The sequence below is a fragment of the Balaenoptera borealis genome, assembly GCF_965194805.1.
Source record: "Balaenoptera borealis genome assembly, chromosome: 6".
NCBI classification, from domain to species: domain Eukaryota; kingdom Metazoa; phylum Chordata; class Mammalia; order Artiodactyla; family Balaenopteridae; genus Balaenoptera; species Balaenoptera borealis.
In genome coordinates this window covers 1192700-1263891 of record NC_138863.1, presented here as the reverse complement: position 1 = coordinate 1263891, position 71192 = coordinate 1192700, and the positions used below count along the sequence as shown (strand labels likewise).

Genomic DNA, 71192 nt, shown 5'->3' with positions numbered 1-71192 from the left:
GTAAAAGACCTGTATTTAGAAAACTACAAGACACTGATGAAAGAAATTGAAGGTGATACGAACAGATGAAAAGATATCCCATGCTCTTGGACTGGAAGAATTAATATTGTTACAATGATGATACTACCCAAGGCGATCTCCAGATTCAATGCAATCCCTATCAAATTAACTACGGCATTTTTCACAGAACTAGAATAAATAATTCTAAGATTTTTATGGAAACCCAAAACATCCTGAATAGCCAAAACAATCAGATAAGAAGAACAAAACTAGAGTATCACACTCCCTGATTTCAAACTATACTACAAACCTACAGTAATCAAAACAGTCTGGTACTGGCACAAAAAGAGACACATAGATCAATGGAACAGAATAGAGTGCCCAGCAAAGAACCCACACATATATGGGCAATTAATCTATGACAAAGGAGGCAAGAATCTACAATGGGGAAAAAGACAGTCTCTTCAATAAATGGTGTTGGGAAAACTGGACAGCTACATGCAAAAGAATGAAACTAGACCACTTTCTCACACCATATACAAAAAAAAAAACTCAAAATGGATTAAAGACTTAAATGTAAGACCTGAAACCTTTAAACTCCTAGAAGAAAACATAAGCGGTATGCTCTTTGACATTGATCTTAGAAATATTTTGTTGGATATGTTTCCTCAGGCAAGGGAAACAAAAGCAAAAATAAACAAATGGGACTACATCAAACTAAAAATCTTTTGCACACTGAAGGAAACCATCAACAGAACAAAAAGGCTACCTACTGAATGGGAATATTTGCAAATGATATATCTGATAAGAGGTTAATATGCAAAATATATGGAGAACTCATACAACTCAACATCAAAAAACTAAATAACTCAATTTAAAAGCGGGCAGAGGATCTGAATAGACATTTTCCCAGAGAAGATATACAGATGGCCAACAGGCACATGAAAAGATGCCCAACATCACTGATCGCTTCCTAGGGACATGGCCAGGGTGTCCTAGCAACTTCTCCGGGAGGTCACTTATGAACCTCAAACAGGACTTGCTGTGGGAGGGTCTCAGAACTGTTCCTCCAGCTTTGCTGAGCGATTTCTACTCTTTGTCCCAAATCGGCCTGTTTATCTTGCACACATCTGGGCCTTGCTGGAGCAGTGGTCAGGAGGACCTCTGACACCAGCAGAGCCCGAGGCCCAGAGGGGCCAGATCAGCCCCTCCTTGGGGAGACGCCCCCTCCAACTGTGCTGAGCTCAGCTCTCCCACCGTGGTGAGCAATTGTGAGTCATAGCGAAGGTCCTGGCCCCTGGAGGGGATCTGGGTCTGTGAGGGCAGCTCAGGGGCCGGGTTCTGTCCTCTGACCTCGGACCCAGCGTTCTGGGCCGCCTTCTCCAGGCAGAGGCCTGGCATCTCCTCCAGTACTGATTCCAGACCCACAGGGCATTTCTCTGGGGTCTTCATGTGCCTCCTGGGTCCTGGGTGCGGGGCTCCTGGCGGCCTCTGAATCCCAGGACACGGGGCTGGGGCAAGCAGGGGGTGGGGGGACCCCCAGCTCCTCCTCCGCCGGCTCCGCACAGCAGGGGGCGCTCAAGCCCAAGAAAGTGCCCAGGTATCTGGGGACGGAGCTCCGTGCCCGGGCTTGCTGGACGAGGCCCCCCAGGGTGAGTTTGTCGCGGTGACTGTTCGCCCGACTGATCTGGGTTGATGGGGACGGTGCCAGCTCAAGCCTTCCGTCCTGCTTGGGGTGGGACACGCAGTGACATTGGGGATCCAGGGGAGGACTGGCCCCGGCCCCCCGCTCACAAGATCTCCATCCTGGGGCTGTGGCCCCGACAGCCCTTGCGGGGAGGGGTAGTCCCACCTCTAGGGCTGCTCCAATCGCATTGCCCTTTAACAATGGGGACGCTGTGGTCGCCCTCAGGCCTGAACAGGGAGGGGACCTTTTGATCGGTGGCCGTGGAAGAAGCAGTTGTGGGACATAATGGAGGGACTCTGGACCTGAAGCAAAAGCAGGGTCCACGGGGCCGAAGGTGACCCGCTGGGCCCTCTTCACCTGTCCCACCTGCCCAAGGGCTGAGGACCTGCACAGGTGCCCCCGGGTAACTCTGTCCCCACGGGACTCCTCTGTGATGCCCCAGCCTCCTGGCCGCGCCCTGTCCCGTGGGCCTGGGGACAGCAGAGTGCCGACCGGCGCTGCCTGAGCCTGGGTGCTCACGGATCTGTGCGATGCCCTTGCCTGCTCTCAGCTCAGTGGGGCACAGGCGAAGAAGCTGAGCCCCACAGGGTTTAGTGACCGGCTCGAGGTCACACGTCCAGCAGTGGCAGAGCCGGGACTCAGCCCTGGACTGTCCTGCAGGCATGAACTCCCCATCTCCCGGCTCCTCTGAAAGCAGCGGCAAGCGGCTGGGGAAGCAGAGACTGTGCTCACCTCTGAGGAAAACTGACCCCTGGGGGGTCCAGCGGCCCCTCCTCTGTAAAACCAGTTGACAACCTCTGTGCCGTTGAACCCTCGGGTAGAGAATGGAAGTGCAAATACTTTGCAAACAGTGAGCTGTCAGGAACAAGCAAGGTGTGGGTCACCACGTAACATGCCCAATCTTCCGTGATTCGCACAGGACACAGGGCTCTCTGGGTGGGACCTCCTGTGCCCCTGAACAGACAGGTCCGTGGTCACTGCTCTGGCTGGCACGTCCATCCACATCCCCGGAAATGGTCACCACATCCCCCCACCGGAACTCCCACGCTGGATGCGAAGCCTGAACTCAAATGCTTTTGGATTCCCTGACACTCAAGGGAACTCCGTGCGGCCTTAAAGCCCCCTGAGAGCTTCGTGGTTTCGTTTGTTTTTCCCAGGATGCCTTTGAAGCTGTGAGCCCACCTGTGGGTCCCCACCAGGCATGGAGCCCCAGAGGCGGAAGAGGAAGGCGGATGTTGGGGAGACGGCGGGACTGCAGGACGCCACCGGCAGGGAGGGGAGAAGACCCGGCCATGTCCTCGGGCGGCAGACCCCCCGGTGTGCTCCCCCCGCCCCACCCCGGCCCCCAGCCTGAGGGCCACTGGAAATGTGCAACCTTCACCCCCAGGCCCTGGCATACCCGCCGTAAGACTGGTTCCTGGGCACCAGTTCTGGGAGGACAGGCAGGGCAGGGGGCAGGGCTGGAGGGGTGTCAGTCCCAGAGTCATGCAAGCCAACCCCTGCCCCTGTCACCCCACCAGCCATGGCCAAGCACTGGCCCTCCCCTTGCAGTGGGCGCCTGTGAAGGTGGCGTGACCCCTGAAAGTTCGCCATACCTGCCTAGCTTCAGCTTCGGCTGTCTCTAGCGGGGCTGAAAAGGGCCCCTCTGCTGGACACCGGGCGGCCAGCCCGGGAGGCCGGCTCTGGGCTGGGCAAGGGCGTGGCCTCTGCCCCGGGGGCTCAGCTTTTCCTGGTGACTCGGCCTCTGTCCCCACCGAGCTCAGGCACCACGGGCTTCCCTCCACACCCGCCCCGCCTGCAGTGGGAGACTCACGGCCCCTCCCCAGAAGCACCAAAGGTCAAGAGCATGAAACGAACTGCAGGCGGTCTCGCGCGCACTGTGGCCGTCCGCCTGCTCTCTTGCTGACACGCCGTGCAGGAAGGTCCATCGCTGCGTTTTCAGCGGTGCTGGGCCTGCCCTGCTTTGTGATTCTGGCCACAGCTGTGACAGGCAGCTACGACGGCCTTGCTGACCCACTGCCACTTTCCACCACGCTCAGAACAGAAGGAAGTGGCCAGTCCGAGCTGCGTGATGGGAAGATGTCATTTCTTTCCCACCTGGTTCATTTCCAGTCGTGCGTGTCCAGGTGAGAAGCCCACCTGGCCGTCCCCCTGCTCCAGGCCCCCCACTCAGTCCTCCTCACTGTGGCCGTGAACCCAGTTCTGAGGGCGCCACTCCTGGCCGGAGCCCTCAGGGAGCCCCTACCAGCAGGGCTGGGGCCCATCCAAGCCGCCTGGCCCCCGACAGGAATTACCTGCTCCAAGTCCTCCTTCCAGCCTAGCCCGGGCCCTCCAGTCAGCTGGGCCTCGCTGGCCCGACACACCCTTCTTCCTCCAGCCCAGTGACCAGCTCCTTCCCAAGCCGGTCTCTCTTCCGAGAAGCCTCCCCAGTCCCTCTCCCACGCCTCCCGGGGGCCCTAGGGACACTTGCTCCCCCCAGATAATTCCTCCCATTCCTGAGTCTCACCCCCACCTCCCAGGAGGCTCTGGGCCACCCGCGACCCTGGGGCCTGTGGCCGTCCCGGCCCAGCTGGAGTCAGGAACACGTGTCGGCCCTGAGCACAGGCCGGTCACCCGTCTGTCCAGGGAAAGGGGGCCTGCGGGCAGGGGGCTGGGTAGGCACAGAGCTCCAAGCAGGCCTGGCTGTCCTGGGCCTGAAGGGCCGCTGACAGGAGGCATCGGGCTTCCAGTGACAGGCGGTCGGGGTGATGGCGCCTGTCAGCATTTCTGCCCCTCACTGAGAGCTGGGGAAGTGCCCTCGGGTCTGGGAGGAGCTGCAGGAAGCTGCCAGCTTAGACCTGCAACCCAGGGCGGGGGCTCCCAGGGACACGAGTCCCACTGTCTCAGCCAACAAGACTGGCCTTGGGGGAGACCAGTCTCGTCTGGTCTCGCCCAGCGAGGAAGCCTGGGGGACCCCTCGCTCCCAGGCCACGGTAGAGGGTCTGCAAACACAGAGCATGGTCTGCACACCCAGCACCCAGGAACACGGGGTCTGACTTGCGCCCCTCTCGGGGCTCACCGGCTATGCAGCCTTGGCCAAGGCGCCAGGCCTCCCGGCCCTGTTTCCACATCTGCAAAGTGGGAGCAATGTTGCTGATGTGGAACCCTCAGCACAGAGCTGCCCAGGAGGTCAGCGCACCCTCCCGCGGGTGTTAGCTGTCTCCTCTCTCTCTCTCCCTCTCTCCCTCTCTCCCTCTCTCTCTCCCTCCCTCTCTCCCTCCATCCTTTCCCCTGGATGGCTTCCGCTCTGCTGATGCCAGGTCCCAGGCCCTTGCCCTGCTTCCACTGCTGCCCCACAGGGGTCCCACCATCACCCTGACCAGGCCGGGGCCGGGTTCTGGGACAGGCGGTGAGCACCAGCCTGAGAGTCTGGCCTGCGGGGAGTCTGGACGTTGTCGCAGCCTCAGCCGGGACCCCTGGGTCTGGAGGCACAGGGAGAGTTTCCTGCTCCTCTTAGACGCCCCTGCGTGTGTGCTGTCCCTCGCTCCCTCCACCCGGAGCCCGAAGCCCCGGGGAAGGGCCTCAGAGCCAGCCTGGAACCTCCAGCTGGACGCCTGGTGAGCAGAGGCCAGTGTCCTCCCCGATCTGCTTCTCAGGACAGGCCGACCCCGGGACTGTCCACTTCCTGCCTTCTCTGTGCCCGGCCTGGGAGAGGATTCAGATAAATGTGTGTGTGTGGTGCGTGTCCTGTGCTCTCCTTCCCTATCTCCCGTCTACGAAGAGAATATTTCCTCACTTCCTGCCTCTGCTAATCCTTTTTCATAGAAGAGCTTTTTTAAAGATATTTTTTTGTCCCTAGAACATATCTCACTGAGACTCTAGACTCAGAATACTGCTTTGTTAAAGCTATGTGAAGATTTCTTGCCACCAGTTTGCCACAGTGGGGTTCACATGGTTCCTGCGTGTGTCCAAGTTGTAGGGATGCCTTTCTCATCCTTCATGATCTCATTTATAAAAGCATTTGTGTGGCTCTGGAATGGGGATCACCCACACCAGGAGAGCCCTCACCATCCTTCCTTCTGGTCCTGCCCCTTCCCCCTTCCCTCCGCCCCCCGACTAGCAGCTGTTTTGATCAGGTTGGGGTTTGCCCTTGCATTGGTCCTTTTAGAAAATACAGGAAGCACACATATGTCTACCTACAAACCCTCTCTCTAGCCTTACCTGGACACTGCCCAGCACCTAACTTTTTTCACCTAACGTTGTCAGCATGTCACTGTGATGGGTCCCTAGAGCTCTTCTTCCCGCCGTCCCGTGGCCACGCGCAATCTCCCTTGATGGGGACTTGGGAGTTTTCGGTCTTTGCGGTCACCATGGATGACCACAGTGAATGCCTTCCCTGTATGTCATATGTTTCCCAGCCTGTCCTGGGGATGGATTCTTAGAAGTGGGATAAGTGGGTCTAAGGTCAAATGTATACATAACTTGACTAGATATTCCTAATTTCCTTCTGAGGAACTGCACCATTTTGCTTCCCACCTGTAATCAATACAAATACCAACACAATAAGTTGTTAAACCTTTCGATTTTGGCCAATCTGACAAGTGAGAAATGGAACCTCAGTGTTGTTTCAGCTCACTTTTCTTTTACAAGACCATGCTTGGACACTTTTTCATATATTTAAGAGACGTTTGCATTTTTTTTCTTTTACAGACTGTTGATATCTTTGCCCATTTTCCTATAGATTGCTGAACTTTTTCTTTGTTAACAGGAACTTTTTATGCATCAGTGATTTTAGCCCTGCATCTGTGATATTAGTTGCAAACACTTCGTGTGTCTTTTGACGTTGCTTATGGTGTGTTTTGCCATACAAATGTTTTCATTTTATATAGGCAAATTTGTTCATCTTTGGTTCACTGCTTTTGGACTCTGCGTCTTGGTTATAAACGCTCTTCTCTACTCTGGGTTGCAAAGGAAGTCAGTCCCACTTTTTTTCCAGCATTTATATGGTTTCATCTCTGATCCACTTGGTGTCTGTTACGAAGAGTGGATCCAATTTTACCTTTGTCCACATGGCTATCCAGGTGTCCCAAAGCCATCGATTAAAAGCTCATCTTCTCCCCCACTGACCAAGAAGCCACCTTGACAGCGATCCACAAGCTCCTAGGCCCAGTTCCGGATTCTCTCCTCTGTTCCACTGGTCTGTTTGTCTATAGCTGAACTGGTGCCACACTGTTTTAACCAAAGAAGCTTTATAATACGTATTAGATCTGGTAGACTATCCCACCCCCACCCCACTCTTCTTTTCTAGGGGTTTCCTGGCTATTCTTGCTTGTTTATTCTTCCCTGTGAAAGAAAAGCATTTAAAGCGCCTGGTCCAGCTAGACGAACCCTGAGCCCCTTCGTATCTCCAGGGCTGCCCAGCAAGTTCTCATTCTTTCAGAACCAGCGGAAACGTTCCATCCCCTCCGGGCACGCAGACCTTTTGTTCTGTCCCTGGAACAAGCCGAGCTCATTCCTGCCTTTGGCCTCTGCACGTGTTGGCTCTTCTGCCTGGAGTCCTGCCTCCCCAGGACCTTCCTTCGGATGGTCCCTCCTCTTTTAAACCTCAGCTCAAACACTTCCCCAGAGAGTCATCCCTGGCTGCCAGGCTTTCTCCTTCCATTACTCTGCTTTCTGTTATTCATGGTGCTTTTCTGCATCTAAAATTATTTTACATGTTTGTTTTATGTTATGTACACGAGAAGGTAAGATCTATGAGAGAAGTGAGTTAATTTGCCTTATTCTGTGGTGAATCCTCAGCATCAAGAACAGTGTGGGTGAAAGGAGCTCCATAAACAGCGCAGATGGATGGATGGGTGAGTAGAAGGGCAGATGGATGGAAGGATTGGCCAATGGGTGGTAGGTGACCGGATGGATAGGTGGGTGGACAGATAGATGGATATGTATGTATGGATAAGTATGGATGTATGTATGGATGGATGGATGGGTGGATGGATGAATGGATGGATGGATGGATGGATGGGTGGATGGATGGACAGGTGGATGGATGGACAGGTGGATGGATGGATGGATGGATGGGTGGATGGGTGGATGGATGGACAGGTGGATGGATGGATGGATGGATGGACAGGTGGATGGATGGATGGATGGATGGGTGGATGGGTGGATGGATGGACAGGTGGATGGATGGATGGATGGATGGGTGGATGGGTGGCTGGATGGACAGGTGGATGGGTGGATGGATGGATGGATGGATGGATGGATGGATGGATGGATGGGTGGATGGGTAGATGGATGGATGGGTGGATGGATGGATGGATGGACAGGTGGATGGATGGATGGATGGATGGGTGGATGGGTGGATGGATGGACAGGTGGATGGATGGATGGATGGATGGATGGGTGGATGGGTGGCTGGATGGATGGGTGGATGGATGGACAGGTGGATGAATGGATGGATGGATGGGTGGATGGATGGACAGGTGGATGGATGGATGGATGGATGGGTGGATGGATGGGTGGGTGGATGGGTGGATGGATGGACAGGTGGATGGATGGGTGGATGGGTGGGTGGATGGATGGATGGATGGATGGATGGATGGATGGATGGATGGGTAGATGGATGGGTGGGTGGATGGGTGGATGGATGGACAGGTGGATGGATGGATGGATGGGTGGGTGGATGGATGGATGGATGAGTGGATGGATGGATGAGTGGATGGATGGATGGATGGATGGGTGGATGGATGGGTGGGTGGATGGGTGGATGGATGGACAGGTGGATGGATGGATGGATGGGTGGGTGGATGGATGGGTGGATGAGTGGATGGATGGATGAGTGGATGGATGGATGGATGGATGGTTGGGTGGATGGATGGATGGATGGTTGGGTGGATGGATGGATGGATGGAGGGATGGATGGATGAGTGAATTAGTAGACAGGAGGGTGAGCAGATTGGTAGATGGAGCCAGCTCTGACTCCCCCTGCTCCCAGAACTTTCTGAACACCTGTGAAACATGTTTGTCACCTATCCCCAACCTGTTTGTGTGTGAGCTCTGTGAGGACAAGTGCTGGGTCTTGTTGTCTCTGTCCCAACCCAAAGGCAGTGATAGGTAATGAACACAGGAGAAAGGATGACAAGGTCAAATGCCATAGTACAAGGTAGCATCTTGGGTTCAAGGTTTTGGGGGACTTCCGTGGTGCCTAGGAAACTGCAGTGTGCTGTATGGGACCCCAGAGCCAAAGGCCTGACACAGTCCAGGTCTGTGGAGCCTGTGGTCCCAGCCTGTCCTATCTGGAGTCCTGGGATGTTCCCTCATAGTGACTGACAGGGAGAGCATGTCTAAGCCTGGGTTCTGGTGTTTCCTTCCCAGTCCAGACACCAGGCAGCTGCTGATACAGAAGAAAAAGGGAAAGTGGGCTGAAAGGCCAAACGGATCTGGGCTTCATAGACTCAGCCACTGTGGGTTTTGAGACTAAACCTCTCTGGGCACCGAGATGAGAGTTAAAATGACTGCCTGACGCCTGCTAGAGGTGTTGTGAGAACTGAAGGAGCAAATCCAAGTAAACCTTTGGCTCACCTTTGGGGCACAAAAGTGGCTCAGCAGGGGGTGTTGCCTCCCTTCCCTTCCCTTCTCTCTTTCCCTATGCTCTTTTATTTCATATTTTTGTATATTTTTAACAACTTAAGATATAATTCACATACTATCCATTTCACCCATTTTGAGGATAAAATTCAGGGGTTTAGAGTATATTCACAGAGTTGTGCAACAATCACCACCATCTAAGTTTAGAACACTTTCACCACCCAAAGAAATGACATCCTATTAACAATCTCTTTCCATTCGCTCTCTCTCCCCCCTCCAGCCCTGCTTTCTGTCTCTATAGATTTGCCTATTTTGGGCATTATATATAAATGAAATCATGCAATAACTGGGTTTTTGTGACTGTCTTCTTTCCTTTACTATAATGTTTTCGAGACTCATCCATGTTGGATCAGGACTTCACCCCTTCTTATTGCCAAATAATAGTACATTGTGTGATACCACATTTTATTTATTCATTCATCAGCTGATGGACAATTGAGTTGCAAAGAAAAAAATATTTCTCAAAATAGGGTGGAAATCCTGGACTAAATATTATGAAATATTATGTTTCTTGACATAACACTGTCTAAAATAGTTCTAATACACCCTACTACAACAATGGATAAATTTTTAAAATTAAAACTACCACCATAATAACATTTTCTTTAATTTGATTTTATGACTATTTTATGATAGCTTTCTATATGTTTGTTAATAAGTTACTTTACCTTAATATAAACTGTTTTTCAATGTCCATTTATTCATTTGGATCTTATGGTAGTATCAATTGTTATTCATTAGTTGTTATATTTGTCCGACATTTACACATATTTTTACATATTTTACATATTTTTCTTAGTATGATTTTTGATTTTTGTTATCGATTATATTGTTATTTAACTTTAAAAAATATTTGATTTGTATATAGTTGTATCTATTAGGGTTTTTTTTTCCTCAGTTTTTCCCTTTGCTTTTTTTTTTTTTTTTAATAAATTTATTTACTTTTTTTTAATTTTTGGTTGTGTTGTGTCTTCGTGTCTGTGCGAGGGCTTTCTCTAGTTGTGGCAAGCGGGGGCCACTCTTCATCGCGGTGCGCGGGCCTCTCACTGTCGCGGCCTCTCATTGCGTAGCACAGGCTCTAGACGCGCAGGCTCAGTAGTTGTGGCTCACGGGCCTAGCTGCTCCGCGGCATGTGGGATCCTCCCAGACCAGGGCTCGAACCCGTGTCCCCTGCATTGGCAGGCGGATTCTCAACCACTGCGCCACCAGGGAAGCCCCCCCTTTGCTTTTAAAATAGGAAAATTTTCCCCTCAAAAGATTTAATATTTATGTCTGCATCCTTTAAGATTTTTACCACTTGACTTTTTTTATCAAAGTATAGTTGATTTCATTTCAGGTGTACAGCAAAGTGATTCAGTTTTATATATATACATATGTATATATTCTTTTTCAGTTTCTTTTCCATTATAGATTATTACAAGGTATTGAATACAGTTCCCTGTGCTATACAGTAGGTCTTTGTTGTTTATCTATTTTATATATAGTTGTGTGTATCTGTTAATCCCAAACTCCTAATTTATCCCTCCCCCCTTACCCCTTTGGTAACCACAAGTCTGTTCTCTATGTCTGTGAGTCTGTTTCTGTTTTGCAAATAAGTCCATTTGTGTCATATTTTAGATTCCACATATAAGTGATATTATACCATATTTGTCTTTCTCTGACTTACTTCACTTAGTTTGATAATCTCTAGGTCACTTCATTTTTATTGCATTTAACTCTTTAATCCTTCTGCAGTTTACTTTGATATATTATGTTTTGTCATTCTATTTCCTCCTCCAAAAATGTCTAATATGATTATTCATCAAATAATCGTTCTCTTTCCCATTCACTTACCATTTTTGGCTTCATTTTACTTGTAAACACTTGTGTGTAGTGAAGTCTGTCCTCTTGGTCCATCTGTCTGTCCTTGTACTAGCACCAAACTGCGCTATTTATATATAAAATATATAAATCTTGCTGTGTGCCTGCTTTTTAAATATGTTTATGTTTTGAATAGATAACATAGGCCAATGGCACAGAATTTAATAAATGTCCTTTAGTGATGGGCCAATCACCCTACTCATTCCCAGTTCTTCACTTTTAAAATACACTTTCTACTGAGTCTCAAGTAAATAAATCATATAGAACAGTAATACTGTGCCCTTCCTCTTAACCAAGATGACTTTGTTAGTTTGTTTGTGTTCCCTGCTCCATGTACGGCCTCACCAAGGGGAGGACACCGTGCCACCTTGGTTCCTTCTCCAGGTGCCCCCGTGATTCACTCCTAAGTACAATGTTTGCGTGTTGAGGAAGTTATTGTCTTGGGGCTAAGACAGTGGACCCGATGGGCTTTTTATATGGACTGGAAATGCCAAATCTCCCTACACTCTCCAAGCTGTGGATTCACGGCCCATAGAGTGAAGGAGTTGAGTTAAAGTTCTTTCTGGAACCAGGAGCTGTTCTAACCACCTCAGAAGCATCCTAGCCCCTATCTAACTCTCCAAGGGTCCTTCCATCCTGTCACCCTAGGTGTCCATGACAACCTGTCCTCAAAGTATTGTTTTCCAAAGAAAATAAACTGGCTCCTGATGGTGCAAACACGTCTGCAGGCTCTCCAGGGGCTCAGCCTGAGGTCACTCCCGAGGGAGGACAGACACTGCAGCTGCTGGCGGGAGCTGTGTGCACGGAGAGGCTGCGGGCCTGCAATCAGCGGCGACCACGGGGACCTGCGGTGAGGAGACTTGTTCGGGAGCCAGCCGCTCTAGCAGCTCAGGTGGCGTGCGAGCCTGGCTGGCGTCCCGTCCCCACCCATCAAGCTGTAGCCCCCACGGGTGGGCAGGGAAGGTGGCCACACAGCACGTCCAGGGCCCTGACCTTATGGCTGCATCATTAGAACCCAGAACGCCGCTGATGCCTTTGGACACATGTTACGTGAACGACGGCCCTGCGTCGCCGGAGAGCGGGGGTCGGCCTCCTGCGGGCCTTGCCCTCCTCCCCCACCCCACCCTCGGCCAGCGTGAGGAGCCAGGCCGAGCCTCGCTTGTCTGCACACTCGGGCCGAGGAGCAGAATGGAGGCAGCAGCGGCCACCCGGCCTTGGGGGCGACCAGGGTGGGGACGGGGTGGAGAGGACAGCAGGCTGCGCAGGTCATCGGCCACCTAGAGAGAAGGACAGCGTGAGTAGGAGAGACAGAGAGACAGAGACAGAAAGAGAGGAAGGGCGGGGGGAAGAGGGAGAGGCAGTGGGGTTTGATTCCTCCAGGCAGAGGAGCCCAGACCACGCCCCAGGGCCTCGTGCAGGGCCTGCTGGGGTCTCCCGGAGCCCCCGGGCACCAGAACCACCCCTCCTCTTGGGAGCAGAGGGGACAAGGGTGCAGGGAGGGAACCGGTGTCTTGGGTGCCGCTGGGCCACTCCTGGGCAGGAGTGGACGTCCCCATCCTGTCTGTAGAGGTGGCAGAACACGAGGCCCCCAGCGGAGGTTCAGGAAGAGGCCCGGGGCCCCAGGGCTGGGAGGCCTTTCCCGTCACCCCTCGTGGCGAGCAGGGATCCTTAGGCCCACCCGAGGGGCCATGTGATGTGTTCACTTCACAACATGGGACACGGCAGGTCTCTAAGGCAGAGGGCAGAGGGCGGCCAGCAGCCAGGAGGCTGGGCAAGGCCAGCACTGCCCCCGGAGCAGGCCATGACCTGGGGGCCCCTCTGCTGTGAGAGGCTGACCCTGGGCCTCCCAGCTCCGCGGGGTCAGAGCCCAGCACTGCCTGGGCGTCAGACGTGCTTTGACCGCAGGGCCCTCGGGGAGGTGCCGTGCCCATCAGGAGTAGACTCCGGCACTGACCACGAGGACAGGGCTGGTCTCAGCTGACCTGCACAAAGCCCCATGCCCTAGTGAGCTAAGGACGGTTCCATTTCACTCCTAACGCAGTCCCTCCTCCCGAGGGACCCCAGACCGAGCCAGCTGGGTTTACTGTGCCCTGTTGTGCCCACGGCCAGGGGCGAGCGAGGACCCTGCCCCTCTCCTGTGGGGAGACCCCATGAGTGTGTCTTCAAACAACATAGACTGGAGATGGTGGGGCTCTGGGGGCAGCACGAAGGGACAGCAGCACCAAAGGTGGGGAGGAAACCCTGGAGAGCTGCTTAGAAGAGGCGGCCTGGAAACCGGGCTTGGTGGACGCGCTAGATTTCAACAGCTGGTTGTGAGGAAAGAGCATTTCTGGTTCCCCGAGACCTTCCCTCTGGAGCCCCTCCCCAGGCCCAAGCCCCTTGCCCCCATCCCCTGACCACACCCCACCCCATGTCTTCCTGCTGAAGGCTGATGGGGTGCAGCTCTGCGCCTGCTGCACTCTTGGGCTTAGCTTGTCTGCTTTCATTATGTGTAGGAGCTTCTAGAAGCTTCAAACCATCCCATGTGGTTTCACTTACTTGTTGGCACCGAAGGCAGCTGTGTGTTTACAGATTCCAGAGAAAACCCAGCCCAGAGCACATCAGAGAGACCCCACCTGGGAGCGCAGCCACCGTCTTGGAGAAGCTACAAATGTGGTTGGGGGGCCTCTGGAAGCCCAGACAGGCAGGGGAGGGCTCGGAGCCACTGCAGGGCCCCCGGCGGGTCAGGCTCCAGCCCCAGGGCTCCACTACCCATCTGCACAGGGGCGGCTTGGGGGCCTCCGCTCTGCCTCTGCTACGGGCAGACGGGACCTGCTGGGACGGTTCCTCCCGGGGGCACCAGGACTGGCTCCGGGCCTGTCACTCTAGACCCTCTGTCTGTCCTCTCGCAAGAATGGAGATGCTGATTTTGGGCACACTGCCCGAGACGTGCCTCTTTGGGCGTTTTAGAAGCTGACGGTCCCCCAAGGGGGAGACTGGGCTCAGTGCCCACGGGGCGGGGCCGATCCCCCTATAAATGCTCCTCGTGCACTGGGAAGCCCCTCAGGATGGCTGCTGGTGGTGGGGTTTGTGCTGGCAACTTGGGGCTCCAGTCTGCCGCCGCCTGGAAACAGGCCACAGCTGCCGGGCTTCAGGAACGGAGGGGAGAAGAGACAATGAGCTCCTGCAGGGGCCCTGCCTCCGCCACTTCCGTTGTCTTCTCACAGGCATCCCAGACCCCCGGGCCACTCATCTCACACCTCAAAGGCCCCCCTCAGAGACCCCACCACGTGTGGAAGGGAGAGGCTGGTCCGTTTTCCTTTGTTCTCTGTGACAACAAAGACCCTTAGTCCTCTTGCCAGGTGCCCAGGGCTGAGCTGCCCATGCATTTCCCCCCATCCCCCATCTGCAGCACCAGCCCAGGGGACCAGACGGTGCCATTACTCCCAGGTGATAGAGGAGGAGCAGACAGGCCAGGGGAGACCTGCCCCCATCACCCAGCCAGCGAGGGCAGAGCCAGACTCCAACGCTCGTCTATCTGACACCAAAGCCCACGTGTGTTAGGTGTCTACACTGCGGAACAAAGCACCACAAGCTCAGTGGCTTCACAGACACTATCTCACGGTGCCCTGAGTACGCAGGGTCCCACCCGGCTGCCGTCCAGGCTGCGCTCTCATCTGGAGGCAGGACTCAGGGAGACTCCCAGGGGTCTCCAGCTCCCTCAGGGGCCGCAGGCTGAAGGCCCCGGACTTCTGCTGGCTTTTGCCTGGAGGCCTCAGGTCCAGGAGGCCCCCGCCGCCGCAGTTCTCTGCCACCTGGCGTCCCTGGCCGCAGTCAACTTAGACGGAGTCTTCCGTGTGGCAACACAATCACAGGAGGGACGCCCACCACCTGTGCACGTTCTCCTGGTTGGAAGCCCATCCAAGGGGAGGGGTGACCTGGAGGGTGGGTGCCCGGAGGGGTCCAGGGGCCACCCCACACCATGACTGCGTGCTGTCTCCTCCAGGGCACAGACTCCCTTTTCCAGACCCAGCTGCGTTCTTGGCCTGTTTTATGATCATGGCGCCTTTCCTGAGCCTGTCAGTGGGTGTGCAGAGAGGACCCTCCTTCGCTGAGGCCACCCAAGGCTGCGCTCGCTCTGCGCTTTCACGAGGCCCCACGAGGCAGGGCCCCCCCGCCTCTGCTGCAGGAATCCTGGCTGGGTCTCCCCAGCCGAAGGCTCCGCGGGCCCCCCCGCGACCCAGCTGACCGGGCCCAGAGGGTCTCTCCTGCTGGCTTCACCTGCGCGTCTCAGGAGACGCCCGCCCCGCCCCCTCACTGCCCTGACCTCCGAGCGGGGACCGGGCCACTTCCACTCTGAATGCACTACTGTCTCGCGTTTGGTCTGTGAGCAGAGACAGAGCCAAACAGGGCCCGGCCGGGAGGAGAAGGGGGTTCTTGTTTCCACTCGGCCCCTCACCAGCTGCCCAGTCCCCCATCGCGGGCCTCCCGCACCATCTGTGAACTGGTGGCTGGAGCAGGTTTCCTCTGGAGGCGTGTCCACATCCGGCCTCCAGAGACTCCAGGAAGAGTGTGTAGTGCAGCCGATCGCCCGGCCTGCCCCGCTGACCTCCAGGTGGGAGGGGTCTTCCCCGGACAGAGAAAAGAGCTGCACGGAGATCTCTGGCCGGTGCTCCTCACCACCTGTGCTCCCCCACTGGTGGGATGCTGCCTGTCACTCACGCTGCCCTGCCCGCCCCCTCCCACCGCTGGCCAATCAGGTGGTGCTGCCTCCCTCCCAGGGGCGGAGCCCGCAACAGTCTGGGTATCCGCGGGGTTTGGTGGCGGGATGTCGATGCGGGCGTGGGGAAAAGAAGCCTGCGGTCTTCCCTCTGCCCAGGAGACCTGTAGAGCCTGGGCCGCCTTCTCCTTGGCCTGAAGGAGCTTTCCCGGGAAGGGGGGAGGAAGCCAACGGGAGGGAGGAGGATCAGGGAGGGGCGGAGGGCCCCTGAGGCGGGACAGGGCCTTTGGAGCTACCCCAGTGCCTGGCTGGCCTCACTGTGTTTCCAGAATGAGGGTGGGGCAGCTCCAGCAGCTCTCGGAGTGCGGGTGGACCACAGTGGCTGGAGGGACAGTCAGTGGGAGGTGAGGGTCGACAGCGCACAGAACAGGAAGCCACAGGCCTTTGGAGCCCGGCTGTAAGGGGCTGGAGAGCATCGGGCCAAGGGTGGGCCTGCGGAAGAGGCGGGACCCACGGCCCGGAGAGGAAGGCACCTTGGCGCCCACTCTGGTCCTGAGGTTTTCTCGGCCACACTGTGCACCCTTCCCGATGCCCCCACCAAGGGGCAGGCACAGGGCCCTGGAATCGGGCAGCACCTCCCAGGGGCACCCCACTGGCCCTGACGTTGGCCGGGGTCCCACCAACCCACACCAGCCATGAACAGACCTCCACCCTCCCCTCTGCCTTTCTGCGGAGAGAGGATGAGCACAAACCCCGCATACCCACCAACGGCCGGAAGACAGAACTCCCCGCCCTAGAGGCCAAGGGGCTCGCGGAGGAGAGGCAGCAGGACGCCCGGCTGAAAACGTCCCCGGGCGCTGAGAACCAGTGGGCTGTGGCACCCAGGTCCAACCTGAGATGCCCGGTGCCTCTGGGCTGGTGACAGCTAATCCTCAGCCACAGAGGGAGGGTCAACCGGCCCATGACCACGACTCGCGCGGCTGGGCTGTCCCTGGGGTCACTGGGAGACCTGAGTCCCAGGCTGGGGTCGGCAGCACCGTCGTGGAGATCTTTGTGTGGTGCCTGGTGGCCCTGCCTGTCCCGTACAGAGCGGCCTCAGAGGACACCCTCGCTGCCCCTCGTCTCGCACAGAAGGAGGCTAAGGCCTCGGCGGGGGCTCAGCGTGTCCCACTCACATCCCAGATCCCAGATCCTCTGGGCCCAGGGCAGAGTGGGCGGCCGGCCCAGCAGGTCGGGGGCCACACTCCTGCTGACCCTGCTTCACTGGCCCTCCGCTCCGGCCTGGCTGCTCATCCCTGAGACTGGTGGGGACGGGACCGTGCCTGGGCTGGGAGGGGCTTCGGGCAGCCTGCAGGGAGAGCGCTTGTAAACTATGAAGCCCTGTGGTTCAGTGGGGACAGTGGTGCTGCTGGCCATTCACTAGGGGCTGAGACCGGGCCCATGGGGTCAGATACGAGAGGGGGCATCTTCCTCCTGCCCCCCTCCTTCCCAGAGCCCCTCCCACTCACGCATTTCCTGTCTGGCTTAAAGATGGAGGCTGCTGGGCTGACGGAATTAACTCTAGGAAAAGAGGCAGCTGCTCTGTCCTCTCCCCCCGCCTGGATCCAGCCCCCCAGGATGGTGGGTTGGCTCTGAGGGGCTGTGGGTGACCAGAAATTCTCAGTTGACTGGCCCCTGACTGCCCATTCAGCCTGGGCCTGCCCCGGAACTGGGCTTGGGCTCTGTAGAACTTCCCAGGAGAACTGTCCGAGTTAGGTGCTGTCCACTCCATTAATCATAGTTATTTTAATTAAGAAGGTAAGAAATACAACTCATCAAAGATTTAATTATAATTAGCAGCTAACAACACTTGGATGAGTCAGTGACCTGAGTGGTGCAGGTTCACGCTTCTCTGTTCAGAATGCGTGAGAAATTAAAGCATCCCAAGAAAGTGGGGCGTGGTTGGGGGCTGCTGGGATGAGGGTGAGAAGGGAAGGGCCCCGAGTCTGGCCCCAGCGCGATGCAGAACGTGCCACCTGTGGCTGCGTGTCCGCTGCTGGGCCGGCCCCGTGGCTCGCGGCCGGTGTGCGCAGAAGGGCCCGCCGGTTGGGTACGCTGCTGTCACTGCCTGGGCATCTGCAATAGTCTTGACCAAGGCCCCACGTTTTCATTTGGCCCCAGGTCCACCCAGCGTGGAGTGGGTACGACCCCCACGTGGCCTGTGGTGGCCCCCTGTTCCCTATGCGGGACCCATGGAAGTGAATGAGTCTGGCCCTGCCCGCAGTGGCCTGGATGGGAGACACCGAGTGGGGCAGAGGAGCCCACAGGGCTGAATGAACCCCAGGCTGGGATGAGGCGACAGCTGCTGAAGCCTTGTGCTTGGGAATGGGGAGGGGTTCCTGGACCAGAGGGACGCACTCGGGCCTGACACTGTGGATGGCGGTGGCCTGACGGGCACACGGGGAGACTGGGTTCGGCTGGCACAGAGGCAGGAGTCGCAGGAGCAGCCCACGGCCGAGGACTGGACGTGAGCTGGGCCGAGCGCTGGGCTCCCGCTGCCCTGGCGCTTTACCAGCAACAAGACGTGGGCAGGGGTTCCCGTGTCTGAGCTGTAGGAATCTCCCCGTCACAGCGGGAGGGTCCCAGGTCCGTCCTCAAGGAAGGGGAGGGGTTTTGCCCTCCGAGTCTGCACACAGTTTGTCCTCCGCACCATGAGACTCTCAAGGAGGCTGGCCTGGGCCTGCCGGTTCCGCTGACCTGGAGCAGATGGAGGGCCGCCGGAGCCCCTAGACTGGCCCGAGGAGCCCCTGCCCCCAGCCCAGGAGAGCCCAGGCGAACGAGAGTGGGCTCTGGGGACCCACTGCGCTGGTCCTCTTCAGACTGCCTCTTCCCCAAGGGGATGCCTGTCCTTGGACCAGCACTGCCTCCTTGCAGAGACCCGGGTCACCGTCCCCTACTTGATTTTCCCTCAGGCGCTTGCGGGTTCCTGACGGCAGCACAGGTTTGCTCCCTCCTGCTGGATTGCAAGTTCCGTGAGCTGAGCTCATGCCTGCAGGTGCCTCTGCTAGTTCCCTGCACACAGCACGTGCTCGGGGCTGAGACGAGGCCAGTGACGATGTTGGATGCTCGGAGCCCGAACCGTGGAGACAGAGGACCGGCCAGGGCCCTGGGGCGGGAGCCCGAACCATGGAGACAGAGGACCGGCCAGGCCCTGGGGCGGGAGCCCGAACCATGGAGACAGGGGACCGGCCAGGGCCCTGGGGCGGGAGCCCGAACCATGGAGACAGAGGACCGGCCAGGCCCTGGGGCGGGGGCCGGTGCAGCTGCAGGCACACGGGCGCTTTCCCCTGAGCGTCGCTGCCTCTGAAGAGGCATGTGCAGAGGCAGGGCCTTTGTCCAGCAAACGTCCCCTGCCCCTCGGGCCCCACTCTGTCGCGGCCAGAACTGCCCTGGGGACCCCATCAGAGCCAACCACGCCCCGAGCTCCAGGCCCGGGTGGAGTGTGGCCAGGTCCGGGGCTCTGTGACCTGCTCCAGGTTGGAGAGATTCTGGGGTTCAGGATTCAGTTCCAGGCGAGGCCCCTGTAAGCAGGTGAGCAGCAGGCAGTGGCCAGGGGCGGGGTCCAGGGAGCAGCACACACGCATCAACCTCAGGCCCAGGCCTGATCCCGCCTCGGGCCTCAGTGCCTGTGGAAGTTCCCATTATTGGAAACGCCTGTCAGGAACCCTCCGAGCCTTGGTCGTCTCCATGGATACGAGTCTATAGTTGCAGGGCCTGCATCAGTGTCCTGGGGCTGCCGTAACACATGACCACACTGGGTGGATTAAACATCAGTTCTGGAGGCTGGAAGTTGGAATCAAGGTGTCAGCAGGGCCATGCTGTCTCCCAGAGTTCTGGGGGTGGATCCTTCCTTCCTTTTCAGCTGCTGGTGGCTCCTGGCATCCTTGGCCCGTGGCTGCGTCCCTCCCGTGTGCCTGTGTGTCACGTCTCCCTCTGCTTTCTCATAAGGACACCAGGCATTGGATTCAGGGCCCCCTAATCCAAGATAATCACATCTTGAGGTCCTTAAAGTAATTGCATCTGCAAACACCCATTAAGGTCACTTGCGCAGGTCCCAGGGGTCATAACCCTAAGCCGTGTGACTTGCATCAAGCCACTGTCCTTCTCTGCCCTTCTGCTTACTCATCCCTGATCCTCCCTCAGCGGGTTGCTGGACGGGCCAGATGAGTCTCATGCCCGCCGTGGCACCTGTCTGCAGTGGGCATCCCAGGAGGCAAATTTCAGACTAAGAGTTTGGATCAGCTGGGTGGGAACAGACACTGGCCAGGGCAGCCAGGGCCTGGATGGCACACAAAGCGCTCCAGGGCCACCCTGGGCAGAGGTGACTGGTCCCTCCCAGCAAAGCACAGGCCTCCCCCTCCCCCTGGAGGGAGGCAGGACAAGGTCACTTCCAAGGACACGTTCAGGTCTCAAACCAAGATGCCCTCTCTTTCCTGCTCCTCCATCCAAGCTGAAAGAGATCGCAAACCAAATTAGCCAAAGACTTAACAGGAATTGATTTTAATTTAAAGCCCTTTAAGTGCTTTCTCCCCCCAGATGAAAGGAGAGTAGAATGAAATCTGTTTTCCTGATTGCTCCGATAACTGTATCTGATCTAATTTTCTGCCCCACGCCATCTCCTCCTGATGGGTCAGCTTTTCGTATTGTCTCTTGGTGATTACTGAGCTTACACTCCAAACTGCAAAGGAAATCTAATTTCTGCTTTTATTCCAACCTTGTACTTCTCACACACTCTAATAAATATTCCCCTGAATTCAAACTCTTACATCCAGAGCTATTCACAGCAAGTTCTGAAACAGGGGCCTGTGGGCTGTTATTTACCCTCCAACTCAGGCACCGCCTCGGGGCAAGCCACCCCTGTTTTTGGAAGACCGCGCAATTTCGACTGTGAGGAGGTCTTGGAATCAGCACTGTGTTGGGGGAGCACCTGGAGGGAGCACGTGCAGTGCTTCAGAGAGAGCCTGAGTCACAAGGTTCCCCCGGTCCCCAGGGTCCCCTGCGTGGTCCTCGGCGCCAAATCCCATTGACCAGTCTGGATGTGCTCAGGGACACGCCTGCCCCCTCCCAGACCCCAGGCCCTGTAAGCGGCGGGTCTGCTTCTTCACCCCATCTCTCCTGCCCCGCACACCCCGGCAGCTGCAGGCCAGCGGTCCCTCCAGGGCCGGGCGCTCGGCGGCGCTCAGAAATCCATCGCACCTCCCCTCCTCACCCACGATCTGACTCCCACTCGCCGAGAAAATCGAGGCCCAGCTGCGCATGTACCACCTCCCCCAGCAGTAGAAGAAGGGTCCGTCCTCCCCAACAGGGCCAGTCTCCCCACCCCCAGTCACAGCCTCACTCCTGTGTCCTCACCTTGACCTTGTCCCGGGTTCCTCTGCCCTTGGCATTTCAGCTGCCCCAGGTGGCTCCTTTCTCAGCACCATCCCCCAACCTGCGCCCACCCTGGATGTCTTCACCCTTTCCCAGTGCTCAAGGTCAGGCTCCGTAAGGGGATGCTCTGTGTTTGCTGCCCCTTCTTTCTTCCCACCTGGTGGCCACTTGCTGAGGTCACTCAAGATCAAGCAACCCACCCTCACCATCCTCGCTGGGACTCACGCCTGTTTTCTTACCTGTTCAAGAACCATCCTTTTCCAGACCGGAGTCTGGAATTTGGATGGCTGGCTTTTAGAAATGATGTTAAAGTGTGAATTCCATCTGATCTCCATCTGATCCAACTGATCATCTTGCGCCTGGAACTTAGAACCATAAAATATTGAGCTGAAAAGGACCTGCCAGGATTACCTGGCCCAAAATGCCATGGCATGTGATGTCACTATGCAATAGGAGAGGATAATGGCAGTTACTATAAAAGCTCCAGCTGGGGCCCAGAGAGGGATAGCAACTTGCAAAGACACACAGCACCCATGGTCCTGATCCCCCTGGACCAGCACTGTCCTCATATTGTTCTTGTGGCCACAGACCCCGCCTGGTTCCATGACAGCCTCCACTTTCTCACCCTTACGACTTCCAGGTAAGCAAGACAGGGGCAGTTTTTGTTGCTGCATTTCTAACATAAAAAGAAAAATGCTTTTAAGGATATTTAAGTCTCTTTCGCTGGTGACTCCTGCAGCCTGGATGAAAGAGCCTTGATTTCCCCCCAGAGAGGGTGTCTGTGCATACCTGGAATCGTCCATGTTCCTTTTGATCGTGTTTGTTAGCAAGTTCCCTTCAGAGATCAAAGCTGGCAAGGTGGACAGGCCCCTTTGAAGTTTCCTGGGGTTTTCTGAGACACAGGTCCTGACAGCCACAGTGTTTTGCTCCAAAGGAAGAGGTTGGCAGGTGGACCCCCAAGGCCTCTGAGCAGGACTTTTACCTTTATAAATACTTCTCCGTGGGAGCACTCACTGGCCGCCCCTGGAATGACCACATGTAGGAGGCATGTGCGGGGTCTGCCTGACCACCCGTCGTTCCCCAAATTTCCTCTGAAAATGACCCTCTCCCCAGCCCAGTGATCCTGTAAGTGGGAGTTGGGATTGTAAGTGTGGCAGTGGACACGTGACCTAGGCCAGCCAATGAGCGTCACCCAGCCTCTGGAACATTGACTAGCCAGGGATGGACACATGACCCAGGCCACCAGTCTGAGTGCTGTGGGAGATTTAGAAGTTTATTGAAAAGAGGGTTGCTTTATGCCTGGAGCTTTTTATGGCCATCTTTGTTCACCTGGAGAGACAGTCTACCTGAGGGTAATGCTACACAAGGGAAAACAGAGCAGAGAGGGAGAGGGAGGTGGTTCTAATAACCTTGTCTAACGTCCTGGATCCAGCTATGCCTGAAGTTCTTGAACCCCTTACATTTTCCAATTCTGTACTCCAATCAGTCATCCTGTTTCTTTGAGCAAGGTGTCTGCCACTTGCATACGAGTGAGGCCTGACCACCAGGCAACAGCCTCTCACAGAGGCTAGACTTGGAGCAGGGTAGCTGTCTCCCTGACCTCCTAGTGATGGAGCATCACGGTGGAGAGAACTCCTCCTCCATGCTCTCAGACACTCCCTCTGCCAGGACCCTGGTGCTTAGGAAGCCTGCACCACACCCTGCAGTGTTCACTGCGAGGTCCTGGTGCTACAGGGAGCAGGTCATGGCCGGAGACCACAACAAGTGGGGCCACCTTCCGGAAGGAAAACCCACCTGCTGAAACAAGAGTCCCCAAGAGGAGCCGCCCACCGTACTCTGGCCTGCCCACTGGTGCCCGAATGACCCCGCGAAGCAGTGCAGTTGTAAGCTGGGGTCTGTGTGTATTGAACCTGGGAACAGGCCACAGCTTTCAATGGATATTTTCATCAGGGGGTCCTCTGAGGTCCAGGGAAGTGCCACATGCGTGCAAGGCACAGCTCGGCCACGCTGGCCACGGCGGGTCTGGCCCGCTGTTGACAAGCACAGAGCCCCCCTGAGAGGCAGAGCAGACCCTCCCCGGCCATCTCCAGCTACACCCAGATCAGCCTTTGCGGGGCGGCCCACTGCTGGCTCTCTGGCGTGCCGACGCTGGTCCCAGGCCGACTGGGACCCGCCACCCACCCAGCTCTACCACACGGTTCCCTCCCCACCACGCACATCCGGCCACAGATATTATTCGGCCACACGACCCTCAGGTCTGAGAGCCAAACAGCCTGGAAATAGTGTGTGTGCTGAGGCGCCGTGACTGTCCTGGGGGCTGAGCGGGAGGGGAGGTGACACGACGACCCTCCGTAAATGCCCGAGGCTCACGCTGGCCTCTTTTAGAAGCAAACGCACAGTGAACTCATCCCTCGCCTCCCCTCCCCTCCCTCCACCTCCCCTGTGAAATCTATTTTAAAAGATCAGAATTATCTTTACATCCACCCCTGAAATGTGCTACAGGAGATAAGTGGGGCATAAACAGCTTGGGGCGGGGGAGGGGCGGTGGGTGAAGCTGGGAAGATGCGCTGGGGGCCGGGCTCTGATCAGTCCGAGGCCCCGTGTTCACTGGAGCCTCCACTCCCCCGGGGGAAGGCAAGGGAGCAGCATTCCGGGGTCCAGGCCCCCCGCACCTGTCTCCGCATCGGCCTCCTCCGGGAGCTTCGGCTGCCGTGTGGTCCCCTGTACCGGTGGGTGAAGCCCGCATCTGCGTGTCCCTGCCCTGCACTGGGGCCCTGCCAGCCTCGCCCCGGAGCCCAGCCCAGCAGGCCCGTTGGGGTGACAGTCGAGCACCCACCCGGGCTCTCCTCCTGGGCCTGGAGTCGGAAATCCTGAGTGGTGTGACCCCAAACTCCAGCCCAGCCGTTGCCCCGCTGGCTGCCCCACTGCGCTGGAACCCCATTCCCTTCGGCCCAGAGGACTGGGGATCGGCAGAGTGGGGCCCCCGGGAGGGGGCTGGCCTGTCTCCTTGTCCTTCCACGCGAGAGCCCCATTAGGCTCCCGCTGTCTGGTCCTCACGACCGCACCCTAGCCCGGGAGCCCCTGATGCGGCCCGCACCCCCTCCATCCCCCCCGCATCCCATCCAATGGATGCCTGCCTGGACCTCGGGTGCTGGAAGGGGGGCCGGCGGGAACCCCCTCGGAGCCCACGCTGCTCCTCCCTGAAGGAGGCCCTGGGGAGGTGAGGAGGGAGTCCACCCCTTCCTCATAGAGCCGCTCCTCCAAGCTGACCGCCTGCCCGCTCACCATCCCCGCAGCCTCGGCCACTGGGATTCGGTGCCAACCCTGTCCGAGGTGGAGAGCACAGAGCAGCCCCTCCCTGCGGGTGGGGAACAGTGCTGAGATCTGGAGGCTCCTGCTTCACTTACGTTTGGAACTTCTGGGGTCCCAGAGCCCCCGCTGGGCCCAGCCCCTGTCACGTGGCTTGGTCCATCCATCTGGTGGCTCTGTTTCCAGCTGGGCAGGGACCCCCCACCTCGGCCCACCGCAGTGTCCCCAAGCCCCCGACTCCACTAGGGTCCTGAGTCACAGGGGACTTTGCGGAGCTGGATGCCTGGTGCCATGTCCTCCCGTGGATGAATCCCCACCTTGGCTCCTTCCTCCCTGGGCCCGCCTCTTTCAGGAAGCCTTCCAGGATTACTCCCCCACACTGTAATGTCGCCCTTTGAACTCAGGAACTAGGCTGATCACGCCCACTGAGACTCTCTTTGTGCCTTACACATGCACACGCACGTACGCACGCACACACACCACTTGCACATCTCTTGACGGCTCCCGTAGCTGCTGTGAGTCGTGCTCGCCCTGAGCAACACTCCTGCTGTGGCTGTTCCAAGAAGGAAGCCTCCAGCAGCTCCCAGCTAACCTCTCCAGGCCCCCGAACCTGCCCCGTCTCCTGCACGGCGAGCCCCCACTCTCAGGCCCTGTATCCACCCTCCCACTCCTTTGCTTCAGTGTGGGGGTCTCAGAACCCACGGGTGCCCCTCTGAGGCCTGGCGGTGGCCTGCAGCCTGAAGACAGCAGTGTGCCCTGAGCTGGGCACTCTGGCCACGGGGCCAGGACCTTCACCAGCCAGCGTCAGGCAGCCTCCACCGTGGACGCCTTCCGGGTCCAGCCCCGAGCGCCCTGGCTGTGGTCACTGCCCAGGAGAAACTCCCAGCTTTGCGGAGCGGAGGGAGAGCCCTGCAGGGGCAGCTGGAGGGTCAGACGTGGCCCGTGTCGTCTCGCCCCTGCCCTCGGCCTGCGCTCGCGGGCTGAGCCGGACAGGCCCGGGCAGCAGCAGGGGATGTGCGGCGTCTTGTGTCCCGAGCTGAGTTGGAGGTTCTGGGTCAGTTGGGGACAGTGTGAGCCTGCGGTGTGTGGGGGGCGCTGGAAGGCCAGCGGCTGGGAGGCTGTGAATAACTCAGACAGTCCAGGCAAGAAGTGATGGGGCGAAGGCCAGCCCGGTGGAGTTCCAGGCTGCTCCTGCGACTGGACACCTCCTGGAGCCAAGCGTCTGCTAGTGTCCCCAGCTGGTGCCCAGGGTCACCTCGACTGCCCGCCTGAGTGCTGGCCAGCGTCGGGCCAGGTCAGCCCAGGCCTGAGCCGCAGCACTGACCACCTGCTCTGGACCCCGGGTCCTGGGGATCCCGCAGCCCTCACATCCTGAGACACCGAGGGAGGACCAGCGGGGCAGGGCCAGCACCCACTTGCCAGGCCAGCCTTTTATCTCCGATGAAACAATTTCTGAGCCAGCCGGGGCAGGAGGGAGGGCCCGACTCGTGCTCTGGACCACACCGCCGGCATCGTCCCTCTCAAGGCCAAGGGCAGACAGCAGCCTGGCCCAGGCCCACACGGGGCCCTTCTGGGAAGCGGAGCCGCGGTCTATTTCTGCTCTCTGACAGCACAGCAGAGGCAGCCGCTGTGACTTATCTCTGCCGCCCACGGGCGAGGCCACAGGAGCAGCTTTGTGCCCTTGGGCTCTGCGGCCTCCGCAAGGGCGGGTGGGGGAAGGGCTTTCACGAGCCCCCAGCCCTCACCCCCGCTCTGTGAGCCAAGGCGCCTGAGTCAACACCCCCCAGAAAGTCCCCAGGACCCCTGCCAGCCAGCCTCTTGACCCGAGCCCAGACGTCCCCGGAGATGTTTTCCACATGCCCACGCGGGGTCCTCGCTTCCTTAGGCTACGGCACCCAGTATCATTTGGGGGTCCTCCCACGGCCACCCCAGCACTTCCAGCCCCGGGCAGACAACGAGCATTAGCACAGAAATGAGAGCTTGGAGGAGGGGCAGGGCTTGAAAGAGCCAGCAGGATGCAGGGTAGCGACGTGGATGTGATGGTGGCTGTGACGGCTCGTGTGCGGCCACCGCGTCCTCCTGGGCCTCCTGTGACAGCAGTAGCCCTTCTGCAGCCTCTGGGTGAGCCTGCTAGAAACTCAAAGAGCCCCAGGGCCGGCGGGCCGGCTGCCCTCCTCGGATGACATGCCTCTCTCCCCAGGGCCCACCAGGAGTGGTGCTGCTGCCAGACCGGGCAGGGCTGAGGACACCACGCTGCGGCCCTCCGTGACGCCAGGTGACCCCAGTGACCCCAGCTGAGGTCTCCAAGAGCTGATCTGCTGGCTCTCAGCTGCCACCTCCCGCCTGGTGTGTCCTGGCTGGTCCCAGGGGCCAAGCCACACGGTGCAGCTGAGGCCGCCCCACGGAGGCCCACGCCGGGGTCACCGGTGGGTAACACGGCCACGTGTGGGCCACGTCAACTCGGGTAGCCCGGAGCTGTGCTCCCACGGGGGGCTCTGCAGCAACGGGTCCCTCTGCTTGTCGGATCAAAGCCTGACCCCTCCTCCTCCGGTCCACGGCACGGGGTGACCCTTGGTGGTCTGCAACTTCCGCCTCCAAATCAGGTCACAGGCTAGTTAGGGCACTTCACATCGGGCACCCGTCCAAGATTTCCATAAATAGAGAGACGGCCATGTGGTCTGCCTTATTTTCCACCAGCACAAACATGAACGTGGGAGAGGCAGCTCCCACTCTGGTCCCCAAAGCTTTCCTGGGGCTGGTGACACGGACTGCAGCAAATCCAGACATGGGCGTGATCGCCAGCCGTTGAAGCTGGTGCCCAGGAGTAAGCTGACATGTGACAAGCGTTCTCACTACACTGCAGAGACACTGGGTCAAGTTAACAGGACACTATAGATACACAGGTGACCTCATCTTCATCACTTTTCTGGAAGTAACTTTTACACAGGGCATAATGCACACATGTTCAGAGCACAATCTGATGAGTCAGTAACTGGATATACCCCATGACCACGACCACATTCAAGACAAGGCTCCAGAAAGTTCTCTCAGGCCCCACCCCCATAAGCAACCCCTATTGATTTCTGTCACCATTCATTAGTTTTGCCTCTTCTTGGACTTAATATACATAGTGTTATGCAGAAGACACTATTCTGTGTCTCTCTTCCTTCACTTAACAGATTTTGAGTGCATGCCCCTTTTCATTGCCTAGTAGTATTCCACTGTGTGACTATAGCACTGATTTTCCATCCAGTCTTCGGTTGAAGGGTATTTGAAGTTTTGGAGTTTTTTTTTTTTCAGTTATAGCTATTATCAACAAAGCTGCTATAAACATTTTTTTACGATTCTTTTTCTGGACATGTATTTTCACTCCTCTTGAGTAAATGGAATTTCTGAGTCATACAGTAGATATATATTTAATTTTATAAGAAATGGCCAAGCAGTTTTTCCAAGTGGCTGTGCAGTTCTGCAGTTCTGCAGTTCCCGAAGCAGCATTGGAGAGGTTCCAGCTGTTTCCCATCCTCATCCTTGTTAGGTGGTGTCGTGTTTTTTAATTTCAGCCACCTTGTCGGTGAGAAGTGCCATCTCCTTGTGGTTTTTATTGCCTGTCCCTAAAGACTAATGATGTCTAATGATTTCTAATGGTGTTGATTTTTGTTATTGATTAGGAAGGACCTTTATATGTTTAAGACAAAAGTCCTGTGTTAGGTATAGGTACTGTGAAACCTTTCCCCCTGTCTGTAGGTTGTATCTTTCTTTATCAGTGTCTTTCCATGAGCAGATGCTTATCATGTTAATGAAGGCTAATTGATCAGTTTTTCCTTTGGTTTTATTGCCTTTTGTGTCCTCCCTAAGAAATTCATCTCCTCTGTTTTCTTTTACAAGTTTTACAGTTTACATTTTGTACCTAGTGAATGGGTCTATGATGCAGCTCAAAGCTTTTTGTGCAGTGGGAGCGAAGGGTTGAAGTTCATTTTTTCTCCATCTGTTTATCCACTTGTTCCAATCATTTGTTGAGAAGCTTCTCCTTTCCTGACTGAACCGCCTCAGTGCCTCCTAGAAAATCAATTAACCATAGTGGTTTCCCAACATTGTGATGTACTAAATGTCACTTAATTGGACATTTGGAAAATGGTCGATTTTATGTTATGTGAATTTCATCTCAATTTAAAAAAAAAAAACACAATTAACCACATATCTGCATAGCCTCATATCTGGGCGTTCTGTTCTGTTCCATTGATGTAAACGTCTGTGCTTACACCAAATTCCCACTCTCCCAGTTACTGCACCTGTACTATTAGTCCAGAAATTAGGTAGTGTGAACCCTCCAACTTTGTTATTCTTCAAGAGTACTTGGCTAAGTGGGATTCTTTGCATTTTCACGTACCTTTCAGAATTGAGTCAACTTCTATAAAATGACTCCAGATTTTGATTCAGAATGGATCAATTTGGAGAGAATTAACATTTTAACAATTATATGCATCTTACCATCCATGAACAGGGTATGTCTGCACTTATTTACATCTTCAGCTTCCCTCAGCAATGTTTTATAGTTTTTAGCAGATAGGTTTTAGTGTACTTAAATTTATTCCTATGTATTTTATTTTTGACACTATTGTAGTAAGAGTTTTAAATTTTATTTTTCTAAGTATTTGTTGCTAGTATATGAAAATACAATGGATTATTTATGTTGACTTTGTATCCTGTGAACTTCCTAAATTTATATCTAGAGTAGGGTGTTTTGTGGTTGATTTTTTTAGGATTTCCCATGTAAACAATGATGTTTGTGAATAAAGACAGTTTTACTTCTTTCTTTCCAATATTTATGACATTTATGCCCTTGACTGCCCTAGGACGCTGGCTAGGACATACAGTACAATGTTTACAGAAGTGGTGAGGACATACATTCTTGCATTATTCCTGATATTAGGGGTAAACCACTCAATATTTCAGTATTAGTATGAAAGTTATTAACAGAATTAGTATTTGTAGTAAGTTGTAAGTTTCTGTAGATGCCCTTTAGCAGATTGAAGACTTTTCCTCCCACTGCTAGTTTGTGAGAATTTTTATCATACATTGCTGTTGAGTGTTGTCAAATGCTTTTTCGGCATCTATTAAGATGAATATATTTTTTCCTTTTATCTGTTAATGTGCTGAATTGCACTGATTGGTTTTTGAATGGTAAATTAACCTTGCATTCCTGTGATAAACCTCACTCAGTCCCTATATATTATTTTTTTTATATGTTCCTGGATTTGATTTTCTAATTTTTAAAAAGTAATTTTGCATCTCCGTTCATGAGGATATTGGTCTGTCAATGTCATTTCTTGTAATGTCCTTCTCGTGTTTGGTATTAGGATCATAAAATAAGTTGAAATGTGTTCCTTCCTCCTCAATTTTCTGAAAGAGTTTGTGTAAAATTGGTACCATTTATTCCTTTAATGTTTAGTAAAATTTAACAATTAAGTCATCTGGGCCTGGAATTTTCTTTGTGGGAAGGTTTTTGATGAGAAAATCAATTTTCTTAATATACATAGGGCTATTTATACTTTCTATGTCTTCTAAGTGTCAGAGTTGGTAAATTAGGTCTTTGAAGGAATTGTTCTTGTCTCCTAATCTGATGAATAGAGAATTTAGGGTTGACAGTTTTTCTTTCAATACTTTGAAAATGTAGTTCCATTGTCTTCTGGCCTCCATTGTTTCTGATGAGAAGTCAGCCATTACTTGTACTATTTTCCCCGTAGGTCATGAGGTTTTCTCTGAGTGCATTCAAGAGTCTCTCCTTATCATTAGTTTTTAGCAATTTGACTGTGGTGTGCCTAGGCGTGATTTTCTTTGCATTTATCCAGTATCAGGCTCATTGATCTTGAATCTGTAAATCAGTGTTTTTCACCAAATTTAGGGGAATTTCTGTGTTTTTTCCCATATATTTTGTCTATCCCATTCTCTATTTTCTTTCCTTTTGTAACTCCCATTACAAGCCTATTAGACTTCTTGATAATGTCCCACAGGTCCCTGAGGCACTGTTAATTTATTTTTTCTCTCTCTCTTTCTTTAAGTTTGGTCATTTAAAAAAATCTATCTTCAAGTTTATGTTTTCTTTTTCCAACTCCAATCTTTTGTTAAGCCTATCCTGTAAATTTTTCATTTTAGAAATATTACACCTCAGTATTAAAATATCTATTTGGTTGTTTTTATAGTTGCCCTTTTTCTGTTGAGATTTCTTCCATCTATTCATTCATTTTAACCAATTTTCACATAATTCCTTGAACATATTAATAGCAGTATTTTAAAGTGTTTTTCTGCTAATTCCAACATCTAGGGCAAATTGAGTATATTGAGTAAATTGAGTAATTGAGTAAATTGAGTATATTTATATTGATTGCTTGTTCTTTTGTCCATGGCTCATTTTCTTGTTTCTTCACATGTCTAGTAGCTTCTATTGTTTATTGGATATTATTGATGATACATTGTTCAGACTCTGGGATCTATTCTCTCTCTGAAGATTATTTTCATTTTATAAGCAGTTAATTTACTAGATAATCACCTTGAACTTGTGAAACCTTCATTTAAACTCTTGGGATAAATTTATTTTGACTTTTTCTTTAGTTTTAGGGAAAATTCTTAGTCCTGGGACATAGTCTTTGCTCCTTAGTTGTGACCTTTCTGGGATTTCAATGGAAAGCGCAAGGTTTTTGCCGAGGCCCCATAACTGGACAGGATTTCGGCTCCAAATTCTGGCACTTCTGTAGTAGGCAGCAGCTGAAATTTCAACTCAGCTCTTCCAGCTGTGATTTCCCACCAAACTTCTTCAAGTCTCCCCTACAAGTGTCAGCAAGGATTGAGGGGAGTTTACATAAGATTTGGGGCCACCTCTTCTGTGGCTGCCCGTTTTCTTGAATTTCCCTCTTCAATTTCCAACCGCTCTGGGGGCCCAAACGCCACTCTGACACTTCGAGCTAATTACACAGCACTTTGCTTCAGTTCCATGCACCCTGCACTATGGAGACTGGAGGGTGCCCTCAGCCTGAATTTCCTGCAGTTTCTGTCTATTTTGGGCTGTGCCCCAATGCCTTAAAATATGTTGAATTTTTGTGTGTTTATTTATTCAAAATTTATAATTGCTATCTTAAGGAAAACTAGCCCAATACAAGCTACTGATATTTCACCATGATCAGGCTATATAACTTTTTCCACAAGCCTATAGAATGGGATATACTGGCTGGGCTCGTGCGCTTGTCGGGCAAGACTCATTGTACGAGGACTGTTTGTGGTTGAAGCTTCCTCCTCTTTCCCTCCTCCTCCTCCCTCTTCCGACTCTCGTCCCCTGAGGTCACCTGTGAGCCTGCATGCTGGGGACAGCTTCATCAGACATTCACAGGTCACTACCCAGGAACCCTACCACAACCTCTAATTTATGAGGCTGGGACCACCACAAGAAATAAGGTCACCCGCGTCCACAGTCAGGGTTCTGAGCTGCAGAGATGTTTCTAGTGGCCTTGAGAGCTGTATGGGAGCCAGATTACAGCAGCGGATGAAGGGGCCCTTGACTGCCATGTGGGGAGGGAGCCATGATTCTGCCCTTGACCAAGGGCAAGCACCACCCTCCCTCACCCCAGGCCCCAGCCTGTGCCCGCAGCCCTGAGCAGGAGAAAAAAGACAGAAAACATAGCTCAAGAGACCCAAGTGTCTCCTCCCTCTACTTCCCAGAGAACTGACAGGAGAACAGAAGGAAGAGCCTCATGGGGCAAAGAACCTTGGCAAGGACCATGGGCCTGAGGAGGGAAAGCAGAGAGGGGGACACTCACAGCTGGGACCCAGCACTCGACAACACGAGACTGCAGCAACGTGAGCAGATGACCACTGGCCTCTGACAGACACTGGGGCTGGTCAGGGTCCGGGGAAGGTAACCTCAAGGAGCTCACGTTCCAAGAATTAGGAAGAAGGCCTCCAGGTTGGGAGAGAACCCGCCATGGTTACCGACACAGCAGGAAATATTAGCATCACACTCTCATCCAGGACTCCAGATGCAATAGGCAACCGGATAGCCACTCGGACTTCAGAGGAGTGACCACAGGGTTCTCTGTTCTCTTGAACCAGAGTATCCACGCGAGGTGACAAAGAGAGATGTGCACAAATACAGGACTCGGAGAGCATCCTGGAAAACGCTGCTCAAGTAAAAGGTCAGATGAACAAGAACTGGGTGAAAATGAAGATTACAGATAAAAGAAGGTATGATACAAAAGGCGAGACGGTAGGGACCCAAACCAAAGAATCACACGTGAATGTTTAGACAATGAACATGCTTATGGAATAGAGTGCAAATGCCAAAATAGTTATTGCAACAAGGCATAATGAATAAAATATACTCACAAAATAAAGCTCGAGAAGCCCGTATGACTGAAACGTAATGTGAGGGCTGGAAGCAAGGAAAGGAGAAAATTAAACATGCTAAAATCTCTCATTCTGTAGGAGGTGAAAAACATTCATTGATATAGTATTAATGCTGGAGGAGAAATAGGGCGTAAATATGTGGATTAAATCTTAAGGTAGCCACTAGTAGGAAAAAAAAATGCTTCATTTTCAAATAAAGAAAAGAATAAGCAAGAAAATCTTGAGCAATGAAACAAAAGAAATTAGAATAATAATAATGATGATAAAGCATGGAAATGTTAAACAACCGGAAACATAATGAGGTGATAAAAAGAAGACAAAAATAGAACCTTATTATAATAAGACCCAGAGCGGGCACCAACTATTAAATGGGCCCAAAGATGAAATCCAACTCGCTTTTGTTACAGGAGATGGAAATCAAACAGGACCAGGTTGAACCTGCAGAGCACAGGTGAGCCAGTCCCAGTGGGGAATCCACGGCACAGCCCTCCCCGTGGGCGCACCAAGCTGGGTCCAGTGGGTCTTCCTACCTACACAGCGCAGCATGGAGCTGTGAGCCAGGTAGAAGCACAATAAGAAAAGGACAGGGGTGCAAGTACTACCCTATGAAAAAAGTACAAGACCACTTGGAAATGTGTAAAACGGCATCAAAAGCTTTTCTTCATGTTCAAATTGGAATTCAACAAGTCGTCGACATTGGCTATGTGCCCTGCATGTTACTGTGCAATTTACCATCACAGGCTCTGACTTCATCTTCCCGACACATCCCTCACAATTCCTCTTTCTGTTTTGGACACATGGAGGCTGAATTTCAGCAGCATCCCTCGCTTGCCAGAAGCAGCTCTCAGGCCCTCCTCCCCAACACCTCCCCACCCCGGCATCCTGTGAGCCCAAGTCAGACACAGGGACATAGAGAGCTTGGAGGCGGTCAGCCTTGGAGAGGCCCAAAGTAGGTAAAACAATGAACGAAATGTTTTAATACAGTGCTGTGATTAAATACAGTTGGCTCAGTGGGTGGTTCCGACTGTACACCCCACAAACACATCAGGCAGATTTTTTCAAACATCTGTGAATCATTTAATTACATCTACCTGGGAGAGTTCGTTTGGGGCATTAAAGCAGACCCTGGATCAAAAGGAACATCTTGAAAATTAAATTTTTTTAAATGTTGAAATCATTCAGGCCAGGGTTCTCTGACCAATAAAATGAGAACTTGATCACAAAAAGAGGAAAACAGAAGAATATCAAACCATTTGGGAGCTCTGAAAAACATTTAACTCTTTGCTCAAAGAGGAAATAAAAAATCGTAACAAAACTGATAAAGTCATGAGAGCCACGAGGCCACAGACCAAAACTTATGAGATGAGGCTGAGGATGTAATTAGAAAGAAAGAAGTAAAATTAACTAAATATTAAGCATAAGGATAGCAGCTAAATAAATAATGAGAAAGCCAGAGAATGTAAGCAGTAAAAGTAAAAGCAGATATTACTAAAACAGAAACTGAAGATAAATGGGTAGAACTGATACACAAAGTCAAGAGCAGATGTTTTAAAACCAAACAGAATCGAAAATAAAAGAGATAAATCTTTAGCAAGACTGGTAAATAAAGAAAAAAGACAGAAACCATAAATGTATACTGTCAGGAAAGGCTTAACCAGACACAGAAAAGATTTTTATTTTTTTTTTAATTCTAAAGAATGTTGTATATAACTCTGTAGAAAGCAATCTTACAATATCCATAAACTAAATGATTTTCTAGGAAAATATAAACTACCAAAAATGACTACTGAAGAGATAAGACAGCCATAAAGATGGAAAACCTTAAAATATTGAGTTATTTAAAAAATTTCCCCAAAAGACTCCGTATTCAGTTACAGATATGTCTGTGATTTCAAATCAAAAGTACTTGTGATACCAAAACAGGCAGAACACAAAAAAATAAAACCAAAGACACATTTCCCTTATGAAGAAATATAAAAATTTAAAATTCTGCAGATTATTAAAATAATTATGCACTCTGAACAAGTTATAATAATCCTGAGTGATATTTGTTACCATAAATCATCATGTGACGAGATCATGGCAGCCCCAAGCCCCACCCTCACCTCTTACCTTCCCAGACTCCTTCTAGTAAATGGCGGCTTTCTGAGAGATTCCTGCAAATGAAATCTAAGCAGAAACCCTTCTGGATGAGGCTTCCAAAGAAAACTTCTATTTTCCTAATAACAAAGAACAACTTACTCCTTTTGCCTTTGCCTTCCTGGACTTCAGAGATGATGCATGGAGGTGCAGCAACCACATTGTAACAATGAGGACAATTGCCACATGCAAAATCTAGTGGAGGTATAAGACAGAAAGAACCAGTGTCCTTGATGGTGCTGTGGAATCAACCATGGGCGGCCTCACTCCATCTTATTTTCTGTCTTATTTTTATATTTATCTTTAAATATCCTTAAATATATTAATAATCTATTATTATGTATCATATTATATATTTAAAATATTTATATTTTGTCTTATTTTCACAAGACAAATATAACTCTTTTTTATATAAGTCACTATCTGTTCTTCTGTTACTTGTAGTCAAATCCTAACTATTAAGTTTTTATTCAACAAATATCCATTGAATATTGAATATTGAATGTTGAATATTTGTGGTGAACATGGGATTTCCAGTTTTGTATCTTGAAAGACATACAACAACATTTGATGAAATCAGACTTGGTTTTTAAGTCCTTAGTAAGAAGTGTTGATCTCAACCTGATGGATTGGAGTGAACCAGTGACACTCACCAAGCCATGATGAGCGCCTTCTGTCTATTAACTCACTGACGATGGTGTGATTGTTACCTTCATTTTACAGGTGAGAGGGCTGAGGTCCAGAGAGCTGAGTAACCTGCCCGAGGACACACAGCAGGCATTAGAGAGCTGGAGGTCGGCCCCAGCAAAGTGGCTTCGGCCCCTGATGACACGGCCCCTGGCTGCCGGGGTGAACACCCACAGCCTTGGGCTGGCCTCTTGTCCCCTCCATGCTACAGCCCAGAGCAGCAGGGCACAGAGAGGCCAGTGGCTGGATCCAGCCTGCACAGCCAGCAAGAGGTGGGGCTGGCGTCAGCCCCAGGCAGCCGGGATCCCCAACCTTCGCTGTCCAGGCTGCAGAGACGGCTAAGGAAGGAGGACCCACGAAGCGTGGGCAGGGGTCCAAGAGGTACTCAGAGGTCTTCCACAGCAACACCTTGGCTTCACAAGTGCCAAGGGAGGGGTGACTCCCCAAGGTCACAGGACAAGCCGCAGGGAGCCTAGCACTGCGATGCCCTCCTTGCAGAGGCTCCTGTGGGCATGGTTTCCTTCTCCCGCCCCAGAGGTCCAGCCAGGGATGGCTCTGCACCACCCCCCCCACTAGCACCACCTGCTCAGGCCAGGTCTGACCTCATCCACGCATCACCCCGGGTGGAGGCACCCAAACCCCGAGAGCAGAGTGGGTGCAGAGCCCTTGCTCCCTCTCCTGTGCCGCCAGCAATTCTCAGAAGATCCCCCCCATGATTCAGCTACTGAGGTTACTTTCAAACACTACATTTTATTTCATCAAAAGACAACAATGAGGGTGAAAAGCAAAGCGCAGACTCAACTTAGATATTGACAACACATAGATCTGACAAAAGTTTCACATCCAGAATGGAAAAAGAACTCAAGATCAGAAGAAGAGAGACAAGTGAATGGAAAAGTGGGCAAAAGGCTCGAAGAGGTGGTTTTGAGAACCAGGGGTGTTCCAGGGGTTCAAATGCATATGGAAGGGCACCTGGCCTCACACCCCACAGGGAAGAGCAAATTCAAAGCACACACACGAAGAACGGCTGAAACGACCAAACAAACATACCCCATGTGGAGATGTCGAGCAATCAGAATCCTCGTACAGCAGTGACAGGAGCCTAAGTCGTCAACACCGCTTTGGAAAACAGTTTGGAAGCATCTGCTTACAGCTGGGGTTTGCATATTGCATGACTCAGCAGTTTCATGCGTATGTATATAAATACTCCCAAAACAAATGCACGTGTCTAGGCATCAGGAGGCTGTTGACAGTGTGTGAGCATCAGGAACCGTAAAGGCACGAGTGGTGGTTGCCCGGCTCCGTCTATTCGTGCACTGGAATATTATACGGCAATGAAAAATCCCAGACTTCCGCTCTACACAGGAGGCATAAACCTGACAAACGCTGTGCTGTACAGGACGAACCTCCCACAAAACGCTACATCCCGTGTTAGTCCATGTATGAGAGGTTTGAAAACAGGCAAGACTCCTCTCTGGGAATGGGGTTGCTTTAGGAGGTGGAGGGAGCCTTCCCGGAAGCTGGAAACGCTCCATATCGTGACCTGGGTGCTGATTACATGGATGTGTTTACTTGGTGAACATCCATGGAGCCGAGCGCCTCTGCTCTGTGTGCTTTTCTGTGTGGATGACTCACTTCAGAAACTTAAAATGCAAAGCTTACCAACAATTGAAAAAAAAAAACAAAACAAAACTGATCTATACTCCAACCAGGGAAAGACTCTATTGAATTCCCCTTTGAAAAAAGAATGGGCTGATCCTTTTGAACCTGAAACTGCAGCAGCAGCAAACCCTACCGTTTTGCTTGCAGAATGCAACATCTGTCTGTGGCCTGAACTAATACTGTGTGCCCAGCATTTATTCAACCACAGGAGCAGAGCTGCGTTGGCGGGGAGGGGACGACCCAGGAGCCGCACCTCATCAAGGCTCCGGCGGGTCTGGCCTGAGTCTAGGGTGGGGCAGGGGGTGGTTATGGTGCCCACGGAGAGGGAGAGGCAGAAGGAGAGAGCTGGAAGTAAGCCCTGAAGGATCTGACGTGCTCGCAGAGTCACCACTAAGAGGAGCCTCCAGCTTGTACGTGGGCACGTACCCCACGCCCGCTGGCAGCCCCAGCCCCCGTACGGCTCTTCGCCCCCAGGCCTGCGTGCAAGAGCCTCCCCTGCAGGGTTCCTGCTGGCCCATTTATGGACAGGGGGCGGGGGGTGGCAGGCTGACAGTGTCATTTTCGAAAAACTCAGTGAAATACGTTTTGAGCTTGGCTGCAGTACGATGGTTGAAAACCCTACTTGACATGCCACTTGGAAGGAAGGAATCTAACCTGAGCAAAAGGACTTCAGGTTGACAGTGGGGAGTCTTCTGGTTGGGCGTCCCCAGGCCACCCTGGAGGGTTCCAGCCCCTCAGCTTTGAGGGGTGCATTTGTTTGGAAAAGGGCCCATTGCTTGGGTTAACACAAGACCGAGTGATGGCCAGATTGGAGGGAAATCAACCTTGAGCTTCCGGATCCAGCCCTGGTCCAGCCACAGCCTCTCCCTTCTGCCCCCACCCAGCCTGCATCGCCTCCCAACCAACACTGCCCAGAAGCTGACATGGCCAGGTGTTTGGGGAAGGCTCCCCTCCCAGACCCAGGCCATGGGGGCTGCAAAACCACCTGAGCGGGAGGTGACTTGTGTCCCCAGGTCTGGGTGAGCCTCCTCGGCAGCAGGGAGAACTTGTAGGAGGCCCGCTGGAGGCGGGGAGGCCCGAAAGCACCAAGGTGGTCAGAGTAGAAAGGAGGGCATGAGCTGGACGTGTCAGAAGTGGAGGAGAGAAGTCAAGGTGACCGGGGACATTTGGTTGTTTCTATATCTTGGCTGTTGTGAGTAACGCTGCAGCGAACCTGGGACGGATGAATGGATGAGGAACACATGCTATGTTTAGACAACGGAATATTACTTGGGCTTAAGAAACAAGGACATCCTGCCATTTGCGACAGCATGGATGAACCTGGAGAACATTATGGTAAGCGAAATAAGTCACATAAAACACAAAAGGACAGACACTGCATGGTCTCACTTACATGTGGAATCTGAAACAGTCTAACTCCTAGAAGCAGAGAGTAGAATGGTGTTGCCAGGGGCTGGGGGGAGGGGAGATGGGGAGATGTCCTGCAAAGGGTACAGAGTTTTGGTTACTCTAATGCATAGCAATGCGACTATAGTTAACAATATTGCATACTTGGAATTTGCTGAGAGGGTAGATCTGAAGTGTTATTACCACAAAAAAAAAAAAAATAGGAAAGGAAAGAAGAAAGTGTAATTTGGACCGACTCCATATTGGATCAGTTTCTGCTTTTACTTTAACCTTTGTGTTCTCCTGCTTTTGCTACAAGTTAAGAATGCTGCCTAGAGCCTGAAATATACAGGATTGCCCATGCTCAAGGCTCTGACCTTTAAAGGTATAACACTTTTTATTCATATAGACATAAAAAGTTGCAGAACAGAGAATAACACTTATCTTGGAGGTTTACAGGTACATCCTGACCTGACCTACATGGGCAGCAGCAAGAACAAAGGGTGCCGACACCAAGAAGTCTGCAACAACCAGCCACGCCCCCTCCCCTTTTAGTATGAAAGATTCTGAATTCTAACTTGGGTGAGATGGTTCTTTGGGACACTAGCCCACCATCTTCTTGGTCTGCTGGCTTTCCAAATAAAGTCGCTATTCCTTGTCCCAACAACTTGTCTCCTGATTTACTGGCCTGTCGTGCGGCTAGCAGAATGAGCTTGGACTCAGTAACAGAAAGAAGGAAGGAGGGAGGGAGGGAGAGAGAGAGAGAAAGAGAAAGAAAGGAAGGGAGGAGGAAAGAGAGAGAGAAAGAAAGAAGAAAGGAAGGAGGGAGGAAGGGAAGGAGAGAAAGAGAAAGAAAATGGTAACTGTGGGAGGTGATGGAGTGTTACTTAGCCTGATTGTGGTGATTTCACAGTGTGCATACATGTATCAAATCATGAAGTTGTACACTTTAAATGTATCTAGTTTTTTAAATTATCAATTATACCTCAATAAAGCTGGAAAAAAAAAGTTGACTGGGGATTTCAGAGTGGGAATCAAGCTCCCCTTCGGCCCAGGGTCAGCCGTGGGACCCGTCCTCCCTAACCCAGCCTGGGTTTTACAAACCCTGCTGGGCAGGGCTTCTTTTACTTTAAGGACTAACTCATTATAGAATCCACAAATCCAGGGAATTTTTTCCTAGTTGACCAGATGTTTAAGCTGAAGCATTGATTTTTATTTCAAGCCCCCAATGAAGGGTCAGCAGTTCCTTCCAAAGACTAGAAACGGCACATCTCCCCACACTGCCTGGTCGGTATTAATTACACGGACACACAAGAATATTATGTGCTCTGATTAAACTTGTATAATTTAGCCAACTTGTTTTCTGTCCGTGAAGAGTATTTTCTTAATTAGGTGATGAATCACCTTGGCTTTGGCGTTCCAGTGTTTTTATTCTTCCGGAAAAGTTCATTTTAATTCTGTGAGTGGTTCCGTGGCAAGTGTCCTACATGGGAGGGAGCCGCTCCGAGGCTGGGTGGGAGGAGCTGAGACCCTCTCGTCCGGGGTTCCCAGGAGGAAACAGGCAGCCCTGCCCTGGTGACCAGAGAATCTTCGCTCAAGTGGGTCAGGGTGCGGCGAGTCGGAGGGGACCCCAGGGCGGAGGTTTGCAGGGACCGAGGTCTGTCCTCTCTGCACTGAGGGCTGAGTCGGGGGCTGCGTGGAGCAGGGGCTGCCTCGCAGGCACCGGGACCTCAGGTCCAGGATGTGATGTGTGCAGCCCGGGTCCCGGGGCCTCACACGCCTGCCTGGCTCTCGTGGGCTGCGGGCCTCCGGGGCATCTCCGTCCAGGCAGGTGTTTCAGGGTGACCTGGCTGGTAATCCCAAGGCCCCGTGGCCTGGGTCCAGCAAGCTCTATAGAATGGCTGCACACAGGAGCTGCAGCAGGCAGAGTGTCCCTCCTGGGTGGGCCCAGGCCGAGGACCAGCGGCCTGATCCACCCCCCCTTCCTCGCCAGGAGCCCCAGAGGGTGGGCTTCCGGTCCAGTGCTCCAGGGTGAGCGACAGGCCCTCCCGACTCTTCCCGGCCCTGCCCTCCCCGCCTGACCCTGTGCTTCCTGCGGGCATCAAGCTGAGGGAGGGGCTTCCTCTGGGAGCCCATCTCCCCGGGGTCCATCGTGGGCTTCTCTGAGGTCAGACAAGAAACTCAGGGACCTCAGTGTGCCGTCCTCAGCTGCTCAGAGCCTGCCCTGGGGGTGGGAACTTGGTCTTCCCCACGCAGAGAGTGTGTCAGGCCCGGGGCCAGGATTAGAGACACCTCATTTCATGGTATAAAGAGCTCGGGTGAGAATTATGGCTGGGAACAGAGCCTCACCACGTGGTGTGATTTGGAACTGAGGGGCGACTCCATGAATGAATGAATGAATGAATGAATGAATGACGTGGGCTCCAGGCCGCCCTTCCCTCCGCAGGGTTGTGTCTGGAAGCACCTGAGGCCATCTGGGCGCTGATGCAAGCTGGGGGAGGGAGCAGAGAGGAAGTGAGGGCGAGGGGGCTCCCGGACCAGGAGAGGTAAGGGCAGGGATGCCCTTGCCAAGCCCAGGACCTTCCACCAGGGCACACGCCGAGGGCACAGGCGACCTCTCAGAAAACGCCTATGACCTTGGGTGCAGGTGACCCACTGCGCAAGCCCTGAGGCCCAGAGACTCTGAGGCAACACTGACTGACTGCAGCCTCATGAATATTAACAACTTCAGGGCTGGGAAATATCCGCAAGGGAATAATTCGGGTGAAAAGGCAGGCGATGGGGCGGGTGAGGAAACATCAGTGACAGATCAAACACAAAAGATCAGCCCCCAGGAGGTACAGACCTCCAATCAGTGAGGCAAGTCCTCAGAAGGAAGAGAGAGGAACGGGGTGGGGGGAGACGGCTCGAAGAGGAGGAAGGCCAGTGCCCGGGAGACACCCGGCAAGATGCTGAGCCTCCCAGGGACGTGGCCAATGTGGGCGAAGCCCCAGAGCCGCCGTCCTGGCCGTGGGGTTGGCCGAAGTGTAGACGACTGATGACACAGGTTTGCGGACAGGCGTTCACGGGCCAGAACAAAGCTTACGGCCTTGGCGCTGGGGACACAGCTGTGAGCATAGCAAAGTCCCCACCCGGGAGCAGCAACCTGGACAGAGCTCGTGTCAGAGGAGTTCACGGATGTAAGTGGACACAGTTCCCGTCAGGGCCTCCCAGCCGACGAAGATACACATATGTCACCATCTACCTAGGATGGACGACGTCTCTGTGCCACGGAGCACAGGTGAGATCTCTAAGACGTTTATGACTTGGAAACAGCCAACACACACGTGAGGTGTGACTACTGATGTAAACTAAGAGCACATTTGTGTGCAGACACCCTTAGGCGCGTGTAGATGCACCAAAGTGAGGAAACGCTCCTTGTAAGGACGCTTTACTCTAAGAGAGCAGCGCTGGGAGGGCCAGCGAGGCCACCGTGGGTTTCGTCCTTCGGTGCTCGTCTGCGTTGACGCTTGTTTGCAGTGAGTGCCCGTCCCTCTGCTGGGGTGTCCCCGAGCCTGCAGGCCTGGCGCTGGGAGTGGGTTCTTGCCTGACAGCGGGTCTCATCCTGGGCTGCGGAATCCTCATCGGCCACCCCTTCGAGGTGGCCTCCACGCTGCCCCTGCGTTCTGATCGCCCACCTTGAAGCCTTGGAGGCGGGTCGGTGCCCCCGTTTCACCATTTCACCAGGGGCCTACCCCCGGCCAAGGCCGCCCCGCGTGGCCCACCTGTTGGCCCTGGGCGGGGGAGGGGAGGCAGGCGTGCTGCTCAGACGCCCGGCAGGCCAAAGGCTCCTGGGCGACTTTCCCTTGTGGCTGTGTCATTGTTCTAGGACTGAAATACCTTTCAGCTCAGAAGGGAAATCTCTCCCTTTCAATCCTGCAGACCTTCTCCTTGCATCTTCCACTGCCCACTTCCCTTTCCTTTGAGCCAGTTTCAGTTGGTTTTCACTCATTCCCACAGAAGCCCCTTGCCGTGATCCGGAAAGCATCTCATCTGCGGAGAGATACGGCCGCGCCCCGGGGCCCCGGCTCGCAGGGGCCGCCCGACAGAAAGAGGCAGCTCTGAACGGTGGGCTCATCCTGCCACCGAGTAAAAACGGTCGCCTGAAAGTCGTCTGTCTCAACGGCACAATTCTCCATCAGAGTGCCTGGGCATTCAAAACCTTTTTTATTTAAAGAAAGTGGGGTGAGGGAGTACATTTTCAGCCAGGACTGGTTGCTTTCCATGCCCTAATACCCCTACCCCCTCAGGGAGGGGAGGGGCGGGACAGGCTCCCTCCTGCAGACCCCGTCCTGCCCCCAGCCCTTAGTCATCATTCACGGAGGAGGAAACGGGCCTGGGCAGCAGAGGGACAGACTTCCCAGAGGCCACGCCAGCCTGAGGAGCAGAGGGTCAGGTGCCCAGGAGCCGCCAGGCGCAGTCCTCGGCCAGCTCGCGGTCTCTCTCTCTCCCCCTCCTTCCCTCTCTCATTTTCTGGGTGCCTCCAGGGGCTGGACTGCTGAGGACCCCAAGATGAAGGGACCCAGGCCAGGCCTCAGAAGGGCCCCCGGCCCCGTGCAGACACAGGCCAGGGTCTGCCCAGGGAGGCGCAAGGCTTCGCATCCATGTCCAGGACCAGATGCAACGAGGGGGACCAAACAGAACCTCCAGGAGGGGCGGGGAGCCCAGGACTGGAGCTGCAGGTCTGTGGCCAGCTCCTCTTTCAAGATGGCTTTCCTTTGAACTACCGTGAGCTGTCATTTAATTAACACACAGAAGGTAGTCGGTTATGGTGGGAACTGTTCTTAACCAGCGTAATCTAACTCTTAGCAGAGAGGGATACTTTGTAGGTTGGTCAAAATTTAAACCCCCTTGGATTTGTGGCCACAATTAATGGAAGAGAAAGGGCAAGAGGCCCCCACAAGCCCCTTAGGTGGAAGCTGGGCCTCGGCCCGTCCTAGCCAAGCTCACGTTTCCCTGAGTTCCCACGGCCCCAAGGGCTTCCAGAAACCGCACTTCTTTCCAGCATCTTCCATCTACATGAATGTCCCTTATTTGGGTCTACTTGTGACTTCTGCATTGCATGATTTCACGCCCGGAGCATCATGCAAAAGGGAATTAGTGCAATTTTGGCTAATCCCTGTCTAGACCTGCAAACCTCTCAGTGTGGCAAAGCAGCTGTGACACTGGGCCCTTTGGTCTGGGCGAGCGACTCCGGCCCCGGCAGCCCTCCAGCCTGCAGGGCTCTGGGTGGCCAGGCCTGCAGGGCTGTGGTGTGAGCCTTGGCCTTTGCGAGGAAGGAGAGGGGAGGAGGAGACCCTTTCCCAGAGTCTGTCCTTCTGGCCCTCCCGGGCAGGCCGTGCTGGGAGACAGCTGGGACCTCCAGGGCTGCAGTGCCCAGAGGCAGCTGCGGCCAGTCGGGAGATCCCCCTCCTGCATCTCAGCTGCCCAGCTGCCCAGGGAGGCAGGGACCACACGAGGGGCACTGGCTCCTCCCGGAAAGGGCCAGGGCAGCCCACGTGGAGTCACGGGTGGCCCTGAGTTGTGGGGCTGTGCCCACGGAGGCCCTGGTCAGCTCTGTCCCCAGCGGCCTGAGCTTTGGACCTGGAGCCAGGCTGTCCTGAGCGAGCCTGGCCTTAGTGCCCAGTGGTCTATTCTGGGACCCAGGCACGGAGGCAAGCCCTGGGGAAGGAGCCACCGTGCCCTCCGGGAGGGCCCCGTGTCCAGCTGCAAGGGCCTTGGCTAGGCGAGCGCTCTGCACATGGGGCAGGTGCACAGGCAGCAACTTTGGGAAACGAGGTCGTTTTTGAATTCCTCCACGTGACTGCCACGCTGCCGGCGGGGGCGTCTGTCCAGGGCTCTGGTCTGCGACTCTGCGTGGCAGTGAGGCCCGCCGCTCGGGAACACGCACTGTCTCCGAGGCTCTGGCTAGGATCCAGAGACTGCGGCAGGCGCCCTGTGCCCGGGCCAGGCAGTGGCGTCTCCAAGGACCAGCGCACATCCCCAGGGCCCCACCCCCTCCCCACCCCCCTCCCCAGGGGCTTCAGGAAGTTTTCTGGAAAGATCCAGGGAGCCACACTGCCCGCCAGGCTTTGGGAGGCTGGTCCCGGTCACACATTCTCATTTTCAAAGCCTGGGGGACTCCGACAGCCGTGGGCAGTTCGGGTTTCCTCCTAAGTGGAACTCGCTGAGGAGTCAGGCCTGATAAGAATGTGGTGCTGGGGGCTTCTGAGCCGAGCCGGGTCTGGTTTCTCCCCGGAGATAGAAGCCCATTGTCGGCTGGCTCTCCCACGGCGTTTCCCAGGGAGAGCAGGGCCCTCTGGGGGCCATGGCATCCCCACCCAGGCTGGGCGAGCCCCGGGGGCTTCAGAAAGATGAGCCGAGTGGGGCAGATCTGGTGTGACTGGGGGCTGGGAGTGTGGTAAAGTGACCCTCGGTGGCTCCTGGAAGCAGAGAGGAGGAGGGGCTGAGGGCCAGGGCGCCGCTGGGCACCAGAGCTGCTCCTGGCTGCCCACGCCCGGCCCAGCTGCCCTGGACAGAGGTCCACAGGGAACTCGGACAAGAAGCCTGAAGGGGGTCTTCATTTCTTCCTCCCACCTCTCACCTACACAGCCAGGCAGAGGCTTGGACAAGGGAGGTCTCAGCAAATGCTAAGGGGCAGATTTTTTAAAATAATGATTGCACGCTTAATTGTACAGTTCAGTGGCATCAAATACCTTCACAGTGTTGTGCAAACACCACCACTATCTACAGCTAAAACTTTTTCATCATCCCCAGCAGAAACCGTGTGCCCGTTAAACAGAAACACCCCTGCCCCTGGCCCTGGTACCTTCTAACTTACCTTCTGTCTCTATGAACTTGACTATTGCAGGCACCTCACGTAAATGGAATCGTATAGTACCTGTCCTTCTGTGTCTGGCTTATTTCACTTAACGTCCTCAAAGTTCATCTGTGTTGCAGCCCCTGTCAGAACTTCATTACCTAGGGTGAATAATACTCCACTGCGTGGATAGACCACATCTTCTTTACTCATTCAGCGGTCAGTGGACACCAGGGTTGCTTCCACCTATTGGCTACTGTGAGTCATGCTGCTGCAGACAGGGCTGTGCAAATATCTCTTCGAGATCCTGCTTTCAGTTCTCTTGGGTGTATGCCCGCAAGTGGAACAGCTGGGTCATATCGTAATTCTACGTTTCACCTTTTGAGAAACTGCCAAACCGTTTTCTACAGTGGCTGCACCATCTTACCTCCCCACCAGCTACCCAGGAGTCTGCCAGCTTCTCCACAACTTCGCCAACGCTTGTTATCTCTGGGATTTTTTTGATAGTAGCTGTCCTAGTGGGTGTGAGGCGCCGTCTCACTGTGGTTTTGATTTGCATTTCCCTCATGACTAATACTGTCGAGCATCCTTCCATGCTTGGCCATTCGTGCATCTTCTTTCGAGAAACGTTTATTCCAGTCCTTTGAAGTGGCTGATTTTTTTGACTCAAATGTTCTGACTGATTTGGAACCAGTGTGGACACTGCCCATCCCCCCAGAGTGGCCAGACTGTCACCACCCCCAGGGCCACTTTCGGGAACTTGGCCAAGGACCGGAGGGCTGAGGGAGGGGGATCAGCCCCAGGTTCCCTGGTTTCTCAGTGGCGGCACAGCGGCGAGAACCCGCGGGCGGCGCTTTCTCACGGTTTGGGTTACAGCCCAAGCGGCCGATGCTGGGATTAATTGGACGGATCAGAAATTACCCTTCTCTGTTTCTGCTTTTCACCTTGCTCTCTGGCAGGCACCTACTTCAGAATCGAAAAGGACTCCCTCCGCCCCTCCTGGGACGGCGCCTTCTCACAGCTACTGAACGCCAATTAATTTGTCTCATTTACATGAAAAAGTGCAGAAGATGTCTTTCTACATAATTAACTATATTTTGCAAGTCATTAAAATTCTGAAGCCCTGCCCACAATAGCACCCTATTCACCGGCAGAGATAAGTGCCGTCTCTGGGGGGAGGACCCAGAGAACCGGCCTGGCTGTTGCATATTCATGAGACGGGGCCAGGCTGCCATCCTGCAGGGCTCCTCTGGTGTCCCACTGGTTGAAAAGGTTTGTCCAGAGCTGCCCTGCCAGGGGAGCAGGGAGGGCCTGGGTGGGCCGTGCCCCCCAAGAGCTCAGGGTAGGGTCTCACTGCTGGGCAGCACCCACATCCCCAGGCCAGTGAAAAGAGCATCCCTTGCCTTCTAGAACCATCCATGGGTGCCCAGTGCAGAGGACAGAGCCCAGGTGCTCACACTGAGGAGGTGGCCCGACTGTTTCTCCCGCCTCCTGTCCCAAAGGCCCGCCTGAAGGAGCTGCCTCTGGTGATTCCAAGAAGAGGGGTGCTTGGCCCACAGGGAAAGTGCCCCTCTCCTGCTGGAATCCAGTCTGCAGTGGGGGGACATCCCAGTGCACATGCCCTGTCCTGCACCGTGCCCGCCAGCACCCCCTTCCCGCCAGACCGCAACAGCACTATCTGTGCCGAAGCCCCCTTCTGTGGCCCAGATGTCTCATCCATCCTGGCCTCATCCTGCAGGATGAGGCTGACGTCACCTCCTCCTAGTGGCTTTGCCATCTTTAAAGAATGTCACACAGGTTAAGTCTTTACTGGACGCCTGGCGGTAGCCGTCCGATGAACGCAAGCTCCTGTCATAAAAACTTTCCTCTCAGGAGGCCCAAGACTCTGTGTTCTGTTGGGCCGTTTCTACTCAAGTGGAATAAAGCAGCTGCCACGAGAAGGGGGATCCAACTGGCCTGGTCAGCGGGCACCGCGTCGGGCTGCCCATCACAGGTCGCGCCCGTGCAGAGGGTCATCAGGAGCAAGGAGGCCTCATGAGGACTTGGCAGGTGACAGCCAGGAGGGCAGGGCCCTGGGGGCTTGGGGGCAGCCTGCAGGGCGGCCCACCGGGGACCGACGAGGGGCTGTGCTCCCCAGGGAAGGAGGGGGCATCTGCCACGTGGTCAGGGCCCCGACGCTGGCCCATGACCCCAAGGACCTTCGTTCCAGATGAACTAATTGATTGCTGGGCCTCATCCAGGAAATTTCATGAGCACAGTGGGGCTGCGGGCAGGGGATCCTGCCAATAACACGCCCCTCAGCTCTGGATCCCAGAAAGCTGTGTCTTTGGGCACTCCAGTTAACTTAATTGAATTGCCTTGCCCCCGAAGGAGGCTTTCTCAGTCCAGAAAAAAAAAAAAATGGGAATTGAAATTCAGCCCAGCGACAGTAAATGTGGAAAAACTGCTCAGCTCTACACAGAGACACGGCCAGGGTGACGGTGCACCATCGGTGCTCCAGGCAGAGTGGACCAGCTGGTGATCGGGCCCTGAGGCCACAGGAACAGCCTGTGAGCACAGCCTCTGGGGGGGACGTTCCAACAATGTGGCCAAACCCAAACCCACAGTGCACCTGCCCTTTGACCCGGAAACTCGGCCACCAGAACCTCTGAGGAGAAGGCTGAGAGAGTCACACCATGGACGCGACACTGCATGTCATTATCTCCATGTTATTGTCATGCAAACACCATCCTGAAATTGCTCTCCAGAGGGTTCGGTTTAGTAAACGATGAGGCCTGTGGTGCAGGTCTTCAGACTATCATGTGCTCCTGGAAAACCTACCCAGACGCAGAGCACGCTCAGCAAGGGCCCACAAGATCAATTTCAAAAAAGCTCGAAATGTTTATATGTATCAATATATCAACACGCAAGTGCACGCGCCGAAAACTCCCTCCTGTTCTGAGAGCTGCCCAGGAGCTCTTGACAGCAAGGGCCTCCCTGGAGGTCGGGACTGAGAGGGGGCGGAGGAGGGGCCCGGGCAGTGTTTGCCTGCCTGTTTCCTAGTCTAATTCCTTCCTCCCTCCCTTCCTTCCTTCTTACTTTCTGCCACTTCCATATTCTACCTTTTTCTAAATAAGAGGGTTAGCAGAGCCAGCCAGGAGACAGCACACAGGGCCCGGGGACTTTAGTGCCTTCAGACAAGGCTAAGGAGCCCCTGTCGGGCAGTCCCAGACCCTGGCTGGCTTTATCCCACCAGCCCTCCCAGCGCCCAAGCTCCTAATGCGTTCAAGAGTCACTTACCTGTTTGTTCATACCTCTTTTCAACAGACCCTGACGTGGCCCCCCTGGCAGGGCTGGGGAACAGGACCCCAAGACTCTCTGTCCTCAGGTGACCGGGAGTCTAGCCGGGAGACGAGGAGGGCTTGGAGGAAGACTGCCTGCTTTCTCAGGCTCCTCCTGCCCCGTCCCCGGGGAGGGGTGTCCACGTCCTCAGGCACAGATATCATGGGGCCTATGAGCTCCCTCCTCACCTGTCACCCCATCCCCACAGGTCACTCTTGAGTCTCCAGAGACCCCTGCCCCACTGGGCAATGCCGATGGCCTTGCAGAGGGAGGGCTGCTCCCACCCACTTGAGATGGGCCCCTGGGTCCCAGTCCCGCCGGCCTTCCGGGCCTCCAAGGCCAGGTTTCGAGCATTCTCTCCAAGCAAGGAGCAAGAATGTCACCTGTGACGTTGTCCACTTGTAGCTCAGAATACTCAGTCCCTAGTTCATCTTGCCCTTTCTTCCCTAGGCTGTCCTGCTGTCTCATTAGGTATTCAAGTCAATAGCCTGGGGCTCCCCAGCTGCTCCCACTGCCCTGTTCCATCAGAGTGCTGCATCCCACGGACCAGTTCCACTGCCCTCGACCTCCCACTCTGTTAGAATGGGGCAGCGCGGGGAAAGCTCGGAAGGCTGTCAGAATCCACATTGTAACTAATTTCAAGAAACTGTCAGGTTAGAGTGGTATCAAAGAACAATATCTATAACTACCTGAAAAATGCTGATAAAATGCTCCTTTCTTTTCCAATTACATACCTGTGTGAAGCCGGCTTTTCTTCTTATACTCCAACCCAGATAATATAAAACAACAGATCGAATGCAGAGGCAGAAAAATCCACCCATCTTGTATTAAAACCACACGCTAAAGAGGTCCGCCAAAAAAAAAAAAATTTAAAGCCCCTTTCCTCCCTTGTTTTTCTTTTGGAAACTATAGCTATTTTTCATCAAAAGTATTATTTGTCATGACATGTAGTGAGTTTGCTGTGGTTAATTTTTAATGAATTGACAAGTAAATATTTAAAATTTTCTCTACTCTAATTGCTAATGCTGTAAATACGGTAGATAGAGCCCAAACACATGGAAAGTGTTCTGACGTGATCTAAGGATCAGCTGAGAACTCTTTTGAGAACTGCTGATCTAAAACCATGAATCACTGGTTTCCAAACCAGCAAATAATTGCATCCTGCCCACAGGCCGCTCAGTCGTATCTGGCAATGGGCAGGAAACCATCCTCCACATCAGCAGGCTGCCAGGTCACTGTCCCATTCCTAAAATTGTGGGTACTTGTGACCTGCAAGTCAGTGTTCATTCCTATTAGCCAAGACCCTTTACAAAGGAATTTCTCCTTTCATTTTCAAAGAGACACGTCATCATTATAGAAAATTTAGAAAATACAGAAAAGTAATAGAGAAAACAAATTCTCCTCCCTAGAGACAACCACGTTGATGTTTTCCCTCCACCTGTGATTCAGGCAGTTTTAGTTTGTTGTTGGGCTGCTGCTATTTCACGACCCCTCAGTTAAGGCCAGGACCCTGACCACCTCAGAAAGGCCTCGGGTCGCCAGAACCACCAGAGGCAATGTCACACACCCCGTTCTCTCCCCGCCTTTCCCTGCTCAAGGGACGGGACCCCAACATTTCAGAGCAATTTCCCCTTCTCTCTGGCGTTTCTGAGGTTGATCTCATTGCAGGAAACTCTGGAGCAGGGGATGCTCTCTTCTAGAAGCTGGCCATCCAGTGGGTGGTCAGCCCAGGCCACGCTGGCCGCCGTTGCTGCCCAGAGCCCAGCATTTCCTTGGGGTCTCTCGACTTGTCCCAGTAACCTGGCTTCACTAATCCCTGAGGAGCCCAAGTCCACGCTCCCCGCCGCTGACCTCGGGAGTTCAGGTGACCTGCCGACGGTCCTGACCCTCTTCCGGGTGCAGATGGGATGGTGAGGGTCAGTTGGGGGTGTCATTGCTTCCTAGAGCAGCCGTAACAAACTACCACAAACTGGGGGCTTTACCCTCTCACGTTCAGAAGCTGGAAGTCCGAGATCAAGGAGTCGGCAGGGTTGGTTCCTTCTGCAGCCGCCAAGGAGAGTCCGTCCCAGGTCTCTCTCCTGCTTCCGGTGGCTGCAGGCAATCCGTGGTGTTCCTCGGCGGGTGGACGCCTCGCTCCAGCTCTGCGCCATCCTCATATGGCTTCTCCTCTGTGCGTGTCTGTCTCTGTTTCTCTTCTTATAAAGACACCAGTCATTGGGTTGGACCCTCCCTAATCCAGCGTGACCTCATCCGAACTTTAATTACATCCGCCAAGACCCTATTTCCAAATAAGGTCATGTTCTGAGGTTCTGGGTGGATGTGAATTAAGGAGGACGGTATTCAACCCACTGTAAGGGGGAACTGCTTTCCCCCTGTTCCGAGCTGCCTCTTTTGTTTCCAGCCCTTGGATCTGCTGGCAGCATCAGGATGAAGCCTCTGCCCCTCCCACCCCGCTCCGGCCCGCTCCGCCCCAGCACACGCCCCTTGGTCTCCCCAGGAGCAGAGCAGGGACCCCTCGACCCAATGGCTCCGTCTCACATCCCCGGGGCTCCAGGGCCTTTGCGGGGAGGATCTGGAACCATGGCTCTGGGTTCCAGGTCTCAGAGAATTCTCTGCTGGGTGGGTGTGTGAAGCAGGCTTGACTCTGAATCTCTCGCTGGGGAACTGTCTGCTCCCCAGACCCAGCCCTGCCCGCAGGTGGGCTCCCACTGTGGCCATGGGGGCGGGGGTGGGTGGGGCCCGGCAGGCCTGTCTCTGGCCGCAGGTTTAAGCCACGTCCTCCAGGTGAGCAGCTGGGACAAACTGGCCGTGTGCCGCCCTGTTCCCACCTGTGAGCTGGGGCCGGAGGCCACGCGGTGAACTCCAGTCATCAGGGCCGCAGCAGCCCTCGCACAGGAGGCGGGAAAGCTCTGGCCTGGCTGCGGGCACCCCCTCGCCTGAGACGGAGGCGATGGGGGGCCCCCGACGTGCCTCTGAGCAGCCGTCCCCCCCAGAACTGCCTGCTTCTGACCCTGTCCCCCCAGAGCTGCTGTCCTCAGCCCTGTCCTGGCCGCCGTCTGGAATCGCGGGGTAAACCTGGTCCCGGTGGAGGAGAAAGGGTGCAGAGGGGCCCCTTGCCAAGCCCCCAGGCCCCCTCTGAATGTGGTGAAGACCTTGGACTCGGAGCTCAGGACCCCCGCCCAGCTGTCTTGCAGCCCTGACCTCTCCCCAGGCCTGGGTGTCACCCCGCGGCCACTTGCAACAGCTGCGACTTCCCAGAGCCCCGGCCGGCTTCAAGCAGATTCCTCATCTATGTTCCAATAACCGACCTGCTCTGTCCGGCCCCTCGGACAGGAGCCCGTTTCAGACCAGCGCTCCCTGCACTCTGGCCTCTTCCCCACACAGACAGCAGAAGGAATCGTTCCTCAGTTTGGGGATTTAACAGACGCAGCCAGGTCCTGGGCTGGACACCTTCCAACGAGACCGGTGAGTGGCAAGAATGACAAGGGCTCTGTAAAGGGTCTTGTCACAAAAGCCAGGAAGAAAAAACACTTGGATCCAGAGAGGAATGTGGATGTGAATTAGCATTTTTAAAACAAAAGAATTGCAAAATGGTGGGGCCTAACAGCTTGACAGGAGTGGCAACCGAAGGCGATAATGCAGCTCTCGTCCTCAATCTTGGGGCTTTTGAGCCACCACAGTCCCCTCCCCGGCACCACACTAAAAATCAATTTTAGACGAATTAAAGACAGATATGAAAGGGAAAGCTAAAAATGGTTTGGGAAATAATGTGGGAAAATATTTGCATGGTTTGAGGATAGCAAAGGCGTTCCTGGGAAAACCACAGCAGCACCAAAAAGCACCGTCCGTAAAGAAAACGATGGGTACACTTGCTGCTCTCAAAAGTGAGACTGATTTTCCACTCCCAGGAGGGGTGGATTATTTTTTTAGACTAACTGTTCTGCTGAAAACAGCTAGAAAATCTGGATAATAAGCAGAAGATCAATTCTTTGGAGGCTGTGGAGAGAATTGCTAAGTCAGCAAGGAGCTGAGGAACCAGGATTCCAGAGAAAAGGGAAGTTCGGAAAGATGATCCCAACTTCAGCGCCTCTTGCGTCTGAGAACCCAAGCAGAGCTCCCAGCGCTGGTTCAGGACTCAAGGGACAAAAGCAGCTATTCGTCCCCGAGAAGAGGTTCAGGGGGCAGAGAGGGGGCACGGCGCAGGATCTCTGCAGGACCGTCCAGAAGTCTGAGTGCCCTAAAGGAAACAGACTCGCCCTCTCAAACACAAAAGCCCACTTCAGCCCACAGTCCAAATGGGATTCGGATAATCTACCAGAAGTAAACCCAAATATCTGTCTAAGCAAAAGTAAGTCTTATCTGCACAAAGTTAAAACCATCCAGAACTTCAGTTAAACTCAGTAATTTTAAAAACACAGTGTCCAGCATTTAATTAAAAAATCACCAGGGATGTCAGAAGACAAGATCATTGGAACAGCAACCAACGGAAAAATACAAACATTACAAACAGAACCTCAGACGGCCTAGATATTGGATTTGTCAGATAGAAAATTTTAAATAACTGATTGATGCACTCAAGGAACTAGATGACACGATGCTGGAATGCATTTCAAAAGAATCAAATGGAAAGTCTAGAACTGAAGTGTTCAATAACTGAAATTAAGAAATAAACAGACGGGTTTAACAGCCAATTAGATGGCACAAAGATTATGGAGACATTCTCTCCGGGTTCATACAAGGACGGGCTGGTCCTGGAAGTGAGCGCCTTCCTGACCCCGTGCCCTCCCAGCCTCACCCTCGTCCTGACCTGATGCTCCCCTAGCAGATCGTGAGCCCAAGAACAAGAACTCTAACCTGGTCCTCCCCGTGTCCCCTCACCCAGTGCAGAGCCATGCACAAAATAAGCACTAAACAAATGTCTGCGGAATCAAAGCAATGAATCTCCAACATAGCCCAGAGCCTTGCACTTAGCAAGTGTCCGCTGAAGATGCACTAAATGAGATGAAGTGGTCTGAAAACGGGGGCCTTTTTCTGGACCCTTTCCTTAGCCTCTCGTCTTGCCTAAATCTCCTTACACTGTTCCAGCAGCACATCCCTCACTGGCCTGCGCCTCCTGGCTGGGGGGTGGGGCCCAGCTGTTAGTGGTGGCCCAGGGAAGGGCAGCCGGCTGCTGCGGTCAGGCTTAAGGAATGTCCAGCTGTCTCAGCTGGGCCCAGAACACAGAGGAGCTGCTGTCTGTCTGTTTGAGGCAGCTCCGAGCATGTCCCCGTCACATGGACCGTGCGCCCCCCTGCATCCCTCAGAAGGCCCTGAACTGGCTCACAATGGGCAGAGAGTTCCCCCGGGAGGACTCTCTCTACCTGTGGCCTCGGGTGGAGTACCCCTGCCATGCCGGGGCTGCGTCCTGGAGAGCCCTTCCTCTCTGCCTCCTTCCAGCATCCAGGATGGGGGTGGGACATGCACCCCAGTCTGCAGGGGGAGGGCAGGGATGGGCTCAGGGGCCCTTCATCCACCCTGAGCCAGAGACTGCGGCCCCCAGAGGGAGGGAAGGGAAGATCTTGTGGGTGGGAGTCACCGGAAAGTCTTGAGAGGAGCCCGGGAGAGCACGCTGTGGGGAGAGGGTTCGGGTGCCACAGGAACCGAGGCACAAAAGGAATTAGAAAGTGGACGCCACGGGGCCGCCGGGTCACCTTGGGAAGTGGAAAACCCCCTTTCTCTGGCTCAAGAAAGCCTTGTTGATGTGCAAAGACTCGATTACTTCCCCATAAGAGTTTTCATCTCCTCTGGGCTGGCTGGATCTTGGGGCCTTGCCCATCGCCTCCCTGCTGCCGTGTCACCCAGCCCCGTCAGCCCCCAGCTTTGCAGAGTCCCCCTGCTTCCCAAAGCCCACCGTCCAGGTCCTCAACAGTAGGTCCTCATCCAAGAAGAGTGACAGAGTCCGATGCCTGGGGGTGGGCTGCTGGGGGCCGGTCTGCAGGCCCCTGTGGAGTGCTCTTGTCCTCACAGGGCTGTGGTCCCCTGACGTAAAAGAAGACCCTACAAAGTGCCCCTCACGTGAGTCCTTTCCGTGGGACAGACCATCTCTGGGCCCTAGCGACCATTCTCCGTTCTCAGCTGTCACCGACACGGGGGTGCAATTTCAGAGCATCCGGTGGTGGTGGGACCCCCGTGGTGGGATCAGATGGGACCCTGGCCCTAGTCCCTACAGCCAGCTATTCACCAACGACATCTTTGTTTGGCAGATTTAGCGTTTGAATCAGTGTTCTTGTAGGAAATGAGGAGAGGGGTAGAGAGGTCTGCAGGTTTATCCCAGAAATGCCACATTTAAGAATCTCTCCAGGGCTTCCCTGGTGGCACGGTGGTTAAGAATCCGCCTGCCAATGCAGGAGACATGGGTTCGAGCCCTGGTCCGGGAAGATCCCACATGCCGCGGAGCAACTAAGCCCGTGCGCCACAACTACCGAGACTGCGCTCTAGAGCCTGCGAGCCACAGCTACTGAGGCTGCATGTCACAACTACTGAAGCCTGCATGCCCTAGAGCCCGTGCTCCGCAACAAGAGAATGCACCGCAATGAGAAGCCCGTGCACTGCAACGAAGAGTAGCCCCTGCTCGCTGCAACTAGAGAAAAGCCTGCGCGGAAATAAATAAATTTATAAAAAAAAGAATCTCTCCAGCAGACAGACTCTCCTACGCGCTAAAGGAAGCACATCTGAAAATGATGACGGCATCGTCGGTAATTGAGAAAAAATGGAAACAGCCCAAATGCCCACTGATAAGGAACCATTAAACAGGAAATCCCCAAGGAATTGCTAAGCGAGAGAAGCAAGTTGTAGAACAGTGCTTAGAGGTGATTATGTTTATAAAAATTAAAGCCGAACACATAAATACACACACACGCATTCGGACAGGCGCAGACGTGCCGTGCAGGAGCTCTCCTGGAAGGACAGCCACGGGACAAGGTGGCGACCTCCGGGGAGGACACTGAGATGGCCGGAGGGGCGGATGGAGGTGTCACCTTTGCAGGGACGCTCCTCTATTTAGATCTCCACCAGGAGGACTTGTGTGCCTTCTTATGTGAGAGTCGGAAGGGAAGGGGGTGCTGTGTGGGGAGAGCTCTCACCCAGCTGGGCCGGAAAGAACTAGCCGGAGGTGTGTCCCCGTTCCTGACACCACGTGAAGGGGCGACAAGGACTCCACTGCTCCTTGTTGCTCTGAAATCCGTTAAAAATGGGTGTCAGGAAAGCAGCAGTGAAGAGACTTCCCCAACGCTGCAGTAACTTGCTGCATTTGGGGTCTGCAACCCTGTGACCTCACACACCCAGGGGATGACAAACAGCTGTTCTGCGGCCTGGCCAGCACCAGGGAGGAAAGATGGGCCAGCGCCGGCCCAGACCCCTGCCCACAGCAAGTGAGGGTGAGAAGCCAGATGCCACGTGCCACCCGGGATGCCACGTGCTCCCAAGGTCCCCAAATCCAGCGGAGCCTCTGCTCACAGTGAAGGGGGGTTGGGAGTGAGGGGTCATTCTGGTGTTAAGTCCGGTGGCCTCGGAAGATGGCACGCCCTCGGCTTAGGGGCACGGCGAGCCGGGCGTCAGAGCAGCTGGGCCAAATCGCAGCCGTGCCCTCTCGGTATGAGACTGTGTGCGATCACTCTGTGAACAAGAGTGAGTTTAGGTCCTCAGGCCTCGGTTTCCACACCAGCACGGTGGGGAGGCTGCGTAGCTCGCGGGTTCCCCGACCGGCCACGAGAGCAAGACTTCCCATCAAAGACGGGCCCGGGCTCGTTTAGCTCCTCTGCGTCCAGAGACGAGTCGAAATGTTAGCAGAATGGAGTTTTGAACAAGACAGACGTCTCCACAAAAACAGGAGCAGAGGCACCTTCTTGGGCACAAGATCTCAGCAGCTTCATCGGCGTCTGAGTGCTGATGGGGCGACGGCAGCGGGGACCCCACCGCACAGAGGAGGACGCGGCCAGAGCGGACTGTCCACGTGCAGGGGACCGGGCAGTTCAGGCACAGAGACCTCGCCCAGGGAGCAGGAAGCAGGAGCGAGGCGCTGGGAGCACGGGGACTGACCCACAGGCCAGCCACGGAGCAGAGACCGCCCCCACAGCCCCAAAGACCCATCCTTCACAGTCCTTCAACATCGCCATCAAGGGTGGGGAAGTAGAGGCCCTTTCAGACCACCCGCTCGCCTTCCTAAAAAGTTACATCCGAACATGCAGCCCAACAAGGGGAAACCAGGAAAGAAAATGGCATGGGATCCAAGGGGCCCTGGATGACAGCCCTCGGCTGGAGGGCACGTCAGCTCCGACACCCCACAGGTGGGCCAGGATACGGGGGCGCTGACGAAACACTTGACTGCAGGGAGAGTTTGAAAAACTGTCATAACAGGGTCAAGCAAACAGTGCTAAACAGAAGAAAAAGCAAAACAGATTTGAAACTCCAGAAAAGACCAGAAAGCTTTGCATTCCTTGGTTCTTCGGTGGCTAATATTGACCAGATTCCCAAAACGTGAGCATTTCATTTATTTTCAAATTTAGGATGATCTTATCTATAACATAAAAGGACTGGATTTTGGTTACAGAACAGGATGTAAACGTTTCATGCCGTATAATGCAAAAGTCGATTACAGAGGACAAAGCAAATTAGGAAATGGAGGGAGAGGTCAGGGAAAAGTATCTCTGAGGACAGAAAAGCCATTGTCAGCTGATTCACGCTGATAATTGAAGGTGGAAGAAATAAAAACAAGTGTGCAGAGGACTGTTGTGTATTCATTGATGCAAAGGTAAAAAGAGGGAAAGAACTGACACTGTTTCACTGGGAGAAGGGGAAAGGGGGCAGCGAGGCCGAGTGGGCTAATTCTCTCCCACAGTGACTGGTCATGGCGGGGAATGGGGGACAAGGCGTCAAAGTGGCCCTCATGGCCTGGGCTCCGGGGAGGGGGCAGACTCGCCAGGGTGTTTCTGTGCAGACGGCTTGTGGGGACTGACTGTCCTCAAGGACCACCTCTAGAGGGAACTGGGGAAGTAGGATGGGCCTGGGGGGAGCTGAAATATGGTGTCCTTGTCACGCCAGCCTCGGCCAATCCCCGGGGAGCTCTGACCCTTGACCGCCCTCCAGAGGAGTCCCAAACTGAGGCTGGTGTCTGGACCACTGCATGGACTTGTCGTTGGATGGGCGCTTCCCCAGGGAGGGGCCTAAACCTGGGGAGGCGGCTCCTTTGGGCAAAGGAGATTCCCAGGGAGGGACCTGGCTCCCTTTTCTCACCGAGCCAGGCCCTCAGTCTGGGCGTGAGGGGCATGCGCTACATCATCGCTACAGCCCACTCCCCATCGCTCCGACCTGCGCAGTCTGCCCCGTGGGAGAAGCTGCTACAGGCCCTGGCCAGTCTCTTCCTGGGACACTGCCAGCAGGAAGGGTAGCAGGACAAAGGACAGCTGCACGCACCACGCCCGCTTCCCACCTCCCTGGGGTACGCCCCTAGGGACAGGTGCCCCACCTGGAGGGATGCCCCGGGCCCTCGTCCCGAGGGGTCTGCACCCCTGCTCACCACAAGGCCCACCCCTGCCTCCCCCAAAGTACCCGGAGACACCCAGGGTGTCATTCTTTCTGCCCCACCTCCTGCTGACCACCAACCCCCTGCTGATCGGGTGACTCTCTCCCTGGCCTATTGGTCTCTCGGCTTAAGAAACCTGAAATGACCGGGTGGCAGCAGGAGAGTCCTGCTGGGTCCCCTGTGGAAGCGAAACGCCTCTGGGAACCGGCCCAGGTAGACCCACAAAGCATAGAGCAAGAAGCGCCAGTGCATCGAAGCGAGTGACTGGGGAGGAAAGGGGGGCCCTGCGGGTCCGTGTTCTATGCGCTGGGGACACAGTGTCGCAGAGCACTGCTGATTAGCGGGCGCTCTGTGTGCGGGGCGGAGCGGCCATCCTCGGGGGGCGGGGGCACCAGGCAACACGCAGGGGCTCAGTCAGTAGAGTGGAACCACGGGAAGGCCTGTTCTGTGGTCCTGCGACAGCACAGCAGTGCTGGGATGACACCGGAGGGGCCTCTGGCGCTGTAACCGCGCCGGGAAGTGGGGCCGTGCCCAGCGCTGCTCTGCAGGGGGCGGGCCCGGAATGACCTTCTGTCGACAAGCCTCCTCCAGGCTCGTGACAGTGTCAGCGCGACGCCTCTTGTCCCTGGTTATAAAGGGACTCGTGGGGTGTGTCCCGGCAGCAGGGCCTCCTCTTTGTCCGGTTCGACCTTCTAGATGCTATCTCCATGAGACAAGCTGCTCAAAGTAAGCAATTTAAAGGAAGATGATTCCTTTCTTCCTTTTAATACTTTCTTGCTGTTTCTATAGCATCTTCTCCCGTCCTCAGGACAGTGCTGACGTTTACTCTGGGTGTGTTAGTCTCCCAGGGCTACTGTGACAAGTGACCGCAAGGTGAGTGGCTGGCCACAGCAGCAGTGTATTCTGTCGCAGCCTAGAGCTCTCCCCCCGGAAGTAGGGCCACGTGGTCTGGGGCCCCCACAGGAGCACCCAGGCTGCCCAACGCCTCCCCAGGGTCACTCTTCATGGCCTCCTCACGTCATGAATCCGCTCAGTGGGGTTCCTGGCTCCCTCACAATCCCTGGTCTTTCTTGGAAAATCTGAGCCTCTATTCATGAAACGTCATGTATTTGCTAATTAGTTTTCCGGTTCTGTAGTGATGACAAGGAGACAGGACAGGCCCTCTGGCCGTGGCCACGGGACCCAGGAGCCAGATTCCGAGGCTCGGCCCAGCTCTGGCGCCTGAGATGCCAGTTTGCCGGAGCAGCTGTTTGGGGCAGGATTGGTACCTGGGGACATCGGCCCACCCTGGGAATGTGGGAGAATCCAGGCACAGCTAAGCCAGGCTCCCTGAGCTTCCGCAGCTTGTCCTGCAAGGCCCAGTAGAGCGCTTGCAGCTTCTGGATTTCCTCTGTTGCTCTGATCACCCAACGCCCCTTTATGTACAGAACAGAAGACCAGAGGTGAGTTCAGAGAGAAAACCCACGGTCTGCCTGACTTTCCAATCTTTACTAACTCTTTCCTCTGGACTCAACTTGGTAGCAGGTCTGCCAGACAGGGGCTGGGGGGCAGTGGGCTCTGTCTCAAGATCAGGGGGCGCAGGAGAGGAACAGTGAGGGGCCAGGCGGCGGGAACGGGCGGATCCCCTGGAACATCACCTCGCCCGTCGTCACAGCGACCCTGGGAGGTTGCAGCATCACCATCCTCAGATCACGGGGGAGGGTGAACGTCCTGCCCAGAGTAACAGGTGAACATCCACACAGCAGGGGAAGGAAACTTCCAGAAACTCTCAGCGAGAATAGGTCACTCGACAAGAACAAAGATCAGCCTGGCATCAAACGTCTCATCAGTACCCAGATTCCTGAAGACAATAGAAGAACACCAGCCACAGGCCGAGGGAAAGTCATTCTGAACCTGGAATTCTATACCCGGTCCACCTACAGACGAGTCACACGTGGCATCGACAGTCCATTCCTGAAGGTCAGCTGTTTCACATGAAAATGCTACCTGGGAAACCATGTTCCATTATTTTAAAAAGAGACAGGGCTTCCCTGGTGGCGCAGTGGTTGAGAATCCGCCTGCCAATGCAGGGGACACGGGTTCGACCCCTGGTCTGGGAAGATCCCACATGCCGCAGACCAGCTGGGCCCGTGAGCCACAACTACTGAGCCTGCGCGTCTGGAGCCTGTGCTCCGCAACAAGAGAGGCCACGATAGTGAGAGGCCCGCGCACCGCAATGAAGAGTGGCCCCCGCTCGCCGCAACTAGAGAAAGCCCTAGCACAGAAACGAAGACCCAACACAGCCATAAATAAATAAATAAATAAATAAAATTTCAAAAAAAAATTTTTAAAGAGACAATTATATGTATTACATATCAACCCTAAATTCATACTCATTCCCTAAAATGAAATAAAATATGAAAGAACCCCTATATAGTGACAAGGTCTGTTTGATTAGAAAATGTTAAAACCACATCCTTATGGGAAACAGTCAGCCTGGCTGTGATGTGTGGTTGCCAAGAAAACCGAGATGTATCCGCGGGGCGGTGACATCCAAGTCTTGTACCCCTTTGCTGACATTTGACACCCCACCTGTTGCTTGGGGGGTAATTCAAGGCATAGTTTTGATTAAAATATTGTATTGCATTTTGAGGATAGTAATGCAAATTTTTCCCATACAATCAAACAAACATCAGCTGAAAAACTTTGTAATGAGAGATTCATACATTCTACCAATTGTTATTAAAATCCAAGAGACATTTACCAGGAAAGCATTAACCAGGGAGAGTCTGGGAGGTACACCCTATATAGCAATCAATCAGTCAATCAATAGACAGACATGAGTGGAGAATAAAGACGTTTTCGGGTACATGAGTTCTCAGAGAGTGTTCTTCACAGATCCTTTTTGAAAAGGAAATCACACAAGTGTGTGGGTTTTTTAATTGTTATTGAGATACAATTTACATTCTATAAGATCCTGTTTTAAAGTATACAGTTCCGTGGCGATTAGTATGTTCACAACGTCATGCAACCATCATCACTATCTAATTCCAGACCATTTCACAACCCAGAAATGAAACCCCGTACCCACAAGCTCTCATTCCCACTCCTCTTTTCCCCCAGTCCCTGACAACCACTAATCTAATTACTGTTTCTATAGATTTCCCTATTCTGGACATTTCTAATAAATGGAAGCCTAAGATATGTAGCCTTTGTGTATGTCTTTTTTTTTTTTCATTTAGCATAATGTTTTTAAACTTCATCCGCATTGTAGTGTGTATGAGCACTTCATTCCTTTTTATGGCTGAATAATATTCCATTTTATGAATATGCTACATTTCGTTTATCCAACCATCTGTTTATGGACATTTGGATTATATCCACTTTTTGGTTATTATAAAGAATGCTTCTATGAACAATTTGTGTACAAGTTTTTGTTTGAACATATATTTTCAATTCTCTCAGGTATATATCTAAGAATAGAATTGCCAGGACATATGGTAATTCTCTATTTAAGTTTCTGAGGAACTACCAGACTGTCTTCTAAAGTAATTGCACCATTTTACAGCAGTGTATGAGCGTTCTGATTTCTCCACATCCTCACCAACACTTATTATCTGATGTTTTGATTCTAATTATCCTAGTGGGTGTGAAGTGGCATCTCATTGTGGTTTTAATCTGCCTTCCTCTGATGACTAATGATGTTGAGTATCTTTCCATGTATTTATTGGCCATTCATATGTCTTCCTTGGAGAAAGGTCTATTCAGATCCTTTGCCATTTTTAATTAGGTTATTTGTCTTTTTATTTTTGAGTTGTAAGAGTTTCTTATATATTCTAGGTACTAGACCCTTACCAGATACATGATTTGCAGATATATTCTCCCATTCTGTAGACTGTCTTTTCACTTTATTGATAGTGTCCTTTGGCACACAAAAGCTTTAAATTTTGATGAACTCGAATTTATCTATTTTTTTTCTTTGATCACTTGTGTTAAGGATGGGTCCTTGAAAAATGAAAAAGTCAGATGCATCAGAGAGAGATAAGATCCAGATCACAACAGATTCCCCTGGGGGGTGAAAAGGTGAAGGTGCCAAGACCCCAGCAAGCAGCCCCCCGAGACTGGGTTGAGCGGACACAGGTTCCAGGGGGAAACATCGCGAGAAGAGGGATTTCAAAGATCAGGTACCATCCTTGAGATTCTTACACAGCTCACTGAGTGACAAAGACAGACAGTGTGAGGAAAAAAAGAGGCAGTTAATAATTCTAGGAAAAACAAATAGCTGTACCATGAAGGAGCCATGAAGTTGTATCATGGCTCTGAAATAAATAATATAACAAAGTTTCAATTAAATAATACAAATGAATTATCTGGCTTTAAGATAATATTTACATAGTCACAATAAGGTAGACACTCTTGTTTTTAAATTTTAGATTTTAAACTTTGGGGTAAAGTAGAGAAGACTTAATACAGTTTCAGAACAGAATGCAAACGTCACCCAACTTGACAAGGTGAAAGTGAAATGTGAACGTAGGAAGGAGTGGAAAGAAGTGAAAGGATGGGGCAGGGGCGCTATGGTCTTCATCACACCACAGGGGGACTTGGGATATGGCAAATGTCATTAGTGGTGATTAGAGTGAAAGATGGGCCATGAAAGAGCTGAGCACAGCTGGGAATTCCCTGGCTGCCCAGTGGTTGGGACTCAGCGCGTTCACTGCCAGGGCCCGGGTTCGATCCCTGGTTGGGGAACTAAGATCCCACAAGCCTCGAGGCACAGCCAAAAACAAAAACTGAGCACAGGACACAGGGATGGGGCCAGAGGGCTTGAAGAGCTAAATTCTCCAACACCATCACAGGAAGACAGCAGAGCTTGGCAAAAACAGAGCAGGGTGAGTATATCATTCCAAATTCCAGACATACCATAAGGAATCCAGAGGTCACCACCAGACAGACAAAAACCAGGCATTCAAAGAGTGAAAAGTCCTCATCTTGGGAGCAAGGCGAGGGCACTTGTGAGTCAGAGGCTTGTTCAACGCGCCCATTAACACATCTTAACTATGTGATTATACTGATTTAAGATAAAAGCAAGTACTTTTCACAACACCAGGACGTTAATAGAAAAAAATGGACAAGTAAAAAAGTCACAATAAAAGAAACATAAGTGGTTATCCGACATATTTCTAAAATCAATTTAAATTCGGTGTTAATCAATGCAATACAAACAAAAGAGCAAAAGAGCATGTTTTGTCTATCAAAATTGCCAAGACTTTTAGAAATGATAGTGCTGGTGAGCTTAGGGTGAGACATGAACTAGTATTTTGCCAACAAAAGGGCGAATCCATATAGTATTTCTAGAAAGCAAGTTGGCAAATGTGTAGAAAGAGCCTTAAGTTATTTATATACTCTGTCCCAGAAATTCCATTTCCAGACATTAAGTTAAATAAATAATAAGGAATTCAAACACATATATACAAAGATAATCTTCACATCATTGTGTAAAACAACACAAACTCTACGGCAATCTGTCAATATATGTCCATCATCAGGGCGGGTTGGACAAAAACATGACATATCTGGGCCTCAGGCCACTAAAAATGGGTTCAAGAACTTGAATGAAATGGGAAAGGCTCTGAAGTAAGTTAACTGGAAAAAGCACAATTCTGACCCATCTATAGTTTATGCTCTCAACTCTGTGCACACACACTCATGGACACTCGCAGAAATACCATATATCATGGGTTACATATATCAGCCTTGGGAGGCTGGGTTATGCCTCGGTAGCATATGGCATCCAGATCCCAGTGGCCTGCCTCAGCCAAGAGTCATTTGTCCTTCGCGCCATGGGTCCACCAGGGTCAGCGGAGAGTCTGGTCTGCATCACCCTCTTGGCAGCCGCCTGGAAAGCTGCTGCCTCTGTCAGACCCACGGCCAGTCTTGGCGGAGAAGAGGGAAGGGGCCCGGGCTAGCTCTTGAACATCTCTGAGCGGTGACCACGATTCTTCTGCTGTTTCATTGGCCAAAGACATCACACGGTACCCTCAAAGCCGAGAGCCCAGGATGTACAATCCTTCCATGGGGAGGGTGTTGAAAATGGACGGACAGTAAGACGGTCACTTCCTCAGTATTCTATTGTCACCTCTGGCGGGGGAGAAACAGCCCGCGTGTGCCGAGATCACTGGCTCTGCCCGACGTGCTTTCTCCCCTTCTCGCCTTGGTAACGAGCGCCCACCCGCCGGCACACGGCCACCCAGAATAAACACGCGCTTCTCCAGCATCCCTGCCGCTGCTGGGGTGGACGTGTGGCTCTGTTCTGTCCCAAGGGACGTGAGTGGAAGTGGATGGTCCAGAGCGTGCCCTCCAAGAGAAGGGGCCCGCCCTCCAGCCCCCTCCAGCTGGAGCAAACCCGGGGTGGGCAGGGTGGCAGTGAGCCTCCTCGGGCCACGCAGGCAGAGGCAGTGCCCAGGATGGCACAGGAGCAGGAAGAAGCCAGCTCAGCCCTGTCACCGAGGCGTCGCCGTGTCCACCGGGGCTGCCCGTGCGGAGGTAAACTGCTGTCTTGTCCGACACCCTCTTTGGTATTGTTGATAGGGCCACCGAATTTAAATTGGAACGCCTTATGAGTGATACACAAGCGGTAAATGTGATTCTCGAGCATCTTACCCGACGCTCAAGATGCACTGAGGGCTCGGCCGGCCCGGGCAGAGACTTGGGGCCACCTCCAGAGGAGAGCCTTAGGACAGCCCTGGCTTTTTAGCATAAGCAGACGGATGGGTGTGTAAAAGGAGGCTGGCCACCAAGGGCACCTAAAGTTGGAAGAAACCTGCCCGTCCCCTTTCAGGCACCCCCGCTGGCTGGAAGCGGGGGGCTCACCCCCCATCGGGTGAGACGAGGGGGGTTCGCTCTTGTTCTGAGCCACGAAGAGGAGAGGCAGTGTGTTACCGGGTAATAGATAACTGCACGCGCTTCTGCTGTTTGCTCACAGTGTTCAAGGTGCGGTGCCTGTTTCCGGAGGCTTCCAGGCCCTGCCCCTCCTTCCTGCTTCTCTGTTGCCTCCTGCTCAGGCTGCCTCTGCTCCCAGCAGTTTCTCCTGCTGTGGGACCCACCCTGAGGGTTGTTTCCAGGAGCTCCTCGAGGCCGGACGCCCAGCGGCTTCAAGCCCTACCATGGACGCTTTGCACCTTCCCAGTGCTCTGGCTGCATCCTTGTCTTCAGGACGAGGGCTGACAGCCGAGGGGTCGGAGGAGGTCACCAGCCCCAGCCCCCTCCGTTTACACCTGGGGCTACAAAGCCCAGGCAGGCAGGTGGGTCAGGGGCCTTGCGTCCAGCTTGCATGGGTGGTGGTTATAGTGGGTTGAACTGTGGCCCCAAAATATGTCTGGGTCCTCAGCACCAGAAGCTGTGAGTGTGACCTTATTTGGAAAAGGGAACTTTACAGATGTAGTTAGATAAGGATCTTGAGACTAGACCATCATGGATTAGGTGCGACCTCAACCCAAGGACAGGTGTCCTTACCTGAGAAGGAAGAGGAAATTCAAGACTCCGATGCCTGGAGGGAAGACAGCCACGAAGAGACAGAGGCAGAGGTCGGAGGGATGAAGCCACAAGCCAAGGGACGCGTGGGGCTGCCGGGAGCTGAAGAGGCGGGAAGGAGCCTCCAGAGGGAGCTCGGCCCTGGGACACCTTGGCGTCTTCTGGCCTCCAGAGCCGTGAGAGGATAAACTCCTGTTACGGGAGGGCACCCAAGTGCAGTGCTGGGCGCCAGCTGCCCCAGGACACTGACACGGACGTAGGGTGAACTCAGCCTCCTCCTTCCCCGGGGCCCCGACAGGCAGCAGCAAATTCAGTTGTGGAACCCACGGCCCAAGACCTGAGCCCAGGCAGCCGGGGAGGCCCGAAACCACTTGAGCCTCAGACAGGCTTGCAGCACAGGCAGCTGGTCCCCGGCGGGGTCCCCGCGGGGCACAGGCTCCGGGCCCCCTGCACTGGGTGGTGGCCCCTCCCTGCAGACTCCCAAGGCCTCTCACGCAGGTGACAGTGAAAAGGCTGCAGAGCCTACGCCTGGGGGAGCGGAGGATGGAGGCTGCCGGAGGGAGGGGTGGGCGCAAGCCCCCCACCCCGAGTCTAACATCTGTGGGCATCGCTGGGTCACGGCCGTTCTAGCCCAAGGAGAGCTGACTCCAAAGACAGCCCAGGTGCTACTGTTGGCCGAGAAAAAGAAACTTTAAGTAGTGCCTGAGAGAGGCTCAATGACTTCCGCATCACAGGCCAGCACAGCTCCCACCTAGACCACACAGGCGCGGGGGGTGGGGAGGGGAGGGGCTCTGGTTTCCAGGACCAAGGGCTCTGCTTTGTCTCCCAGGCTGGGAAGCCGAAATGCCGGCGGCCGGCCGTCTTGCACCCCCTCCTTCCCTCCCCTGACCTGCTGAGACCCAGGGCCCCGCACAGCGAACTCCTCCACCCATTCAGTGGTGACCTGTGGTCTCGGGAGTTGAGTCTAGCAGGGGGCACGGTAGTGCCCGGTCTCTGACACCCCAAGCTCTTGGCCTGGGACCCCCAGTCTTGAGAGGGTGCTGTCCAAGTCACACCTCCCTCGAGCCAAGCGCCAGTCGCTGCCAGGAGGCCTGAACGGTGCTCGCTGGGACACTCAGCTCCCTCCCCGTCAGCCCCAATTTCCCAGGGGTGGTCAGGGCTGCTTTCGGGCAGGGCCTTCAGACTTGGCGAGGGGCCAGACGCTGGCCCTCCTCGCTTTGCTTCTTCCCGCTGGCCCACACGGCTTCTGATGCCAGAGGCAGGATCTCGGTGGGCCCTGCCCACTTTGGGGGAGGGTGGCACGCTTGTCCCCGGGAGCATATGCTCCACCGTGCTCTGGTTAAAGGGACCTTGTCATACCTCCCCGCCAGGAGCGAGGCTGGGCGGTGTGGTCAGACGGCCCTTCCGGGGCGGGTGCCCGGCCATCGGCGCTGTGCACAGGATGAATGGGACTCTGTGTGAGCAGGGAGGGGACCCAGGGGGGGGACCCAGGGAGGGGACCCAGGCTGGCCCTGCGGCTACGGCTACGGCAGGACAGGCCTCCCTCCCGCTTTCCAGGCTCAAAGGCGAACGTGACTCTCAGCGCTCTCTGACCCCAGGATGGAAGAGCCTTTCCCCCAGGGCAAGACCTGCACCAGGGCCACAGTGGGACAGTGTTTGCAGCTCCCCTCCGCCCCAGGCCTCCCAGCGACAGGCGGATGGGGGCCTGGGACGTGGGACCTGGCGCTGGAGGCCCCCGACTGCTGCCCCTCCCGCCCGCCTTTGGGTGTGGCTTTCCAGGACCGGGTGAGCCCACTTGGCATGCCAGCTCCGGGAGGAGGGGGCTTTCTGCATCAGAGCAGGGCGGGTCCCAACCCAGGGCCAGCACCCAACCTCCCACAAGCACCGAGCACGGGGCACTTCAGGGCAGGACACCTCTGAGGGGCCACCATGCCAGGCAGGGCGAGGGGTCCCCATCCTCCATCAGATAAAAGGGCAGGCCTGGCCCAGAGATTAGAACCAGAGCTTGGCTAGAGAGAGGCAGGTGGACCCCAAGTGACGCCCCATCCTCTGTGCCCTGGTTTCCAGCTCCCTGAAGCCCCTTTGCTCCATCCCAGGCAGGGGGACAGACCCCCAGTCCGGACACTGTGGAAGCCCCTCCGCGGCCCTGAGCCACGTCGTGAGATCCACGCTGGGTCTCTGAGGCCGAGCTCTTGCTGCCTGTGTAACAGAGACCCAGCGTGGGCGCAGAGCAGAAGCCCCCCGTGCCAGGGCCCACCCCCATCACCTCCCCTCCAGCCATGGCTTAAATGTCTAATTATTAAAGCGACTCTGAACCCCAGTTTTAAAAGTTCACTTCCCCAAACACCCCTCCGGCACAGGAGTCTCTGGGACCCAGGCTGGTGGTGCCCACACGTGGGAGCCGGGCCCCTTCCCGGTCCCTGTTGAGAACTGGACACAAGCCAGGCTCGGGGAGTCCAGGGAGGCAAGGGGTGGGCGGTGTGGACACAGCTGCTCCTCCCTCCCCCCAGCACCTCCTGCAGCGCCTGCTCCCACCGCCCCAGGCTGCCCACCTGGCGGCAGGATTGCCCAGGCCTGCCTCCCTGACCCTCCCTCCAGGAGCCCCGGCTGGCAGCGCTCCGACCCCGGGGCCCCTCCTGGACCCTCGCTCTGTGAACACACGTCCAGGTTCGGCTTTGCTGCAGGACGCCCGGGGCGTGTGGGGCTTGGAGACCTGGGACCAGGCCCGGCACTGCAACGGTGGTCATGGGCCTCCTGGCCCCGTGTGGTCAGGGTCCCGGGACGCCTGGGGGAGGGCGAGGGGCTGTTTTCAGCCCTTAGTGAAGGGCACATGGCGGTGAGCAACCCAGGACACAGGCAGGGGGACGGCCCCCAGCCCTGGGCACCGCCAGGAGGGCTCCGTGGAGCCGGAGGCAGGCTGCTGGTCACCCCTGCCTCGAGGTCAGCCCCGCGGGCAGCGAGGGCACGGGGCGACTCCTCCCGCCTGGGAATGCTGCCCCCCACGTGTGTCGCCATCAGTGGAGGGAGGACGGGGACAGAGGGTCGGCGTCCCCAGTGGGTAAGCCCCTCCTCCGCCCAGCAAAGAGGTTCAAGACCTGCTAATGAGTCCAGCCCCCGTCCAGTGAGGACGCCAGCCTGGCCGGGATGGCGGGGACAGCAGCTGGTCCTCCCGCAGGGCTCCCCACCCTCAGAGGGGGCCAGGGGAGGCTGGAAACCACCCTTTACCCCAAAGCCAGGTGGCAGGAGGCTGCCACAGGCCAGGATTGAGCCCAAGGGGGTGCTTGGTTCCAGGGGACCCTGAAGCACCCTGGTCCAGTGGAAGCTCGGCGTTCCACACTGCGGGGGAGGGATGGTGGCCTCGGAGTCTCCCTTCCTGCTGGACTGACTCCTGACCCCTGTCCGGGCCCCTGTCCATGCCACCAACCCCACTGCCCTGGGTCATGGGTCAGGCCTGCCTTGCCCTCGTCTAGACTCACCAGCTGCCCAGCAAGCTCTCATTAGACCAAACCAGCCCGCATGTCTCACCTCCGAGAGCTCACAGCAGGTCTCCTCCAGGGAAAACAGAGCATATTGATGCAGACCTCAGGGCGGTGCGCCCCTCACCTCAGGTGGCTGACATCAAAGCCCTGGGAGACCCCCTCCCCACATGCCCTCCTCCTGGGGACGGCCAGCGACAGACTGGTGATTGGATTCTGAAGCACGTGTGTACATCTCTACAGAGTTTGTAATGATGGGAGAAGCACAATAAAATGATAAGATCTGGTCAAAATTGTATAGAACATATAAGCCCAGCAATACTAAGAAGGAAGCCATAAGGAGCGCCGAGGAGGAATCCTGGTGAAGCAGGTGTGCAGGGATTTGAGCCTTGCCCGGCTGTGCCCAGAGACCCAGAACCGGCGGCGGATGTGCTGTGTGGTTTGCACTGGGCCCTTACAAATCCCCTGACCTAATCTGTATTTCTGAATTTGGTTTTCTTTTTTCTGAAAGAGGCAGGGCCCCCCACCAAATCAGCGAGAAGCCTCTCAAAAGCCAGCTGGCCCTCTTCAAAGGGGTGACCCTCCCAGACCACCAGACAGAAGTGGGGTTGACTGCCAGGCCGCTGGGTGTGGCACTGAAAGCACAGCTCCAACAGGCTGAAGCAATTAGGAAATTACTGACTCCTGTTGCTGAAAACCCCGGTAGTCGTTTGGTCTTCAGGTCAGGATTGCCCAGGGCTCGTTTTTGTTTCTCTGCCGTCCTCTCTGTTCTGTTCCGCACGGGGTGATGCCTGCACCTTCCTGGGGTGTGAAGTCGGCCTCATCTTTCCCCTCACCCTGGAAACCTGCACCATCCACCAGGGTAGCCACTGGCCTCACTGGCTGCTGAACACATGAAATGAGGCTTGCTGACTGAACCTGAGATGTATGGAAAATAAAGTCCATGTCTGATTTGGAAGATGTCATAAACAAAATGTAAAGTATCCTAGTAGTCATTTTTATTTTATTTTTAAAATATTTATTTATTTATTTATTTGGCTGTGCCAGTTCTTAGTTGCGGCACGTGGGATTGTCGTTGTGGCATGCGGGATCTTTAGTTGCGGCATGTGGGATCTAGCTCCCTGACCAGGGATCGAACCTGGGCCCCCTGCATTGGGAGCACGGAGTCTTAACCACTGGACCACCAGGGAAGTCCCTTAGTAGTCATTTTTAAATTGATCACCTGTTGAAATAATAATATTGGGGGCATCTTGAGTTAAATAAAACATTAAAATTAATTTTATCTATTCCCGTTTACTTGTTTTCATGTGACTACTAGAAAACTGTAAATTACACATGTGGCTCTCATTCTGTTTCTTGGGCAGCCCTGGCCTGAAGCAAGAGAAAGAGGATGTCACCTCTCTGGACATAAACACAAACAGTTCATGTCATGCACATTCTAACCTCAACCAATTATCAGGGTTGGAGGGATTGCATGATGTGACCAGCTTGGGCCTCTACTGTCCGTCCTTGACGCAATCACTATGGCAGGGGCGAAAGCTCTGGTCAGTGCACATCTGGAGCTGGATGTGGGTCCCCCACCCAACCTGCATGACTGCTGCACGATGGGGCAAGGGGCGGACTCTGACATG

The 71192-nt window shown here is 54.1% G+C and overlaps 1 long non-coding RNA gene across 1 annotated transcript; it reads right to left on the bottom strand.

Annotated features, from left to right (window-relative positions):
* Positions 1 to 20224: 20224 nt before the first annotated feature.
* LOC309631018 lies at positions 20225 to 51461 on the bottom strand. Its single transcript, XR_014246023.1, has 3 exons — positions 51000 to 51461; positions 21521 to 21646; positions 20225 to 20361 (listed from the first exon to the last, which is right to left on the bottom strand). It is a non-coding gene; the product is annotated as an uncharacterized lncRNA (long non-coding RNA).
* Positions 51462 to 71192: the final 19731 nt, after the last annotated feature.